This window comes from Ptychodera flava, unplaced genomic scaffold (genome assembly GCF_041260155.1).
Source record: "Ptychodera flava strain L36383 unplaced genomic scaffold, AS_Pfla_20210202 Scaffold_41__1_contigs__length_1339820_pilon, whole genome shotgun sequence".
Lineage (NCBI taxonomy): Eukaryota > Metazoa > Hemichordata > Enteropneusta > Ptychoderidae > Ptychodera > Ptychodera flava.
In genome coordinates, this window is record NW_027248363.1 from 377,175 (window position 1) to 429,504 (window position 52,330).

Consider the following 52,330-nt stretch of genomic DNA (forward strand, 5'->3'; position numbering starts at 1 on the left):
TCTGTCTGTCTGTCTGTCTGTATGTATGTATGTATGTATGTATGTATGTATGTATGTATGTATGTATGTATGTATGTATGTATCCAACACACAAATTATCTTGTTAGATGTTTGGACGCCACCAAGTGTTGAGATCGGTAGTGCGAGCATTGTTTCCACTAGCTACCTAGGAGTCATTACATTTAGGTTCATTGTGAGTGACTGCCAGATCATATAAAACATTTGACACTGCTATGCATTAACGTGTGCAGTGAAAGGTGGTATAGAAGTGACGGCAACAGTTCAGTATCGAACTTAAAGTCTATTGAGACTGGGTTTGACTACAAGAAAATATTTCATATGACAAACAGACAACGGAAACGGTGTTCTACTTTGTTTTCGACTACCAAGACTACTCGATTGATTTTGTATACTACCGTTTATAGAAAATACAATGACGGTAGCCCCCTCTCTTGCTCCTATATATATGTCCCTAAACCCGGGGGTGAAGTCATGCCTTTGTGTAGGTATACGTCGAGAGTCTAACTTTCAAGTGAGTACGTGTTCTACGTGTGTGATCCGTGCAATATTGGTACGGGGTTTATCGTATAGGCAATCAATTGTGTCATGTTAAGTTAAGGCAGAACTACAGATTTTACTGACACGACAGTGCGTATCAATGCCTTTACAATACCTCAAAGGTGCTATCAGAAAGGATGATGGGGTGGATGGGCGTCAGGGGATTGCATTTTGGAGCGAACCTCAAATGAAACAGTAATGCAACATAACAGAATTAGCCTATTCTAGTCTACCAATTGAAAATGTAGACACAAAACAAGAAATTCACTTTATAACAGGGTCGGCAAACATAGCTCCTCGTCAAAAATTATCATGAGCGCCGTCTTAACAGACGGGCGAGTAGCCAGCATGACGCAGCCCTGCTCTTGCGTTAATATGGCGATCAAATGACATCAAGGGCTTCGGGAATAGTTTGAAGGTGACTGGGGAGTTTATTCTGCAGTGGGAACTCGACGAAATTTCCGGTCTGGAGAGAAGCACAGTCAAATACCATTGGAAAATAATCATACTGGTAGGGTAGCCACAAATAGATATTGTTTTCCCCTCAACATTTGAATTCTGCTCAAAGTACGTCTTAACAATATTTTGATGTGATATAAACAACTTTAGCTAAGTTTTTTGTATTGAAATCTCGTGGTCTTTGTTTTGTAGCAATTTCTACCTTTAAAAACAAAATCTATCGTTAGAATGGATAATCTCGCCCCCCCCCCCCTCAAAAAGAAAGAAAAAATAAAGAAAGTAATACTTATTTTGTCAGGCTGATTTGAGATTTGATCCGTCTGGCGATTTGGTTTATCTTTGAGTGACTCTAACAAGTATTATGCATTAGTAATCATAAGGGATATGACGTTTAAATTTGATAAGCAATTAGGTCGACTCATAATATTTTATCCAGCAATATTTTAAAGACTGGGTTTAGAAAATTAAAAATGCTTTTACAATACGAGGAGCAATAAGTTTCGCCTTTTCACTTAAATCTTTTTAATTTTCTTTTACTTTAAAATTTGAGTGCATTTTAAGTGTTGAGTGCTGTACTCCACTCTTTTTGTACTTTCTACATGATTTAATTGATATATAGTTAATCGCATGGCATGCTGTCAGTGTGCTCTGGCAGTAGGATTTTCAGTTGATTGAATAAAATCAACCACTGCTTTTAATTGTGATATCTAACCAACACCGTAGAGCAATAAATGACACCTAATTCAAAGAGATATTAATCATGATTAAAATATAAGGAAGAATTTTTTTCCCTGAGGATTTTAAATGAAGCTCCCCTCGGTCATTGAAATTCCAATGTCGAAAGTTTTACTTCTAATCTAAAATTATTCCTCATCTCAAAGAAGTCGCATGTGCCTGTTGTCCGCTTCTTATATCTAATAACATTTTCCACCCCATCCCCCGTCGCACTATTTACAGTGTCACTTGTACGTTTAAAGTGAAATGTGCCTCAGGGACAGATATTCTGACACTCAAATTTTTACAATGCTTTTCTAATCTATCCCTTGCATGGGCTTATGTTAGGCTCTGAGTAAAACATATTTTCACATTCTTAGTTTTTCCAAAAAATTTAAAATTTGATTTTCGCCAATTGAACTAGTACATGGATGGCGGCCATTTTGAAGTTCCAGTTTCGATAAATCCAAGATAGGGGATTTCTCGTGTGTTAAACTTTGCACGGTGACCAATGCTATGCTCAATTGGTAAGAGAATGAGGAAACTTTGATCCAAAGTTTCAGGCTTTCAACTTCGGGGCACGAACAACGCTAATCACTGAACATTTGGGAAAAGTTTGCCGTGGATAGAACAATTTTGTCACGTCATTTTCAATCGCGTAAGCTTGTAATACTGTAATATTGGTTTGGGTGAGAAATTAATATTGGATCGTTGAGTGTAAGCGGGCGATAATATCTCTACTTTTGACAAACCTTACCGAATGTGTCGAAATCACCTGTCGCTTTTCCATCGATATCACTTAGACTGTGTCACTCAGTGCTGACATGAAGCAAACTAATTTGCCGATAAAGAAATTGATCACACAATCGGAAGACCGAAGCACGATGTAAAATTTACGTTATGACCTGAATATCGTTCACAAATAATTCTGGTTTAAGGTAAAGCTTTTACCAATGTCAGTTCAAAAAAGGTGACAATAACATAACTGGAATACTTGTCTTAAAAGGGATAAAAAGCAATCCCTATTTAAATCACCAAATGAAAAGCCAATGCACAAAGTGACGACATTAAAGCGGGACAGTTAGGCTGTCATAGAGAAACACACACCTTTAGATACAGGACAAGTAAGCATTAACCTTGTACAATTTTTAGCAGTAAAAATACTTCTTTTCTGCTTTGCAGTATTTAAAGGAATAAAAACACATCCTCCGAAGATGTGACCTTGTTCTGTCTTGCATGACTTGTAGTATTATCACTTCTGTAAAACTTATTAGGTATAGACTGTTGTGAACGTACCAACAGATAAAAAAACCACGTCATATAGTTCAAGTTATCCCAATCTGACATCCCATGTTAAGAGCTGTCGGGTCAGGAATAAGTTTCGTAGGTAACCCTATTGAAAGAAAATTAAACGTTACGAAGTTCTCTAATTCCTTTGCGGCCAATACTTGATTATTTTTTTCGAACTTTTTGACATCGGTTTAGTAATAGTAGTCTCTACAATTACGGTTAAAAGAACTTAACAGGATGCCTATCACTGGCACAACCAACCTGTTTGAAGCAGCCCTATGATGTAAACCTGTTTGACATGGCAATTGTAGCCCGCCATATCCTGTGTGGCACGGCACGTGGCATTTAACATCTATCACAAGAGCCTGAGACGTCTGTTTTTGATTGCTTCTATGTTGGCAATAGATAAAACAAGTACAGCAACACACCTTCTGCTCGGCACGGACTGTTTTAACATGTAGGTCATCTAAGCAAAGACATAGTGTCGAGGTGAAATTCAAAATTCAAAAAACGATTTTACACTACGAGGAGCATGAAGCTTCGAGTTTGCACATGATTCTTTTTATTTTTATTTTCCTTAAATTGAAGTACAGTACTCAGCGGTACAGCACTGAACACAACGTGGTCTGTGTTGTACTCCGCCAATTTTTCGGATAGATATTCTGACTCCCAAATGTGCTCAATTCTTTTCTGAATAACAATTTGTGTAGAGTCAGCTCATTTTGAAACACTTGGAGTGCGAAATATTGTTAGTGTGTTAGTTTTTCAAAACAAACCTTTTTTTTAGAAGAACCAGCAGAGGGATGGCGGCCATTTTAATTTCCAATATCAGTAAATGTTAGCTAAATAATTTCTCAGGTACTATACTCTGCATAAGGACCCTTGTTTGCTAATGTTAATTGGGTAACAAAATGGTTAAAAGTTTAAATTAGGAAAGTTTGCCTTAATTTCTCAACGTCACCTTTTCTGCAAATTTAGCTTGCTAGAATTATTTTGTCTTTTGTAATAATTATGCTAGTAATTCTGTAACACTGGGTTGCATACTAAATTTAGGTCAGAGAGTTACGCCTAAACGGATGAAAACAGCTGTTCTGTTTACAAATATTACCGATTGATACGTCGAAATCACCTGTCGCGTTTCCGTTGCTATCATCCACACTGTGTCACTCAGTTCTGATACGGAACAAAGTAATTTGTCGAAAAATAGATGGGGAACGCAATCCGAAGACCGAAGCCCGACGCACAATCTACTTCATGACCTGAATATCGTGCACACAAATGTTTTCTTTAAGGAAAACCTATTACCAATATTGGTTTCAAAGACGGTGACAATAATATTGAAATACTAATGTCTTAAAAACGATATTTAGCAGTCCATATTTTGATCACCTGATAATAAACCTTGGTGTAAAGTGACGACATTTCACCGGGACATGGATAGCTTTATTTGCTTATTAAGCATCATTACAGTTAGTAAGGCTATCACATTATTGGAGAAGTATAGACTTCAAGACACAGGACATGTATTAATCAACCTTAGACTATGTTAGGTAGTAAAAGTTGCTTTTTTTCTGCTTTATTATTTTTAATGAATCAAAACGCATTCTCAAAATATAAGAACTTGTGCTCATGCGTACTTGTACAATGTACTCGTACAATGTAATTGTAGTAATTTCACTTCTGTATAACTTAATAGGTATAGACTGTCGTGACGCTACCGACAGACTGAAAAGGGCACTGTTTCGTACAATGTGTCACATTCTTACAAACTTTATTAGGAGCTTTCTGGTTAAAACTATTAATTTTGAAAGTTTTCTGTCTAAGTCAACTAAGTGAAATAAAACGTTACAACGTTCTAGCATTCCATTCTCACCCATACTTGATCATTTTCGAACCTTTTGTCAGCAGTTCGTTAATAGTATAGTGTTCATTTAAGTTGAAAATTCAGGATGTATTTCACTGGCGTCATAAATCGTCTTAAAGTAGTCGGATGATGTTAACTTGTTTGACATGGCAATTGTAGCCTGCCTGTTCCTTTGTGACATGGCTCGTGGCATGTCGTCATGTAGGTCAGTTATCTTAAGTTATCTAATAAGGTGAACATTTATCACAAGAGCCTGAGACGTCTGTTTTTGGCGACTCCCGCGATGGTAAATAGGTAAAACAAATACATCATCGACCCCTTCCGCTCGGCACGGACTGTTGTGACATGTAGGTTATCTTTGCAAAGATGTTCTCAGTCACATCTATATGAAGAATGTAAGCATACACAAAGACGTTTTGTCAGCCGGTCCGGATTCTGGATTCGTGGGTCTCTCTCTCTCTCTCTCTCTCTCTCTCTCTCTCTCTCCTCTCTCTCTCTCTCTCTCTCTCTCTCTCTCTTTCTCCCTCTCTCTCCCCTTCCATAGGAAATTTAAACAAATATATAACGCTAATAACTTCTACCGGAAACCATAAGCTCACTGTAAACTGCACAAAAAATCAACAGAATCCCATTTTGAAACTATGGTTTGGTAGCGAATCAGAAAATGATTCCAAATACCAATCACACGACTTGAAATATATCTTTGACAAGAAATGACATGTAAGGTTATAATAGTCAATTTGCCAGCACTGGTGTGCATCTCCCTATTGCTGTCTGTCTGTCCGTATATCGAAAATATTGCCTGTTTCAATTATTTTCCATGCCAAAAGTGTCGCCTATGCCTGTTGTCCGCTCTTTATACTTAATGCAACTCCCCTGCCATACTATTTTCAGTGACACTGATACCTTTCAGGTAGAATGTGCCTCGGGGACAGATATTCAGACTCTCTAACTTTTACAATTATTTTCTGATCTACAACTTGTTGGGGTTCGTTTTAAAGCTCTTGGTGTAAGAAATATTTTCAGCGTCTTAGTTTTTCGAAAGTCGAAAGTTTTCTTTTTTTCATTACAGCTATAGCACAGGAATGACTGCCATTTTGAATTTCTATTATCAGTAAATAATGGCTAATTCATTTCTTTAGTACTAAACTTTACATAAGGACCCTAGTTTGCTAACGTCAATTTGGTAAGAAAATGATAAAAGTTTAAATTAGGAAAGTTTGATTTAATTTCTCAACGTCAGCTTAGCTTGCTAGACTTATTTGCTAGAATTATTTTGTCTGTTAATGATTATGCTAGTAATTCTGTAACTGTGGTTTTAATATTAAATTTATGTCAGAGAGTTAAGCCTAAACGGACGAAAACACCTGTTCTGTTTACAAGTACTACCGATTGATGCGTCGAAATCACCTGTCGCGTTTCCATCATCCACACTGTGTCACTCAGTTCTGATAATTTGTCGAAAAATAGATGGGGAACGCAATCCGAAGACCGAAGCCCGACGCACAATCTACTTCATGACCTGAATATCGTGCACACATATTTTTTTCTTTAAGGAAAACTATTACAAATATTGGTTTCAAAGACGGTGACAATCATATTGAAATACTTACGTCTTAGAAACGATATTTAGCAGTCCATATTTCGATCATCTGATAATAAACCTTGGTGTAAAGTGGCAACATTTCACCGGGACATCGATAGCTTTATTTGCTTACAAAGCATCATTACAGTTAGTAAGGCTATCACATTATTGGAGAAGTATAGACTTCAAGACACAGGACATGTAGTAATCAACTTTGAACTATGTTAGGTCGTAAAAGTTATTTCTTTTCTGCTTTGCTGTTTTTAATGGGTCAAAACTTTATTAGGAGCTTTCTGGTTAAAACCTATTAATTTTGAAAAGAATTCTGTCTGAGTCACCAAAGTGAAATAAAACGTTACAACGTTCTTGAATTCCATTCCTACCCACACTTGATCATTTTCGAACCCTTTGACGACAGTTCGTTAATAGTAGAGTGTTCATTTAAGTTGAAAATTCATGATGTATTTCACTGGCGTCATAAATCGTCTTAAAGAAGTCCAATGATGTTAACTTGTTTGACATGGCAATTGTAGCCTGCCTGTTCCTTTGTGACATGGCTCGTGGCATGTCGTCATGTAGGTCAGTTATCTTAAGTTATCTAATAAGGTGAACATTTATCACAAGAGCCTGAGACGTCTGTTATTGGCGACTCCTATGTTGGAAATATGTAAAACAAATACAGCACCGACCCTTCCGCTCGGCATGGACAGTTGTGACATGTAGGTTATCTTAGCAAAGATATTATCTTTCGTGTCGAGGCCGTCTGGATTCTGGATTCCATCTAATAAGGTAAACATCGATTACAAGACCTTGGTCATCTGTTTTTAAGGTTACTTTGTTGGAAAAGGGTAAAGTATACACAGCTCCACCCCTTCCGCTCGGAACGGACTGTTTTGACATCTATGTTATTTTAGCAAACATATTGCCTGTCGTGTCGAGGCCATCTGGATCCTGGATTCCTGAGCCATGTCTCTGTCTGTCTGTCTCTCTGTTTGTTTGTATCCCTGTCTCTCTTTGTCTCTGTCTGTCTCTGTCACTGTCTGTTACTGCTCAAGCCATACTATGCCAAAACCATAACTAAAAAGTAAATTTTTAACAGAAGTTGCCCAGGTAGTTCTACCTGCATCGTCTAATTTTTTCAGCACCAAATAACATGCTTTTGGATACCTATCCTCTTCTATTACAAGAACAACAAAAACGACATAAAGGTAGCCTGCCACATTTACCAAGTAGAACTTCTGAATTTACACTGTCACGTGTCACTGGTAAGGTTTATGGGAGAATGTGCCTCGGGGACAGATATTCTGACTTTCAAATTTGTATCATTCTTTTCTGGTCTATCACTATTGAGGGCTCATTTTAAAACTTTTTGAGTCATAACGATTTGAACCGTCTTATTTTTCATAAATCTAAAATTCTATTTTTATTTCAGAATTAACACAGGGATGGCGGCTATTTTGAATTTCTTATATCGTTTTAATGTTAGGTAGTTTATTTCCCGAGTATCAAACTTTGCACGGTGGCTCGTTATTTTAATCTTAGTTAGTAAATAAATGGTTGAAAACTTTAATCGACGAAGGTTTGAGCAAACGTGTAAGTCTTCTACGATAATCACTCAATGTCAGTTTTTCGGAAACAAAATAGTGTTTATGTCGGTATTTTGCATCTTTCAATTGTCTTTGCCGAGTCTTTATCACTTGTTTGGATTAGAAACGAATGTTAGCTCGTTTCTTGTAAGCAGACGATAACATCAGCACTGTCCACGTTACCGAATAATACGTCGAAATCACCTGTCGGTTTTCCATTGGTATCGTTCAAACTGTGTCACTAAGCATTGCAGTTAGTTAGGCTATCACATTATAAGCGAAATACAGACATTGAGACACAGGGCAAGTATATCAACCCTTTTGAGTGTTGTATTTTTTTTTATCAAAATTTTAGTGCAACATTTTACCAATTTTTATGAACTTTTGTGTAACTTTTCTCATAATTTTGGACTAAAATAACACAAAATTTCATTGGCGCCAGTTTGTTTATCAAAATTTTGTCAAATATCTGACAAACATTGACTTAGGTATATTTTACATTGGTGACATAAATTCACTTTGGCGCTCAAAGGGTTAGTGTTTGGTAACAAGAGTTACTCCTTTTCTTCTTTTCTTCTTTGTAAATATTATTATAATTATAGTCAAAACGCATCCTCCGAAGATATGGCCTCTATCCTTATGTGGTAATTGTACAATTTGCACTATTTGTTTTACTTAATACATTACAGGCGGTTGTGACGCTTTCAACAGACTGTAAAAGTCACCAAATGTTACAGGGTATCACGTTCTGAGAAACGATGTCATAAGCAGGCTGCTTTGTTGAAAGCATAAATTTCGAAAGATTTGAAGGAGTGACCCATATGAAATGAAATTAAATGTTACGAATTACTGGAATTCATTTGCCGCCAATGCTTGATCATTTTTTAACCCTTTTATAAAAATTAATAGTAGAAGAGTTTTATCAACTCTTTTGCAATTTTATGTCACTGGCACCAATAGTCAGATGATGTAAATTCGATTGACTCGGCAATTTTAGCCTGTCATGTATATTTGTGATACGGCGCGTGACATGCAGCCATTTAGGTCACTAATCTAATAAGGTAAACATCGATTACAAGACCTTAGTCATCTGTTTTTGAGATTACTTTAAAGTATACACAGCTCCACCCCTTCCGCTCGGAACGGACTGTTTTGACATCTAGGTCATTTTAGCAAACATATTGCCTGTCGTGTCGAGGCCGTCTGGATTCTGGATTCCTGAGCCTCGTCTCTGTCTGTCTGTCTCTCTGTTTGTTTGTATCCCTGTCTCTCTTTGTTTCTGTCTGTCTCTGTCACTGTCTGTTACTCTCCCTCCCCTCTCTCAAGAAATTTAAACAGATATACATTTTAGCCTGACATGTATATTTGTGATACGGCGCGTGACATGCAGCCATTTTGGTCACTAATCTAATAAGGTAAACATCGATTAAAAGACCTTAGTCATCTGTTTTTGAGATTACTTTGTTGGAAAAGGGTAAAGTACACACAGCTCCATCCCTTTCGCTCGGCATGGACTGTTTTGACATCTAGGTTATGTTAGCGAAGACATTACCTGTCGAGATGGAGAAAATACGCAAACAGAGAAGCACGTTCTGTTGATCAGCCTGGCTTGCTTCAGGATCCCTGACCCTAAATGTGCTCAACAATGCATTCAACATTGTCAAAACTATTGAATGCCTGATAATACACTGTATGTTCTTGTTTCAAACAAAATAACCAATTAAATGACAGCCAATTCACATAAATTAATCCAGATTCAAATTGAGGAAGATATTTCCCTAGATAGGTTAATTCACAGTTCTCGTTCTGCCAATTAAGGCTATTGTCTGGCTATTTAAAACACTAACCGTGTAGTACCTTGTTTTCAGATTTTTTCATCTTTTTGTTGCAGTAGACGGTAAAATGCAGTGCAGGGGGAAAACCGGATATTCGGTTGGCATGGCGACAATTTCAGGGTTAAAAATATGAGGAAATTTGTGGCAAAGATATCTATTGAACGAAAAGTCATACAACAACCGAATTTTTTTCTGTAGCATTCAGATGTATATGTATTACAATATGAACCTAAATCTATGACTGTATAAGATGTCAATATAAATTAAATCATAGTCATCTCGGTAAGATTGAAAAATTAATAAATTTCACAACTTTCCGTCAAGTTTCTACTATGACATGATTGGATGACCTTGTTTTTTGAGGTTCATTTTGTAAAGTATTTAATTTCACATATGTTGGCTGATTTTCATTGCATTCCAACCATTCTTTCAAGAGTTATTACTGCCACAAGAAACGAATGCAGTACAAAACACAATTGTTAGGAGTATTGGATTGAAATGTTTACAACATAAAGGTGATACTCATACTTCATGCAAAGTTTACGACCTCAAAATAGGGTATTGGACAAGTTTAAATTGTCAGTTAGAATTCTATTTACAAAAGCCTGGTTGTAATTGCTTTCTAAGTGAAAAATGAACTGTTAATTATCAAAAAAACATTGATTTTATAATCAGCATGATAATGAAATTCATGTGAGATTCTTTACTTGTTATGTATATGGACACCATAACGTCTAATATGGTTTGTTTTCTGGTTTAATTGCTATACCTGAATGAAAATCTTCATATGCCTTACAGTAATATCCACACAAAATATAAAACAGAATCATTTGTTGCAAATTTCTTCCCGATTACTCATTGATCTGGCTTTTTTAGACTGCAATTAGCCTCAAACTCACAATTTCCACAACGCCAATATTTTACCTCTGAAAAAGCTGCTTCAATAAGCAAGCAAATGGTCACTACTTCATACATGATGCCATAACTCAACAAAGTTTTTAGGCAACCAAAAATAGCGATTTACCTGTTTTGAATATATAATTAGACTAAATAAAATTTGACCAGGCGTCAGTGGAAAAAAACGCGATTTTTCTCGATTTAAGTTAATATTTTTTGAAGAATGATATAGCTTATTTGAAAGTATACATGTCGAGGGTGACAATGAAGGAAAAAATAAAATTTGATTTTTTGAGCATTTTGACCGACATTAGCCCAGACGATGGCCAATTAAATTACTATCGACGATTGCAACGTTCTTCGTATATCGTAAGTTTCACTGGTTTCATGACAAATTATTTGTCATGCCAAATAGTCACCTGTGCCTATAGTCCGCTTCTAATTTTCTTCCCCCGTACTAATTACGGTTTCAGTGGTAGGGTTTAAGGGAGAATGTGCCTCGGGGACAGATATTCTGACTTTAAAATTTATATCATTCTTTTCTGGTCTACCACTATTGGGGGCTCGTTTTAAAACTTTTTGAGTAAGAAGGATTTTAACCGTCTTAGTTTTTCACAAATCGAAAATTTTATTTTTATCTTCAGAGTTAACACAAGGGTGGCAGCCATTTTGAATTTCTAATATCGTTTTAATGTTAGGTAATTTATTTCTCGAGGGTCAAACTCTGCACGGTGGCGCGTTATTTTAATCTTAGTTGGTAAAAGAATGGTTGAAAGCTTTAATCGACGAAGGTTTTAGCAAACGTGTAAGTCTTCTACGTTAATCACTCAACGTCAGTTTTTCGGAAAAAAATAGTGTTTATGTCGGTATAATTATTTTGGATCTTTCAAAGACTCAGCAAAGACAATTGAAAGATGTAAAACAATTATACCGACATAAACACTATTTTTTCCGAAAAACTGACGTTTGGTGATTGACGTAGAAGACTTGTTTTGATTAGAAACGAATGTCAGCTCGTTAAGTGTAAGCAGACGATAACATCAGCACTGTCCATCTTACCGAATGATACGTCGATATCACCTGTCGGTTTTCCATTGGTATCGTCCAAACTGTGTCACTTGCTGAAATGATACCAACGGATTGCTTTGTTGGCTAACTGGTTGGCTGACACAATTTGAAGACCAAAGCACGACTCAAAATTTACGTCAGAACCACAACATTGTTCACAAAGAGTTCGGATTTTAAGGTAAAGCTGTTACCAATATTGGTTTCAAAAAAGGTGTAAAAAGTGACTTTGACTGACTGATTTGAAAATTAAGAATAAACAGCACTCCATATGTAGATCATCAGATGAAAAGCCTGGGCGTAAGGTGACTACATTACACAGTGACACAGATAGGTTTGTTTCCCTTTAGTAAGCATTGCAGGAGAAGTATAGACTTTCAGACACAGGGCAAGTATTAACCCTTTGAGTGCTTTATTTTAAGTGCAACATTTTACCAATTTTTATGAACTTTTCTGTAATTTTTCTCATGATTTTGGACTAAATGAAAACACAATTTCATTGGCGCCAGTTTTTATCAAAATTTTGTCAATAATCTGACAAACATTGACTAAGGGGTATTTTATAAGGGTGACAGAAATTGACTTTGGCGCTCAAAGGGTTAATTAACCTTGGACTATGTTTGGTAACAAGAGTTACTTCTTTTCTTCTTTTCTGCTTTGTAAATATTATAATAGTCAAAACGCACCCTCCGAAGATATGACCTCTAACCATGTGTGGTCATTGTAGATTTTACACTATTGTTTTACTTAATACATGTACAGGCGGTCGTGACGCTTTCAACAGACTGAAAAGGCACCGAATTTTACAGGGTATCACATTCTGATAAACAATGTTACAATCAGGCTGCTTTGTTGAAAGCATGAATTTCGAAAGATTTGAAGGAGTGACCCGTATGAATTACTGGAAATCATTTGCCTCCCATACTTGATCATTTTTGCACCCTTTTATAACAATTCAAAGTAGAAGAGATTTTCAATTTAGTAACAAATTTCTTCTTTTAGGATATATTTCACTTGTAAATTCAATTGACTCGGCAATTATAGCCTGCAATATATATATTTGTGATACGGCGCGTGACATGTCGCCATTTAGGTCAGTTATCTAATAAGCTAAACATCGATTACAAGACCTTAGTCATCTGTTTTTGACGGCTACTTTTTTGGAAAAGGGTAAAGTACACACAGCTCCACCCCTTCTTGACATGGAGGTTATCTTAGCAAAGACATTACCTGTCGAGATGGAGAAAATACGCAAACAGAAAAGCAAGTTTTGTTGACCAGTCTGGCTTTTGGATCCCTGAGCCTAAATGTACTGAACAATTCATTCAACATTGTCCAAATTATCCAATACACGAGTAGAATCTCTCTCTCTCTCTCTCTCTCTCTCTCTCTCTCTCTCTCTCTCTCTCTGAAAACATTTTTTAGTTTTATATCAATAATTACATTCAAGTCCTTGTACCCTACATCAGCGGGCAAGGAGGGAACAATGTTCTATAGTCAATTGATTAACGAAGCATGTAACAGTAAGCTTAATAATACACTGTATATTCTTGTTTCAAACAAAAATAACCAATTAACTTATTTCAAAAGATAACAATATTTTTTTCCTTTGATGAAAAAGCTGTGTTACTTTATGAATCATTATATATATATATATATATATATATATATATATATATATATATATATATATATATATATATATATATATATATATATATATATATATATATATATATATATATATATATATATATATATATATATATATATATGTATATAAAAGGATATTTTACTCATCAGTCTACCTGACTCAACTCTGGAGTTCTATGACGTCACAGTTTAGATAAGTAACCTGTAAACTTTTAAAGTTTGTACTTTATCCCTTGACTTATTTATTAGTTTCATTTTTTAAATAAATTTCATTTTAAATAAAATCGCTGACTTCATAATTTCTAATGAAACTGAAATCGGGGGATCGTCCAGAACTCAAACATTACGTGTCGTTTGTCAACATTTCGCCAGCCTTTACCAAACACTGTATATTGTAAAGTCAGCGAATTTTAATCATTGAAACCGGACGAATATATGCAAAACCTTGATCAGGACACATATGATTCTCTCAGAAAAGACGACTCGATTAAATTAGAGAATTTCCTTAAAATGTCAAGAAGTAAAAAGATCTATGCGTATGACGGAAAAACTGTGCAATATCTTAATGCATTTGTCAATTTAGGAAAACTTGAGGAATCCACTTTGAAAGAGTATGAGCCTGAATATGCCTTTGAATGAAAAAATTAGAATTAGAAATACAGGCAGATTTGGCATTTAAGAAATTAGAAATGCTAGAAAGACATAGAAATAAAGATAGGAAGGAAAAATTAAAAATGGACGAAAGACAGAAAGGGAAAATTGAAAATGAAAAAAGACAGAGAGAGAACGATAGAGACGAAAAGATTACAAGTAGAATTAAAACATTTAGAGCTGAAAAAACAGGAGAAAATCCCCACTTTAGACAAGTTTGACATCACTAAACATTTAAGGATAGTTCACGCCTTCCAAAAATAGGATGTTGACAAATATTTCCCTCATTTTGAAAAAATTGCACAGAGCCTGAATTGGCCTATGAAATTCTGGTAAATGCTTTGCAGAGTGCTTTTATGGGTTATGCCTGAGAAAATTACATTCAATTGTCAGTAGGCCTGGCTTTAGATTATGATTCTGTGAAGAAAGTGATGCTCAAGGGTTATGGTTTGATGTTGGAAGCTTATCGTCAGAAATTTAGACATTGTGAGAAAGCGTAGGATCGAACTTATTTTGAATATGTTCGAACAAAGGAACGATGTTTAGTCATTGGTGTTTATCTAAGAAAGTTTGTCAAGATCATGGGAGTTAAGGTAATTTATTTTGATTGAGGACTTTAAGAGATGCATTCGAAGTGACATCAAGACACTTATCAATGAACGAAAGGCAGATACGTCAGAGGTTGCTGCACATTTGGCTGATGATTATTCACTGACTCACAAAACTTCATTTGTCAGAAAACCATTCAAGTATTTAATACCCAAACAGTGCAGAGAAATTTAACCGCTTCTTTTCATTTAAGAATTACTAAAAGGAGAATAGAACATCAAATGACGAGAGTTCACAGAGTTCAAGTAAGCCTCTTCCATCTTTAGATCCCAAGTATCAATCCAATTCTGGCAAAACATTTGGTACTATTTCTCGTATTTATTGTACGAAAGATTAGCATTTAATGTCAAATTGTTTCAAATTGAAATGTAAACGTGAAGGTCAGAGTGGTCAAAGTGGACCATTAACAAAGCGAACCATTTATTCCAGATGGTTTATTACACTTTCTAGTAGTTTGTCTTCCGCTACCCTCTCTCAAACTTTAAAAGATATCGGGGCTTCCTAATATTTTTGTTGGCAGATACTATGCCGTAAACTGAAAAGTCAGTTGCAGGTTCTGAAGTTATTGTTAAGGGGCTGTTCCTCTCCATAATGTCTATGTGTCTTCGGGCTTAATTTCTGTACCTGTGACTTTAGGTGTTAGGCCTTTTTGTTATTTTAAGGAATTCACCTTCTTCTTGGGAACGATCGTGCTTTGGACAATGTCATTACAAGTCCACTAGTGACTGATAAACCTAGTATAATCCAGAATCCAGGGCCAAGATTTTGACTTTGGTGATCGGGATGGGGGACAATATTTTTAAAATGCCCAATAGGGTGGGAGGGGGAGGGGTCAGTGTGTTTTTGAATTTGACACGGGTTCATATACTTGCCAAAAACGCATCGTACCAGCGCCAAATTTCATCATTCAGTTGCAATTTTGGCTCACCCTTGGGCGCTTAACTTTAATAATCAGACACATTTTTCAGCGTGCCCTTTGGGCACGTGACTTTAATATATCAGACATATATATCTGAGATAGCTGTATGTTTAAAATTTTTCGGCACGTGTGATCAAAATCACATCTTTTCGGTGCTTTTCTCTAAAGTTGAATCAAGTATACCTTTTGAACGGGCTTTCTTCGGGAAAAATATTCCATCGGCAAGGTGCCAGTGGCCGACACCACATTTCTTTTTGACGCCATCGTAAAAGATGACCTAAGATGACCTTCATACTAATCAAACCAATCACGCTGCTCGTAACAAAGGCAACACCATAGGCGTGTCCATCAGCCAATCACACTATTCAACAAGTAAAAGATCGGGCTCAAAAAGCCACAATGTTCCAAAATATTCCACGCTCAATAAAAGAAATGAACTTGTGTCATCATGGCGTCACAGAAGCAAGACATTGTTATGCAACAACTAGTAACTCCCGAATACCTCCAACGAGGTAAATAAGTCCTCTCCGTAAAAATGAATATTCATAGCAGCAACAGTATTGTTATGCAACAACTGTAAATATCAACCAAAATTCCACCAACTGCGTAACCAGCGATGTGTACCCATGTAGATCCACTCCAGTCTAGTCTCCTAATGAGTGAGTCTCGCGACTCACGAAACAACGTTGTAGAGATTAATCAATTCTCCAGCAACCCTTATATATCTCGCTCTACTTTTGTATTGAGCACTTTGTATCGGACAAGTCGAACCGAATTTACATTCCACCTTTAGTTTTACCTTTGCCCCGCGCGGGGGTAGGTGACCTGTTTTCGAAAGTTGGAATAGAGGGTCACCCTGTTTTTTATTTAGTTGACATGGGGGTCAGTCACTTTTTGACGTCGGCAAAAAAAAATACTGACCGGTCCCTTACAATTCTCATGTAGACTCACACTTTTTGGAGCTCACTTTGAAGTTTTTTTAGTAAATACATTTTTTATCGTCTAGTTTTTGCAAAATTCTGAAATTTGTCATTCTGGTTTCAAATCAGTAATTTTCGATCGGTTTTGAAATCAGAACGTACGGCACCCACTCACTTTGCGAGGACACCACAGTAAAAACCCACCCTTAAAAACATCTGCGCGGTGCCCACCCCCCCTCCTCAATATTTCCATTCTTGATTTTGACAGAAATGGTTGGATGTAATGATTAGATATTTCTTTAAAGTTGAACCACTTTAACATCTCTCTGTCAGCGCGTTGAACACATACAATTTACCCGCCATATGCGTGAGAATGTACGACTTTTATCGCCTTTAACAACGTTATACAACATGTGAAGCTGACCTATTTCCAGTTCCACGCCTTTCGCACAGAACCATGGGATATCTTTATCCTGGACCCGAAAAACTACTCTCTTATGTCATCTTCTGTTCAGTAGTTGCAAGGGGTTTCATTTTAAGAAGCACGAAACGTGCAATGATCATCTCTTTAAATTCTATCATGCTTTGCAATCCATTTTTCTAAGGTTGCAAACAATTGACAAATATATATATACATATATATATATATATATATATATATATATATATATATATATATATATATATATATATATATATATATATATAATGTTGTTATTTAGGTCATTTGCCACCACTTAATATATATATATATATATATATATAATATATATATATATATATATATAATATATATATATATATATATATATATATATATATATATATATAAGAAACTTGGGTTGACACACACTACCACACCTGGTTGTTAGGTTCCAAACGTATTTATTATACCTCAAACACAACGTTTCGCTCTAAATTTAGAGCTTCTTCAGGTGTTTTCTACAATAAAAAGTACGAACATGAAAATTACAATGGTTGAATTGTGTAGGAAAACGAGCAATGTAGAGTTATAAGTCTGTGAAAATCTGGAAATGTACACGAATGACAGGAGAGAGACTAAAAAATTACAATGGTTGAATTACAATGGATATATATATATATATATATATATATATATATATATATATATATATATATATATATATATATATATATATATATATATATATATATATTATATATATATATATATATTTACTTGCACAAGAAACCAAACAGTGACACACATTGTACACTGTGTAGTTTGGAAAACTATTGGGAGCCAATATATACTGCTTTCTCATAAGGTAAAGTATCTTATAGTAGATAGAATACGTACTTGTATTCCTGATTGAATAACAAAAGGATTGCTAAAAGGAACAAATGCTATGCCTTGCACCTTTATTGTACATTTCAGCATTACAGCTGTATGGCCACTCCACTGAAACTTTTTAATTCATTTGGCTAAAATTACGAAATATTGAAAAAATATTTCTAATGTATTTTGTTTTGTTTTTTGTCTCATTCATAAACAAATCGATAGGTTCTCAGCAGAGACCATTCTGCTTTCGGACAATGTTAGTTCATACAAACCTTTACCCTGCTTGTTTCTTTACATGTCAGACAAATCACGTTTAAAGACATTCAGTTTTGGAACTTGCCATAGATAGTAAACTAGGATTTTTACTATATATGGTTATTTTTTCATAAAAATGAGGCTATGACCTAAATTATGATCTCGACCTAGGCTGTTTCTAAGCCACAAGCACTAACCAATAAGGTTGTAAGTGTGAAACAGCCGCCCCATGAAAAGCCGTTCCCTTCTGTTCCTTTCTATTACAATATTAATTCAATCGTTTCTTTGTACCTACAATTTGGATAATTTGTACTCTAAACTTTATTGAAGTCTGATGCATATTTAATGTTTTGCAACGTATGCAGTCATCAAAACTGAGCCGGGATTAGCGTTTACTATTCAGCCTTGTTTTGAGAAAAATATATAATATCTTCTTAATACTCGTCAAGTGAAGAAATATACTATTGTAAGTTTCAGGAATGCCATAACAGAAATACACTTGGAATACTACCAAACTATACGATCAAAATGTTATTTTATTGCGGACAGCTGACGTTTTACAAACTGAATGCGCCTAAGTTGCTTATCTCAACACAATTGATAGACGTCTGCGCATCCTGATTTTCCTATAGCCGGAAAGAGATAACGCAGATATTCACTAATGACCAGCAACAAATCGTGGTATCCTTCATTTACGTCGACGTTGGATTCATTTATGTCGAATGAGAAAAAAAAATCTAGCAAAATGACTTAAGGGTACCAGGGTGCCTGTTCACAGACGTGTATTCAGAAATGTATTCGTTTTCAACTATTTCAACTTTGTTAATTAGGGAGCATGTAACCTTCTAGTTTTCACCGAATTATTAGACCTAGAAAAGGTACATCGCCTTTTTTGTGTGTGCCGGTAAATGGGTTATCTCCAACGTTATGGTAAAGCTTTGAGTACCTGGCCATCTGGGAGTGAGGTGCATGGGATATTTGGGCTTATAAACTATTAGGGTATATTTTTAAAAATGAATTGCATATAATTTTGCAAAGCTGTTCTTTCTCATGGGATTTCTTGATTATTTGTTTGATCAGTATCTTCATATATCATATAAGAGTCGATGTTTATTGGTTTTTTTTTTACATTGAATTTCTTTCGAAGAAATACAGGTAAGCAGAATACTGTACCTTCTCTACGTCTTCCAAGGAGAGACAGTGATGTTACCCTAAGTGATCCAATAGCGCGATCCAATCTGCTGTTATTTTGTGGTGCATAATTGCGTCACGCTTGTCGCAGAGTATGGCTTGTGGCTGCAAAGCATGTAATCAAGATACAAACGGTTCAAGAAGGATCTGTGCGCGAGCTCATAGTTCTATTTTGTTCATGTTTTGCATAAGGGCGGCACTTTCACATCTACCTGCTCTTTTATCAATAACCAATCTTGCTATTGGTCAATGCGGTACTTTCACATCTACCTGCTCTCTAATCAATAACCAATCTTGCTATTGGTCAATGCGGTACTTTCACATCTACCTGCTCTCTAATCAATAACCAATCTTGCTATTGGTCAATGCGGTACTTTCACATCTACCTGCTCTCTAATCAATAACCAATCTTGCTATTGGTCAATGCGGTACTTTCACATCTACCTGCTCTCTAATCAATAACCAATCTTGCTATTGGTCAATGCGGTACTTTCACATCTACCTGCTCTCTAATCAATAACCAATCTTGTTATTGGTCAATGCGGTTCTTACAGTCTAAGCCCTGCAATTCATGTCGTGCTGAGCACCGTTTTTTATTTGTTTCTCGATATGCAGGCTATGATCGCAATCGGCGCAAAGTCTGAGGGATCACTGGCATATTTTTCTCTTATAAGAGGTCTTAGTGTGTCGTTGTCGATGTATTAACGAGGTATCATATTCCATATTTCATTCTGTAGTGGTATTCACAACATCGTTACATTACTGCGTACCACTGCGTGCTTATTTTCAAAAGTTGCGTTGAATGTTTCAGAACCCAATTTCAGTCATGCCCTTTGTTGTTTTGAGTGTGAGCGGACGTCACAAAGCTTGATGTCTCGTTTCTTTCCTAGACACCTGTTGAACATGCGTCTTCTTATCCTAGCCCTCTTCGTCGCCGCAGCAACGGCTGTTGAGTTGGTACCCATTCTGACGGTCCCGGAGCCTGTAGCTAATAGCTACTTGGTCAAAGTCAAGGTTAGTATGATTTTTACATTAACAGGCAGGGTATCGATCCCCTGGACTGGTTATATCGCATTACACATCGTTACATTTCAATTGACAAGAATTGATCGAGGATAAGAATTTTCTCGACTGATTGTGTATGGAGGATAATGGTTGACATGATGGGTTTTGAAAATAGAATTGAATGACCATGAACCAAGGGGAAGAAACCCTGGCGGCAATTTTGAGTATATGAACGGGTTTGAGTTACCTAAACAATTGAAATATATGTAGTACCAAAGAAAAAAGATTAAATCGTTGTAATGCCAAAGGAGTGCCATCTTTTCACTTTTAACCCTTTGAGTGCTGTATTTTTTCCAACCAAAATTTTAGTGCAATATTTTACCGATTTATATGAATTTTTCTGTAATTTTTTTTTGATAATTTTGGACCGAATGGACATCGCATTTCATCGGCTACAGTTTTTTATTAATTTTTTTTGCACAAATCTGACAAAAATTGACTTAGGTATATTTTATAAGGGTGAACTAAAATTGACTTTGGCACTCAAAAGGTTAAACGTATCTCAAATCCCAAGGTCCTGGTACAAAAATAGCTTGAAAACAAGATTTTCACCAAAGTTGTAATCAAATGTTAGTCACCTGCATATAACACTAAGTTAGCATAAGTCTACATTCTAGTGCTGATGTAATAATGAAAGTGGTCCAACAGTTTTCGAATGCCTGAGCAAACCTGCAACTGCTGTAATGGAAGATAACGTTTAAGCCTTTAATGTTCAAATCGCAAAGGACTGGTTCGTATAAACCTTCTGCCCTATTTAAGCCTACCCATTTTCTTTCTTATGCATTTTCCTCCGACAGGAAAATTTTGAAGTCAGTGACTTTCTGAGACGTTTACCAGTATCAATCGTGGTGAGGGAAACCTTTGAATCTGTTTTCCATGGCGTTGCTGTTGAAGCCCCAGTTAGAGATATACAGCGAGTACGTATTATTTCTTCTTATCTTCACCTTTAGTCTTCTAGAGCATTTATTAAGGTAGAACGCGCCTCGAGGACATATATTCGGACTCTCTCAAACTTTGTCAATCCCTATCTGATCTACCACTTGTGAGGGTTCGTTTTAAAGCTCTTGTTATAAGAAAACTTTCGTCGGCTTAGTTTTTCGAAAATCGAAAATTTTGTTTTTTCTCCATAGAGTTAACACAGGGATGGCGACCCTTTTGAATTTCAAATAATGGCAAATCTTGTGTAATATGTTTCTCTGGTTCAAAAATTTGCATGATGACCCCCGATTTTTATTCTTGATTTTGGAAAAGAATGGTTGAAATATTCCTTAAGGAAAGTTTGAGCAAAAGATTACGTCTGTCACTTTCGAGGCGCATACTACCTTAAGTATTTTGCCGTATTGTGTGCTATTGTTTTCACAGGCTACGACAACAAAAACCCTGAAGAAGTAAATCATTACTCATTTAATTTCTGTTCCTTATCGAAAAGTCATTTTCTTCACATTGATACATAGTTTGTCTGCTAGCAGTGAACGCGGAAAACTTTGAAAGTGATTACTAATGGCAATCCCGTGACTAAGGGGCCGTGGAAAATTAAAACATGTGCACGGTAAACGAAACTAAGTGCTGTTGTCCTCAACCCCCCCCTCTCTCTCTCTCTCTCTCTCTTCTCTCTCTCTCTCTCTCTCTCTCTCTCTCCTCCCCTAAACGAAAGTTTGAAAGTGCGAAAATCCAACCAAGCCTCATTCTGTATCTGAATCCAACGATCGGTGATTTGGTAGTTATGAAATCACGCATACGTTGCCGCCCCCTCCATTACCCCTCTAAAATCAATGTAGGTTCAGTGCCAACTCAACAATGACGCAACCGATAGAATGAAATGAAACAGTGTATCAAAAATGATTGTTACGTTATTTTACTCGTGCACTGATTCATATGTATGTCAAATCGCCGGTTGCGTACTGGCCTGGTACATTCCAAATAATGTAGCGCGGTATTTTGCGATACAGAAAAACGTGTAGCGAGATGTTGCGATGGGAAAACTTGTATTGCGATTTGTGCTCACAATAATCGAAATACAGCCAACCCCCCCCCCTCAACACAGAAGTTGCTATTACCGTACCCTTATTTAATTATCCACGGCCCCTAAGTGATGTGATAACTTTCTATTGTTAAAATAGTACGATAAGTAGGAAAGCTTACTGACTATACTATACGTTATACTTTTTGCTTCTTCAAAACATATCTGCAAACGTCCATAACAATAATAAATTGATCAAGAACCATTACTATTAATAGACCAAGAAAAAAACAAATTCATTGTTTAAAGCAACGATGAAAACAATGCATAGTCCCTCTGACAGAATACGTTCAGACGAAATCTCTGTCTATTTCTTTTCGCTGTATATTCGAAATTTGAGAGGGGAAACTTTAAGAACGTGCTCGACTTTGCCTTCTTAGCGGTAACAAATTGATTCACCAAATCGCGATTGAAGATAAAAAATAAATGCATCAGTTTGGTCACTCAGACAGAAAATGTTTTCAAGAAATAGTCTGCATCTACTAGTCTGTCTCCGATATATATCCCGTTTCAATCTCGATTTTTTCTTCCTAGTTGAGAAACCTTGGAATGATTGAATATATTGAGGAGGACTCCATTGCTAGAGCGTTGTGTGAATGGGGTGTGGATCGTTCTAACCAGCCATACCTCCCTCTAGACGGCAATTGCACTTTTTATGGTAAGCAAGATAAACTTAATTATATTACCATGCCATGTCCATTGCTTTTTAATTGGTCGAGCTGAAACGTGACTGCCTACAAATACACAGTAATGGTTTGTTTTCATGCCGGTGAATATGAATCACATTGTAAGCACAGTAACTTTACGGCTTAAACGGAAATTTTGATTTATACAAAGATCATAATCAACCACAAAATAACGGAGCATTTGTGGGGCAAGTTTAGACGCTTTTGTCCAAAAAAATCTTCGGATTTGCAAAATTTTTGCAGCGCGTGCACTACTCACTGACAGGTTCTGGGGCCACGTTGTTGTTCGCACGGGAAATTTTCGTAAATTATGACGGTTTTTCGGGGTTCGTTGATAATATACTTGAAATAACAGACTCCGCGCTGACCTTTAACGTTTATTTATAGGCGCGGACTAGAGGAAAGCAAAATTAACAGGCTCGGCAAGCCTCGTCTGTTAATTTTTGGCTTTCCTCTCGCCCTTACCCATAAATAAACGTTAATGGCCAGCGCGTCGTCCGTTATTTCTATAGTAATAACCCCTCCCGCAGGTGGGTATACGCAAGATTTTGATTCAACACTCACCATATAGCACAAGCCACTCGGAAAATGCTATATGCAGCGGTTTGAAACCTTATTGAATGTATACCAGCCTGCGAAGGGGGATGGTATTGACACTGTTGTATCAAATTTTCTATATAGCGTTTAAAGTTGTTTCTCCCGTACTTTCGGCACGAAAAGCAGCAGAAGGTAGAATCAACGGACCCGTTTAAGCATTGGTAAAATAAAATTCCCCCCAGCCGGCATAGATTACGAGGCATTGGTGTGACTGACACAGTGATATAATTTACGTTTGATTTTCTCATCATTAACGTCTCTGCACAACGTCTCTGATTGTTCAAATAAAGTTGGGGACTTTTACTAGCTTGCGGTTACCAAGTTAATGTGATAAAATTAACCCTCGTAGCGCCAAAGTCAATTTTTGTCTCCTTTATAGAAAAATATACTCCAGCCAATTTTTCTCAAATTTTTGTCAAAATTTTGATAACAAACTGTAGCCAATGAAATGCGATGTCCATTTGGTCAAAATTTATCAAAGAAATTACGGAAAAAATCATAAAATTTGGTGAAAATGTTGCACTAAAATTTTGATGGGAACAATTACAGCACTCGAAGGGTTAGGTGTATTGATAAATACCATAAGATGCATATGCTTTAGATAAGTAAAACTAACTCAAAAAATATGGGCAAAACTAACTCAAACTTTTCCAAAATCTGTCTAGTCTATCGCTTGTGAAGGTTCGTTTTGAAGCTCCTGAAGAGAGAGTAAAGTTTGCACTGCCTTAGATTTTTGAACATCGAATATTTAATTATTACCCATATTATCAACACAGACGATGGCGGTCATTTTCTATTTTGAATTTAAAAATAACGGTAAACGTTAGGTACTTTGTTTCTCTAAAACCAAACTTCGTAACGTTAACCCACTTTGTATTTTATATTTAACAGAAAATCGTTAAAATATCCATGAAGGAAAATTTGAGCAAGGGTTTAGCCATTTACTTTCTAGGCGCACACTACCTTTACAATGAAAATGCTCGTGGAAATCATAATAATGTGTAATCACAATAATGTAACTGTTATTAGGTAATGCTGCGTGCTGCACAGGCAAAAGTTATCACAGGTGTTTCATTCATTGAGATGTAATCATTTGACATGAAGCTACCAAGACGTCTCTAGTGTCACCTGATCTAATCAAAGTACCCGAGAACATCAATATTAATACACCAAAAAAGTTATATAATCGATCCAGATAATTAAGTGGTCACTTTCTATTGTTTTGTATCCACACTCAGGTGACGGTACGGGAGCTAATGTTTACATCGCTGACACTGGTATCCGCTACAGTCACGTAGAATTCGGAGGCCGTGCTCAGTTCTTTTGGGATTACGAAAGTGGACGTGATGTAAGCATTGCATCATTTCAAACACGATTATAACTACCTCAGTACTCTCTACATTTTGTGGTAAAACCAATAGTAAACCAACTATTGCAAGTGCTTCAATATAAATGGGTCACATAATTTCTAGATCCCTGGCCAGAAAGATATACGTAAATGGATATTACTCCTCTGCAATAAGTATTCTTTAACCCTTTCACCACCATGGTTTGTCCCAAATCCATTGTTTTCTATGGTAAAGTCGGACCTGTATACAGGGAACTGGGGGTGAAATGGTTAATAAGGCAAATGTCTATAAATTTTATTCATGCTTTGTTTTTAAATAACGATCAGATAAGCACCAAAAGAACTAGAACAGTTTCCGAGAAAAGAAACAATATGGCGATTATATATGTTACCTAGTCTTGATATACTCCGACAAACAATAATAACTTTCAGTGCCGCATAAAGATGAACTATCGTTCGAGTACAAATCTCTTTGGTATAGTTTGCCAACGTACGGGGGAATATGATGTATGATTTGCAAAAATGCATTTTGTGTAGTATTTAGCATTGTCCATAAGGCATGGTTTCAATAGAAATGTCCAGAAATTTACTTTTCATTATATTTCAAAAACTAAAAAAATAAAAAAAAACGAGGGAAGGGCCACGTTCATATATAAGCGTATACCTTCTCAGGTCCTAACACAATGTTCGATCCATGCGATTCAAATGCTCAGAGTTTCACAGTTATATTGTACATTTGGCCATACAATATTGGATAGCCAAAACATGAGGCGTTCGGAAAATAATATTCGTGTCCACCACGGCAGTTCGAATCGACTCAGAACGCTTGTTAAACGTGTTTGACTTATCTTCATCGATTATTTATAGCGCCAGTGTCTAGTCATTAGCCAAAACATGAGGCATTTCTCAGACACATTGGAATAAATGACACGATCGACAAAGGCATCTTGAATGGGTTGATCTTAGCATGAAGATCACATACCTACCTCGACATTTCTTTTCTAATCGCATCTGCCGACGGGATATATATATATATATATATATATATATATATATATATATATATATATATATATATATATATATATATATATATATATATATATATATATATATATATATATATATATATTATACTTCAACTACAAAGTAATGAAATATGTTACTTAAGTTTTATTCATCTACAACTTCTCAAGAAATGAAAGACTTCTGTCTGAAGATTGCAGGATGCCCGAAACTTAAGTAACAGATTTCATTACTTTGTATTTGCAGTAATTTGTGTTATTATCTATATCACTCTGCGTAGCATCGAGCAATGTAATTTCTCTCGAGGACATATGTATACTTCGATACATATGTATATATATATATATATATATATATATATATATATATATATATATATATATATATATATATATATATATATATCACCACTCTACGACACAGTGTTCATCTCTACCAACTGATATTGTCTGAATGTCTTTTATATCACCAACTCTACGACATCTCATGATATTTATCACCAATTCTACGACACAGTGTTCATCTCTACCAACTTATATTGTCTGAATGTCTGCTTTCAACATAAACAAGTGAATGTCACCGAAATATCCTTTCATATCGTAGGGTGGAGATTGCAATGGTCACGGGACTCATTGTGCAGGTACAGCGGCCGGTATCAATGTCGGCATTGCCCACGGTGCAACTGTCCACTCAGTGCGTGTCCTCAACTGCTTGGGCATTGGACAGATCTCACAGATCGTCGCTGGTATGTCCGAATACGATTTTAGAAGAAGGGTTCTGTTGAGTACATTGCAAAAAGACTAGAACCTGGTGCCGTTAATCCAAGGGGTATTAATATGGATCATATCATTAAATTGGTATCCGGTAACTATTTACCAACAGGTCCTGCGTTTATAACGACTTTTGAAGCACAACTTCCTGAGTTGTAAACCGTTGCATTTTGCTTGGTCTTGCGCCATTTGCAGTGATTATTAATAACACATATTTTTGACGATTTTAGTCCTTATTTTTTATCACATTCATTGGCTCACTAAAGTTCTCTTTCACTTACGATCCCATGTTATGCTTCGAGATGTAATTATTCTTACTATTACTTTGACTATTACATAACTTTTGTTCTAATTTTAGGTTTGAATGCTATAGCTAACAGTGGGCCAAGACCTGGTGTTTGTTCCATATCTATCGGCAGTGGTATTAGTGTTGCCTTTGACAATGCTGTTCGTGACCTTATTGCTGCTGGCGTTCCAACCGCTGTCGCTGCTGGCAACGAAAACGCCCCAGCTTGTTCCACCTCTCCTGCACGGGTAGCTGAGGCAAGTGAGGCGATACTCCATATTTCACTTATATATATATATATATATATATATATATATATATATATATATATATATATATATATATATATATATATATATATCATTTTTTTCAGAAACTCGATTAGGTCTCAGAGCGAGTGTAGACGAACATTAAGGTAGTATGCATCCCGAAAGTGAAAGACCTAAACTTTTGCTTAATCTTTCAACCATCTTTTTTCAAAATCGAGAATAAAAATCAGGGGTCATAGTGCAAATTTTAGTACTAGAGAAACAAAAAACTCAAAATTTACCGATATTTGAAATTCAAAATGGCCGCCATCCCTGTGTATACTCTATAGAGGAAGAATGAAATTTTCGATTTTCGAAAAACTAAGTCGGTGAAAGTTTTTCTTCCTCCAAGAGCTTCATAATGAGCCCAAACAAGTGGTAGATCAGAGAAGAATTGTAAAAGTTTGAGAGTCCGAATATCTATCCCCGAGGCGTGATTTACCTTAAATTACGCTGTAAAAAAGTACACGTCCCAAGGTTATCATTTGGCTTCAATCAGAATGTCTATATTATAACTACTCTGAGCATATTGTGGTATGCATTAAATAAAACCAGTTTAGATCGGAATTTTAACTCCAATCTGTCCCAATTACCGATTTATGATGAAGTAGACCATCAAGAGATATGATTGTATTTCTCTGACTTTTTGTTAACAAGTCTGCAATTTCATTTTCTTGGCAAGCTTGGATGAACTGATATGAAACTACAAAAACGTACGATATATCGATGTTACAATAAATATAGAAAATCCTACAATTCGATAAAGCAAAAATGCAAGAAAAAAGCACTTACTGCCAAATAATTTTAAACATTAAGAATTTTTTAGGAAAACGCTTTAATATGGTTTTTCGTAATTAATTATCTGTTGTAATGAGCAATATAAGTAACGTTTCATCAAATATATTGCAGTCATCGCTGGCACAACGCTTGAACAATTTTATCATTAAATGCGCACACAAGCAACTAGCCAATGTGAAATTGAAGCTTGAAATTAATGGATATAAGCAATTAGCTGATTTTAAAGTTCAGCATGTCATTGGGTAATTAACATACAGAATTAGTTTCATTAATTTGGCTTAATTCTTTCCGAGTATATGTTACTATTCCTAAAAGTTCTTCAGAATATGCAAGATGAAAGTAAGATGACTTTGAAACTGTGTAAAAGTTTCTTACTTGTGTGACGTCATTGTGCCATAAATAAAACGAATAACTCTGCACGCTGGTGAATCTGTGTAGTCAAAAGCCAAATCATTACAGATGCAAATAATATAACCCTTTCCATTTTTACGTCATTATATCATGATGACTTTAAATAAATAGCTAATTGCATCAATTTGGTTAAATACTTCCACCTGTCTTTACGTTAGTTCCGAAAGGTCGTTATATATTAAAATGAGCTATGTCACCACTACGAAGCAGCAAAATGACACAGAAATCTGTCGTATCTTTTATTAACAATATCTGTAGCAAAATTGATAGATTTGATACATTATTCTGTGAATGCCTGGTTTTTGACCAAACGACTGTCAAATTAGCATCAATGCCACAAGTCATATCCATACAAAAGAGACATTTAATAATTTAAGAATGAAATCTACATGCTAAACTTGTTTTCAATCATATCAGTGTTTCGCCCCTAACGACAGACACACACCGCAGACATGGATACAGTCAGAGAGATAGTCAACAGGCATGCAGTGAGACAGTGGTAAACTAACCGCTTATGCGAGTGAAGTCATAAGCTAAACGTGTCTAAATCTTCTTTGAAATAGGCCGAAACAGTTGGCTCGACTACAGACTCTGACGTCAGATCAGTTTTCTCCAACCATGGTTCATGCCTCGATATCTTCGCCCCAGGGACATCAATAAGGAGCTCTGGTCACAACTCCGACACCGATTACTTAACCATGAGTGGTACCTCTATGTCCTGTCCACATGTTGCAGGTCAGTAAATATCATTACCAAATATATAAGGCAATAGGACTACAGTCATTTGAAATGACCTTTGACACCGTGTTGGTCACGTATTTGAAAGAGCAACGATGCAGATTGAAACAATATTATGTTGGTATTATTTCTAAAACAGCACAGTAAAATTACCATTCCTTATGGATTGAAAAAGTTGTTGATCAAACATTTTCACTTGCTTCCTCGAACTTTCCAGCTACGTTTCAAATGTTACCCTTGCTTCTTCACAAATTAATGTAGTTGGGTTACCTTTGAACTTGCTGTGGATTGACATTACCCTTACCCGTCCTAGAATGTGAAGATAAAGGCTTCTCTAGAGCAATTCCCACTCGGTTTCTGTTCAAACTTCCCCCAAGCGCACTTTTAACCAGTCTCTTTCAAAGTCAAGAATAAGAATTGTGGGTCACCATGCAAATATTTGTGGTGGAGAAATACATTACATGATATTAAGATATTACAAATTTCAAAATGGCCGCCATCCCTGTGTTGTCGCTATGGGCAAAAAATAAAGTTACCGATGTTTCACAAGACTAAGCCGGTGAAAATAGCTTTATTCCATAAGCTTCAAAATGAGCCCAAATAAGCGGGAGGCCAATCGAATACTGTAAAGGCTTGACAGTCAGAATATCTTTCTTCATTGCGCATGCGCATTCTACTGTTACAGTACAACTTCCGTTACAGTATGTCTGGTGTGCATTAGTTTACTGCCTTGACGTCATAGATTTCCAATATACTGCGTTACACTTGTTACATTAGAATAAGACAATTGCAATGTTTACCCACTGACAAAATACTACTATTACCAACGCTTCATTATTTTCTGTAGGTGTTATGACCCTCCACATGGCTTCCGGTGAATGCAGCACTGGACCCAATTGTAAGGCAAAGCTTGCAGACGAAGCAACAAAAGGAGTAGTCAGCAATCCAGGAGTTGGCTCTCCCAACAACCTCCTCTACAGTACATAAATGACGTAGGTTTATCGTTCATTCTTCGGTATAAAGTGCAATTAAAATAGACTTATCACCCATGTATCATATATATATATATATATATATATATATATATATATATATATATATATATATATATATATATATATATATGATACATTGGAGATAAGTCTATTTTTAATAGATTTATCTCCTATGTATCATATATATATATATATATATATATATATATATATATATATATATATATATATATATATATATATATATATATATACTTACTCAACATTGTCCATGGTGTAGTTGCTCTTCAGACACTAAAATCAATTTTCCTCTTGTTGTAGGGAAGGACTATCTGAACGGAAGTATGCTTGTTATTTTCCTTGTTTTGCAATCCCGTATATTCATAATCAAATTTAGTAGACAATAAAACTAATGAAATGGAATTATTGTTTCCGATCCTTCAAAAGATTTACTCCCTGGCATAGAGTCTTAGCCAATTTATAATAAATACCGTGATAATTTAACTGCCACATTCAGTAATGCGTCTTGCAGAGTACTGCAATCAAATTATTTTTTCTAGTGATTTTCCATTGAAATTACGCATGATGACACCACTAATTCGTTTTTTAACAACCATTTCTTATATCAACTTTCCTGTATATATTTTGAGAAAATTAGAACATTTCTTACATTTTACGTGCAAGTAAATTGAATTGCTTTACTTTGACATCTCATGCAGTTGTCTATTTTTTTCTCTGCTGGTTTCAGTGCAAAAAAATACCAAGTCATACATTTATCCAGCTAGCCCTACCTATTTTTTTAGTAAATGGTCGTACCAGGGACGCCGTTGTAATTTTGTGTGCTTTATATTCTTCCCTGTCGATACGAAAGTGTTTTTTATGGCATAGCCTGTATACGTGCAAAGTGTTTTTTTTATTCTTGGGACTCGAATTGTAATCCGTACTAGAATTCAAACATCAGAACATCATTGAAACTGTGAACATACAAGTGTCAGAACGTAAAGGAAAGAAGCTGGATCTGACGACGAGTGCTGATGTATAACTGGAACTTATTTATTGAATACGGAACCATAACTGGGCCTACCGGCCCAGCCGCTGATACATGAGTCTTAGTTGGTCCTAGTTCCTAGTTTCGGTCACTCCACTAGAGAGCGATCGTGGTCCAAAGTTCTTGTTTCGGTCAAAGTTCTAGTTTCTGAGTGAATGTCCTGTCTCGGTCACTCCACAAGAGAGTGACCGTGGTTATCGGTCCTTGAGTTCTCCTTTTATCCTCTGAGTTAGTGTGTCTATTTATACAGTATCTTGGCTATGTCGGATGCCGACGCCATAAAGAATATAATAAGACAATGCTTTGATTTACCGACATTAGAAAAGATTACAAAAGTAGAAATTGTCACTTGCCCGTGCGTGGCTTGCTACAATTCTTTTGTTTCAAACCCACGCTATGAATAAATTAAAATGATAACAACGGCTCAATATTACGATTGGTTGAAACACAATAGAACATGGGGGTAGTACGCAGAATACCTCCATGAGAAAATAAGTTACTGGGTAATTCTTGTAAATGTGTAAATGAGTGAGATCATGTCGTCGATACTGTGCTGGTATTTCGTGGCGCCAACATTGTTAGAGTCCAAACAAAGAAACGTCAGCTTGATCACTTGCGTCCCAGAACGCTAATGTATTGTGAGCGTGAAATTTTACTATTCTGTGCGCCAATTTGGAAGATTATGACACAAGTTTGGTTGACAAGCTTTAAAATGAATTAAATATGCTTTGAGGGGAAAGAACAACAACAAGAAACTGTCGTTGACAGAGAGAAACATCATCAAAAGTATCATTTACTAGCTCTTTTAAGAAGACAAATTTTAAATTTATACTTCAATTTTCAAATCAATATAACTGTGAAGCTGTAATCGACTCTATGACGTAATTGGATTCTTTAATTTGATCTTGCAGGTGTTGAAGGATTGAATGGAAGCTTAACCAATTCATGGATCAGTCAGTGGTCAACGCTATTCGGAACACACTTGACTAAATTTGTGACATTTTATTCTCTTGTGCTAATCACCTAGAAATAAATCATAATGTGAGCTTACATCCTTGCCTGCGTACGTGACATTGATTTTATTGGCTTATTGGCCAGTGTTACTCTGTGGTGTCAGTTTCTCTGCTTTCTGACTTGGTAGATATGGACGGATGACGTAACGTCAGCGCTGCAATTTCCCACCAAAATTATGGTTGGCAACATTTTACCAACTTGGTGAATTTTCTGTACTTTTTGACAATTTTGGATCAATTGAACATCACATTTCATTGGCTTCAGATTTTTATCAAAATTTTAGCAAAAATGAGAAAAAATTGACTAGTGTATATTTTGATATAGGCAAACAATTTGACTCTGACGCTCAAAGGGTAACACTAGGCTGTTGTGATTCAAAGTATATATAAAAGAAAATCAGAACCATAGTCACGTGTCTATTGTATCTGCTTTTCTCAGGGCAATGCGGACGTCACACTTAATGAATACTATGTGCCACATAAACAAAACTTGCCCTATAACACAGCGACGCTGCCCAACCATCCAAACAAAGTCGAGATGTCTTGTTTTTCAAATTCAAATTGTTAATGGGTCATATTTATCATATCGACGGGACAGCGGCCGTCTTCAATATTATAAGCAAAACCAAAATTACAAAAATGGGATTAGGTCTTTAATCGACCTCGCCTCTATGATGATTTTTTTCGTTTAAAGGGGACTGAACGAAGCTGTTAAAATTGTAACGGGAGCGACTATAGACATCTTGACTCACCGGTGAGAATTTGACACCATATTATTGGAGATTTATTTAGGGCGGGAATTAAAGATCTCCTTTCAGTAATAAAGCCCGGTTTAAGCTAATATTTTCGTTTTGCGACCTACTAAATACTCAAATTAATAAAAGAACACAGTATAACAATTAATTATTTCTTGCAATCTTTTGTCTGACTTGCGGGTTGCAATTTTGATGCAATTTTAGTGACCTATCACTGTCTTGCCAAAATACTGGTACTGTTGCCAAGAAACATGACCCTTGCCTGAAAGATAAATGAGCAATTACATTATTACACATAATCAAACCTGTTTAAGTTGGTTTGTAACAACGAAACGACTATGGTGGTACTTCAGATTCCAATGGCCTCAATAACCATCACAAGCGCATGACAAACATTCCCGCCTTGCTGCATAAAACCATACACTCCCTCGCTCCCTTTATTCCTCTCTCTCTCTCTCTCTCTCTCTCTCTCTCTCTCTCTCTCTCTCTCTCTCTCTCTCTCTCTGCATGAAACACCAATGAAAGAGTCCTAACATTTTATCACTCTTGCTTTGTCGAAAGGAACGTTACGGTGGGGTGGGTCCCGGGGGTGGGTCGGAGAAAATTATGGGTAGTCAATTACTTGGAATTTGACCCTCCTCTAAATATCCATTTTTTGCATATGACCCTATGAGTGGCAGATGGATGGATGTGAGCACTGATGTTACACCGCAGTGCAAATACCGACTTGGTGTTTTGCAAAGCCAACTATTATGAGAAGAAAAGTAGTATTCTACACAAATCTAAACTGTAGTCTGCTACAATACTGCAGGAATAATCGTTTTTGGACAAGCAATGTCACAGACACTAACTCCAACAAAGATATGACAGGACCCAGGTAATATACTATCCCCTGCACTCACTCGACGCTTAAACTTGTGCAGGGACAGCCACAGAATACAATGCAAGACCTTGTACACTAACTACCTCACCGTTGTGGTCTGTTATTTATGTTGAAAATATAAACATAAATAATGATGTCTTGTACGGTATCTAATATTTGGCGGAATGATATGTACCACTTTTCTATTTTTTGAAATTCTATGTTCAGTAGGATGATGTCATCCACTTCTTATTGCTTAGTTATGCCAGTCCTCAGTTCTGATTGGTCAACGATGTTTTATAGGTGAACGTGTCAAAGTTAGTGTATTCCTTGGACAGGTCTAAGAGCCTTCAGACAGGGCTTGTGTTTTTGCAATTGACAGGCGCTGGGTAAAACACTAAGTAGAAGTAGACAAGCAATACAGTTGAATTATTATCGTCAATGTGTGGCAGCCAATTTCGTCTGTCAAGGGAATTTATCCGGCAAGTAACTCCACCTCAAGTAAAGACCGTGCCGGAACGGGGCGGATTGCGTCAGGGTTCAGTCTAGCGAGTGTGGTCCTCCCAGCACTCGATAGACGCTCACCAAAAACCCTTTGCCAAATAACCCCGACTATCTCGCCACAGGGATCTGTCGTATTGTGCGATAGCATATCATTCACATACCACGCGTATTACTTTTCACCATATGTAACGAAGTAGACAAGAATTGTAAAGGGAAAGCATAATAATTCGAGAGGGTGAAAGATATGAGAGCTTAAGTTACACTTTTAGCTTCCATAGTCTGTTCTAAAGCATTATACATATGTATTTGTCTACAGGTACGACTGTATGAGAGTACTCTGTCTATAAATGTAAGGCTAAGAAAAATAAAAAGTCTGTTTCTCACCCTAGACATGTTTCAAAAATGATGCAGTGACGCGGGTTTTTTTACTCTCAATTTTTTTTATTCTTCAATCAACAAAAACACGCAAAAATGAAAACACAGGAATGCACGCAGAGATAAATGCACAGCAGTGTTGCTTTAGCATTTTTTATCGCAACAGTTCTGTCGTTTGACTTTTAGTGCCGCAATGCGGAGTTTTGACAGCTTAATATAACAGTGACATATGTGTACAGTTCTGAATGGACTGTTAGTGTCAATTAATTTGTTTACGGTTCTGTTTTATACTGCACTGTGTTATGCACTATCGTCGCGTATTTTTGCGTTTATTTTTTTTATTTCCTCAGGAAAAAAGGATGACGCAGCATGTCTGAATTGACGCGCGCGAGAATGAGAAACAAACTTTACATTTTTCTTGGCCTAATTGCGATTTCCCGAGAGGTCTGTGCAACTGCAATTTGCACAGGAACACACGGATGAAAATAATTCCCGATAGTCCTCAGTTTCAAAACTAACAAAAGGCTCTATCAACTTTCCTATTATTGCACGCGTTTTGGCTACTTCAGGTCGTCAAATTTTGTGGCATAGATCTAGATTGGATATAACACCGTGAGAAGCTTGTGCATTCTCCAATCTGATGTCATATTAGTATTTGTGCCGTGTATAATTTAGGATTACGAATCATTGTATTTTCCTGCAGATTGTAGTACTGTTTGTGCCTTTCTGGTCAGCCAGTGAAGTCATCGGGAGTTTTGTATGCCTCACTCCGGATGAGACTAATATCAGAACGGTCAACATGTCGCTTGTGCCACCGCAAACCTTTACGGTATGTTCCTAATGGTTTTCATCGAACTGATCGACCAATAACCCTTTGAGCGCCGAAGTCAATTTTTATTGCCCTTATAAAATATACTTCAGTCATTTTTGTCAGATTTTTGCCAAAGTTTTGACTAAAAACTGTGTGTTCATTTGGTCAAAAATTATCTGAAAATTACAGAAAAGTTCATAAAAATTGGTAATTTATGTTTTATTTATTTATTTATTCAGATAACCAACAGGAGTAAATTCCCAATTACAGGCTCAGAACATAAAAATACATAAAAATACATACAAACACAAAATTAACGCAAAATTAAAGGTAAAAAGTTGAACTAAAATTTTGGCGGCAAAACATACAGCACTCAAAGATTTAACGCTCTTATTTCAACTGCCGACCATTTGTGTGAAAACGCCAGCCCGGACCAGCTGCTCTTCATGTAATATATTTACTTCTTTCTTGTTTGATTACTTTAGGTCAGCTTTTTATCCAGTAGATTGATAATTCTTTCTCTTCAAAACTACCTGAATTTTCAACTTTTCACGAGTGAGTGTACAGTCTATTTGTATGTTTGTTTATGTATATAGTCTCCAATTTTTACAAAATTCTGCTACTGAGCTGTACAGAGGTATGTTTTGATGGCGCACACAAAAAATATACATTACAAGGTAAAGTGTCGTATGAAATTTATTACCTGTGAAAATAACAGCAAAGATAAAATGACCCTTCAGAATTGTTTTTACCGTAACTGGTAAGTAAATATGTCAATTCAGGAAGCAAGCTGATAACTATAGCAGATTAGAGATGGGTGAGGGCGTCCTTCCAAATGCAGAAAAATGTAATCCGTACAATTATTTCTACATCGGCAGGACAGTGCGTATATTGGGCATATTATCAGCAACAAAGTTGACAGCGCTTGAAGGCCTAGGCTTAGTCAAGAGGCAGTGGGAGACATAGCCTGGATATTCTCTCAAAAGAAATTTGCATTTCAACGGTGCAGCTTGTGTCGGTTTCGGTCGATGGGTGAACTCGCGACGGAATCTGTGCAAAATCCGCGGCGGCTTTGAAATGCGATAGTAAAGAATTGTTCAGAACGAGAAACAGCTGCCTTAAAAAAGATAATGATACAAGCCTAAGCGATTTCAATGTGTCGTACAACAGAGAAAACAGAATGAGGAAATTTGGCGCGAAGAGGATCAATTAGCGTTCGCATACTTAATATTGTTTAGTCATTTTAAATAGAAAATATGTTATATCGCTCGGATTTTGTGCCGCATGCTAGAATCAGCCTATGTTCATGATATGAAGATTGCGCACGCGCAAATCTCCTCTAGTGGACATCACTGTGTACATTGCGCAGTCGTTAGGTGACAGAATATGAATATGTATGTGGTGCAGTTTACAAGGATGTACGCCATTGCGATACTTGTTCCTTCGAATTGCGAAGCTCTGGAATTTAAAAGGCACATTATGACATCATGAGTCGAATGGAAGATCATCCGCTGCGAGAAGTAATAAACGAGAGACGACAGTAAGATTGTCACTTAACCGACAAATTAAAAAGAGGACCCTTGGACCACACCACACCTGAATAAAAACAACACACTATGCAATGTAGATGGAGAGCCATACATTATCTATGCATACATATGCATATATGCATACCAGACAAGAAAGCCGGTGAGATATGCTGAGTTCATGTTAGACAGACGTAAATTGCGAGGCACTGCGCATATAGTAGTTTCCTTTAGCTGTACCGTAGTATTAGACATTAACCCCTTGAGTGCTGTAATGTTTCCCATCAAAATTTTACTGCAACATTTTACAATTTTTTATGAATTTTTCTGTAATACTTTTGATAATTTTGGATCAGATAGACATCATATTCTATCGGCTACAGTTTTTTATCAAAAATTTGGCAAAAATTTAAAAAAAAAATGACCGGGGTTTATTTTATAAAGGTGACAAAAAATTGAGTTTGGCGCTCGAAGGGTTATTTAAAGGGGTTTCACCGAATCCCTGAGCAGAATGTAAATCGTTTTTGCTGTCTTAGGGAACGCTGACTTTTTAAAATAATTCAAAAGTACTTGCATCGTAGCATAGTAGCAACTCTCTTACCAATAAATGTTGAGTATTCGGCATCGTTAAACGATATTCAACCGAATGAACGCAAACGTAAATGCCTTTGATCTATTTCCCAAATATTTTGATGGCAATCTTTCGTCATATATTCATATTTTGGACCAAATGGACATCATATTTCAAGGGCTACAATTTTTGTACCTAAATTTTGGCAAAAGTCTGAAAGAAATGACTGGTGTGTGTTTGATAAATGCAACCAAAGTTGAATTTTGGAGCTCAGAGGGTAAGAAGTAGTCAGTTTATATTGTCTTCACTCGTCTCAGTGCAACAAAAAGTCTGTCACAAAACATTACACATATGGACGGCCTGGCCACGATACGTTGCTGTCTCACTACTCTACTGTTTGTGAAAGGCACGTATTCATGAAGACAAGTGCCAAAAGAAAATGTACAGCGCCAAAACCAGAGCTGAACGACGAAATAAAACCTTAGAAACGATTTCCAGCATAACAACAAGAATAAAATATTAACACCTTACATGGAATAGTCTTTTAAGCGGTTTTTCTTTTTACATCTGTAAAATCATCTGTTTGTAATAAGACAGTAGCAATGGGAATTGGTAACTTTAAAATTGGTATTTTTCTCGACAAAAGTTCACGAAATATAACGAGAGAGATGATTTTAGAAAAAAATAATCTGGCATTTTCTTCACTTCATCCTATTGGTCATTTTACCAATAACGCTTCATCCTATTGGTCATTCTACCAATAACTAATCTCGTCATTATTAGTTGCACAACTGCGCATGTTTTTTTTCCAGCCCGGGTGTTTATCAGCTGAACACCTTCGTCAGCAAAAAATATGTATCACCATAACTACCAGATGTGGACATTCACATAATGTTGTGTTGCGTACATTATATTATGAATTTCGCAACATGATAAAGAGACATTAAAAATAGGGCACATAAATACATTAAATTGTATGATCTGTCACTGATAGGCTTGTCAAATCGAATTTGACAAATGTCTCGAAAAATGTATATAAGAATCTCTGTTTCACGGATTCTTCACTTGACTTCTTGCAGAGTTACAGGTGAGTAAAATTGTACAGATTTTACTGAATTCGGGAGTCTCTTTTGTTACCTTTCGTGGTCCGATACGAGAGCAAGCTTGAGAGATGTGTGCGTGTGCGGAGGGCAGACACTTCACCAATGGTGGTTGATGTACTGGACTTGTGTGAGACATCACAGTGTTACTCTACGCGATTGTAATAGTAAAGATTGAGGCTATAACTTGTCGTTGCAGAGCTGTGACTGCTGTAGGTGTATACTAGCCAGCAGTCAAGACAGGTACACAATTCAGTCTGAACGATGTACTTTCAACATTCCATGCTATCCGCATTGCCTTACCTCTCTTTCACCACCATGGTTTTGTCCAAACCTATTGTTATCAATGGTGATTGTGGACCTGTTTACAGGGAATTAGGGGTGAAAGGGTTAAAGTTGCACACAAGTCATGTTACGACTCATCCTCGTAGTTTGTGTTCATCGCTGAAAGGTTGAGTATTTTCAATATGCGCTCAACCGTTTGATTTTGCTAAGCGAGAGACTTTTCGCAACGACTGACTATCCTTACTGTTTTGACATTCGCCAAGTCAATGAAGTTATAGCGTCATTGTCTTAGGTATGATGATATTTGAGGTATTTTCTCAACTTCTCGTTTCTTCCGCAGACACCTGTTCAAGATGCGTCTTCTCCTCCTCGCCCTCTTCGTCGCCTCAGCGGCAGCTGTTGAGCTTGTACCGATCCTGTCTGTCCAGGAGTCTGTGCCGAACAGATACATGATCAAAATCAAGGTTAGAGTGATTAATTTATTGACAGGCGTGCGTTCATTCCAAGGGAATACATATACAGTTCATTAGGATATGCTAGTGTGTTTAACCCTTTGAAAGAACAGTGTATTATTCCCACCAAAATTTTAGTGCAACATTTTCCCAATTTTTATGAGCTTTTCTGTAATTTATCTGATAATTTTAGACCAAATGAGCACAACATTTCGTTGGCCACAGTTTTTTATCAAAATTTTGGAAAAAATCTGACAAAAATTGACCGAGGTAAATTTTATAAGGGTGACAAAAATTGACTTTGGCGCTCAAAGGGGTTAAAAAGCCGTATAATCAACCACACGGAATTTCGCATTTCGAAATCTAATGAGTTAAATTTTGCCCAAATTTTCCTCAAGGTAACTTTAAACCATTTACTTTCGAAATCAAAAATACAAATCGGAGATCAGCATAAAATAGTATACTAAAGAACCATATTTCCCTACATTTACCGACGCATCAAATTCTAAATGGTCGTCGACTGTGAATAACACCTATGGGAAATATAATTAGTATTCTATATTAAGCCGATCGAAACCTTATTTTGAACCACAACGAGGCTCAAAATGACCCCTCCCACGCATTGGTAGACTCACATGTGCATTCTTCCTCAAGAACAGCAATATAAGCAAACAGAAAACGTGGCGAAAAGGAAGAGACAAATTGTTCAGCTATGTGTACTTCTTTTTTCAAAACGCTGGTATTACCAGCTTTGGTTAGCTGGTGTGCGTACATTTTCTGTCAAAGTTACAGAATTGCTTACATCTTGCGCTTTATTTGTCTCAGGATGGCTACACTGTTGCTGACTTGCTGAAACGTCTGCCGAAACAAGCCGAATTGAAGAGAACCTACGAGGCTGTTTTCAATGGTATTGCCGTGGAAGCTCCGAAGGACGTCATCCAAAGAGTATGTATGGAATCCTGTAGCACTAAAGCTTCGTCTCCCCTCCATTCCAATTTTGATCATTCGGGGTTGTCGATTTTGGTATGCTCCGTATATGGCTGTGAGAACACGGGTGTCGGGTAGACTGTCCAGTGGCTTAAATTCCAGTACATGTCTAAATGATCACCGACTTATTTACATACATACCTGTTTGTAAGCACGATTTTTGGAAGTTTTGCAAACCAATCTGTGAAGTAACAAAATTCACAGAAGTAAACGCGTCCTGTATAAACTACGTTAAAGGTATATACAGTCACCTGTCATCTAAATATGCCCATATATGGTCAAAGGGGCGTTCCTTGGTATTCAAAATGCACATGTGAGGGCGCTGTTTTTGAAATGCGGCCACCCGCTTAAAATCAATGACTGGTTAGATTTCCTCTTTCCATGGTAACTGTGACAAAATTGGAACAGGTGACAGTAAACCATAACGGTGAGTCCGTCGATTTTCTCCGTAGAATATACTGTATACTTTAATGTCACATGGTTGATCTGCATAACATAAGGACTTTGCATGTGAATTAACGACCGTGCCCGCGATTTTATCTATTGTAAATTCGAATAATTGTTTTACAGTAAATTTATAAAAGTTGTGTTCGAGCATTTAAAACTTTATGTCAGGCGTCTACATTAACAATCAGCATATATAGTGACAATATTGACATCGTTTGGCTGGCTAATAAATTATGTTTGGCTGGCTAATGAATTATGTTTGGCTGGCTAATGAATTATGTTTGGCTGGCTAATGAATTATGTTTGGCTGGCTAATGAATTATGTTTGGCTGGCTAATGAATTATGTTTGGCTGGCTAATGAATTATGTTTGGCTGGCTAATGAATTATGTTTGGCTGGCTAATGAATTATGTTTGGCTGGCTAATGAATTATGTTTGGCTGGCTAATGAATTATGTTTGGCTGGCTAATGAATTCTTCAAACTATGCCCTCATGGTCATCACTTCCCGACAATTTTAATGATATCGGAAACTATCTTGTGACCTATACAAACGATTCTCACTTGCCATTATAACCTCACAAAAAAGTCTACACATGTCGGTTTTCAAATCGAGACGAAGCTTTTCACTGTGTTTTAAACAGATGAGAAACGTGGATATTATTGAGTATATTGAAGAAGATTCCATTATGAGAGCCGCATGTGAGTGGGGTTGTGATCGTTCAAACCAGAGGGCTCTTCCACTCGACAACAACTGCAATTATTACGGTAAGCACGATAAATGACTCATTTACCCTGTAACTTCCAGCAATGGTGACGGGAACGACGGCGCTGTTAGTACCAGCAACCGTAATAACAGTGCAGATGTCATTGGGTGAATAAGATAAATGTTGTCGTCCAGATATTTTATTTATTACTGAACTTAAAAGCTATGGAATATTACTGAAGTGTAATAGTGGTTTTATCAACATTCTTGTGTAGGGAAAAGTAGGGTATCCCTCAGTGCAAACCTGTCAAATGGCCTTAATTAAGACAAATGTTATAGAGTTTTACCATCTAAGTGACGTAGTATTTGGATTGGGACTGATCGTTGCTTTGCTCTTCTAAACAAATCACAGGTAACGGTGCAGGAGCACGAGTGTATGTTGCTGACACCGGTATCCGTCATAGCCACGTCGAATTCGGAGGCCGTGCCGACTACTTCTGGGATTTCGACCCGAGTAATGGAGTGAGTATTGAATCATTTTACAACAACCCGAATAATCTCTGCTTTCCTTTATGATCGAGGAGGGTACTGAAAATTGACTATCGTACATAAATTTTCCCATTCAGTGAACTTGAGAAATCCTCTTTTGATCCATTTCTTACGATTTAATAGGAAGGAAATGACTCCAGAAAGTTAATAAAGAGAACAGTTTCCATGGAAGTAAAATTTGACAATCTTGTCAATGGTTTATTTCTCTTACTCAACATATCAACGACTGGTCTGGTATTTGAAATTACATAATTCTATTTTGAATAGCCCAGCTTTGGTGCGGACTCAAAGTCATTGGCAGGGCCACCAAAAATGTGTATCGCGTGTTTGAAAACCAGTCAGTTTATTTAAGGTAACTGTGTTTGAACAATGTGACTTCATGACGTACAAAACAACATTTGCTCTACAGGTTACAAAACAAACACACACAAGCGAACGATCAGTAAAATTTTGGAAAAAAAAATGAATTTCCCAGTATCTGTTCCCGAGGTGCGCTGCACCCAGTAGGTTACGAAATCAAACGAATCATTCCTAACATACAACTTTTCACCTTGGAATGGTTGGTTTGTGAAATACATATCGAATGAAATGTTACCGGGAAGGTTTGTAACTCATGCCAATGACAAACGCAACAAAATTGCAAATTTCTTTTATACATTAGGGTGAAGATTGCCATGGTCACGGAACTCATTGTGCAGGTACAGCTGCCGGTGAAGATGTCGGTATTGCCAATGGTGCATTAGTCTACTCAGTGCGTGTCCTCAACTGCATCGGCCTTGGTCTAACCTCCAACATCGTCGGAGGTATGTCCATAAAATTTTGGTAAATGCCCTGGACAAGTTGCTAGACCTGCGAGCGTTAACTGTGTCCTCGTAAATGTAACCTGAGGTCTTAGAAGGGCAACAGTCTGAAAAAGAATTTATATATATATATATATATATATATATATATATAATATATATATATATATAATATATATATATATATATACACAAAATGTATATATATATATATATATATATATATATATATATATATATATATGTGTGTGTGTGTGTGTGTGTCGATTTTTGAGTTTATTTGTTCTACCGTTCGAAATTCAGTATGTCAGACGGTAATATATAAAAGTACAGTCTCTAACAGATGTTAATTTTACGAAAATCAATTACATTATATACTGTATATGTAAATTGTTCAATTACATTATATATTGTATATGGAAATTGTTAAAAGACGTGTCATTGATTTGGCAATTGCCTACTTTTTTGAATTTTAGGTATTAATGCAATCGCTGAAGGTGGTACAACACCAGGTATCGTTTCCATGTCTCTCGGCGGTGGCGCCAACCAAGCTATGGACGATGCAACTCGCGGTGTTATTGCTGCTGGATATCCAACTGCAGTCGCTGCCGGTAATGACAACCGAGACGCCTGCCTCTCCTCCCCTGCAAGAGTTGCTGAGGCAAGTCACTCACCTTAATTTGCCTTACAATGTGCATAACATTACATGAAAGCGAGGAATGGGTCCAAAGGGTGCACTATGGCGCTGATAGTCATGGCGCCGAAAGCTAAGATTCGTGACTTATTCATAGGGATTGCTGCATATTTCGCTTTGCTTCGAATTATTCAGTAAAATCACTTTGTGTTGTGTGTGTGAACGTGTTAACCTGCTAAGATTATATATCTTTCTCTCAATTACCCTAGGCCGAGACTGTTGGATCAACCACTAGCACCGATGCCAGATCTGGATTCTCCAACTTCGGCACATGCCTCGATCTTTTTGCCCCTGGTTCAAACGTTAGAAGTGCATACCACACTAGCGACACAGCATACCAAACTATGAGCGGTACCTCAATGGCCTGCCCTCACGTCGCAGGTTAGTGATAAATTTTACAAATTAAGCTTTCGTTTCCTTTTTATTAAAGAGGCAGATTTTTATGTCGCAGTTCAATATTCTGTACAACCAGTTGCAGAGAATTATGGTCTCGATTTAGATGTATCTTTCGTTTAGAAACCTAAGTGTTTGTTTAAAAGCACCAGCAATATCCTCGTCATGAACGCTACACGTTATCTAGTCACTAACTGATGGAAACACAGACTTATACATAGTTTTTGTTTCTCTATCACCTTTCCGCTTGTTTTCATAATTTTCCGTCTCTTTTCAAAATTAGCTACAGGACAATACATTTCTTAGCTTGATACAAGTTTAACGTGTTGTACTCTAATCTACTGAGTCTTTCATACCTTATGAATGGCGCCGCAGTGGACTCATCAGTTACTTGGCGTTTAAGGTGGTATGCACCTCGAAAGTGAAAGACTTAAAACTTTTGCTCAAACTTTCCTCAATAAAACTTTCAATCATTCTCTTACTTAATCAAGAATAAAACTCGGGGGTCACGGTACAAATTTTGGTATTAGACAAACAAATAACCCGACATTTACCGATATTTGAAATTCAAAACGGCCGTCATCACAGTGTTAACTCTATGGAAAAGTTTTTTTTTAACACCAAGAGCTTTAGAATGAACTCCACAAGTTGAAGATCAGAAAAAAATTTTAAGAGTTTTAGAGTCCAAATATCTGCCCCCCCCCCCGGCTTGTTCTTCCTTAATGAACCTTATTGTCTACCAGGCGTACAAGAATGTTAATTAGTTTGACCCAAGGAATGATTGATCATAATGGTGCCTTGCCTTACACTAAATGGATAGAAGATGCACAGATAGTAATATACAACTGACAATTTACAATTTTTTACATCTCTAATACTTGCTATAGGTGTTATGACACTGCATGTCGCTTCTAATCGATGCAGCACTGGAGCTAATTGTAAGACATTTCTTCGAGAAGAGTCAACAAAAGGAGCAGTCAGCAACCCAGGAACTGGATCTCCTAACAGACTCCTCTACAGTGATTAATCGGCGTAAGTTACTTGTTTATTTCAGGCACAAAATTGTATGAATGAATCTGATTCTTCAGGCAATATCTTAATAATACCATTTATTTGAATATTGTTGTTGTTATGTGTCTCTTGCTGTATTTAACTCCAATTGAAATATAATAGTTGTATGCTATATTAACTACAAAACTACTGGTATTATTTGAAGATACGCATCCTTATACAGTTATTTAGATGATATATGTATGTATGTATGTATGTATGTATATATATATATATATATATATATATATATATATATATATATATATATATATATATATATATATATATATCCAGTCAAGTATGTAACATGTTGATATATATATTCAATAAATTACATAATTGACCGGAAATAATAATGTATGTTATGTGTTACATATTTTTGTGCTATTTCATATTATAGATGCCATTGGATTCGTTGAAAGTGATATCAACTTGCTGACCAGAATCATGAGAGATAATTATTAGGATTGCGCGTGACCAAAATCGATACATTTTGTCTTGGTACTATTCAACCGTGACTAAATAAATACTTCAGAAAACTCAAATCTTTGTTTATGTTTCATTTATTTAAAAACGCTGCCAAGTTCTGCGAATATTAGTGAGCTTTGCGGCAACGTTCATTTTTTGGTAGACTTGGTTCAAGTCTGTGATTTGTGAATGTTTGAGTGGAGTGAATGCAATGATTTGTATTTTTCTCTCATGTGAAACGCGCGCGTGAGTGGAGTGGACGCTATGAGTGGGGTGAACGCTATACAGGGGAGTTTCACCCGGTGAATCCGGCAGAAACTAACTCACTACACTGGGCAGACTCAAAGGTAATGCATTCAATGGCTGGGAAAACCTCGCATGGGCTTCTAAATTCCGAATATGTTTGTACGAAATAGGAGAGACACAAGAGAAACAATTTTAAAGATTTTTTTTTTAATTCACCGACTTGAACCAAGTATAATGTTTTGGAAAAATCTCAAGGAAATCACAAATTATGACTTTTGAATGAATAAGGTTCTGAATGGGAGGTTGACGAGAATCAACATGTCATTTATTATTATCCTTTATTCAGTATAGACGTATGAGGCTTTAAAGGTACACGGTCACCGTTAATTTGCACATTCCATATATGGTAAAGGGGCGGGGCTTAGCGTACGTACTGTAGACTGATTGTTGTCGATTGTTGAGGACGCCGTTTTCGTCACCGCGTTTTCGTCGATACGATGGACCATGGATGTCACCAACCGTCGGCTATAGCCCTGTTTAGTGCAATTGAATCCGGTATGATCGAAGTTAATGAAGGGGTAACTGTCTGTGACCCAACTGTCGCAGAAACCCAGTCTACTTGTAGCTGCAAGGGAGCTGTCGGTCCTCCATATTTGATACGTCAAAGGTCATGCAGACGACTCTGCTAAGAATGCCATGGCTTGTCGTGTGGGCCGCTCTTTTAAAAAAGCGGCCACCCGCGTAAAATCTCTGATTGGCAGGTGATCGAATACCTTAAGTTTAATCACTGAGGGTTGATCATAAAATAATAACGAATTGTCTGGATTATAAAGTTGATTCACATTCGTGCATCATTCCTGATCGAGTTCTTTACAGAATGTTTAGGGGCTTTTTTTTCTATACAGAATGTTAAAGGCACTTTAATTTTAGTACAAAGAAATACAATGCGCAGCTTGTACAGCACCACAGCATTCTCCCTGCAGACGCTGCAAATTACAAACATGCCATACAGGATACTGAGAGTTTCACAGACAGTGTCGGTCTTTGGGACTCACTCCTAATGTGAGTGAATTTATCTACCAATTTGCGAAGTTGCAAATATTTGTAGGCGAAAACGGGAGAACGGGAGGAAACACTACTCTGTTGGCGAAATGTTCGTGTATTGGTTTTGTTACTATCAGTTTTTTCTTCTTAATAATAGTAACTTCCGGCCACCCTATTACTAATCGTTCTTTCATGGGGAGTTTATGTGTTTAACTCGCCTTGGCTGCCGAGAGGTACCTGGGGATCTTCAGTGTATTGACTACACGAGACGTCCAGAGTTCATTGGTACTACATAGGCTTTATTTCCCTGTAGACAAGCTAGACAGTTGCCATCGCCCAAGATACGCTTCTCCCATAGTCTAAATGTCTTGGGTCCGCCGTGTTCCTCTCTCAATGTTCCAATCTCCTTTAGCAACCCAGACCGTTCGTTGTATGTTTAAGGATGGGATTTTAAACGTTATCTTTAAGGCGTGGCTTGGATCATACGATTGACATGAATTAAAGATAAAATGATACATCCAATCATAAACGTCACTGTCACAATTAACATATTATACTATTAATATTCAAACATCTCTGTGACATATGTTCTTGCTTTCGTCCTGACTTCCGTAAACACCCTCGTAAAACGGAATTAGCGTATTGTGCGTAAAAATATGGTTTGTATGCATATCGACTTATAATTGAGATCTTGTTGTTTTAATAAACCATTTTACTGGTGTCGATGACCGCTAGGTTCATTAACCTTTGTCTGAGATAAAATATCTCTGTAACAGTTTACCTGGGATTTCTAGATGCTCGGTTCAGAAGGGAGGAATAGTGTGTTCTGCGACAGAGGCTGTAAATCAATAGTGAATTAATATATACTGGCATGGCTTCCAAATAAGATCATGAGGGTGCCATGGCTCTGGTTAAGGACAGTGGACACCGACGAAACAGGAGGGGTTTGAGTCTGTTCAAACTGACAGAGTAATAACGACTGATGCTGGCACGTCACAAACCATGTACAACCTAACACTAATGACGGTGATAAAAGTAAAACAGGCGTATTGCATCGTGCATTCAACCAGGCGAAATTACTGTTGTTGGGAAGGCAGACGTGTCAGAGTATTTCTGTAGTTCTAGCAAGAAAAAAACAAACAATAATCTTCGGAGCTGAATGAAGTCAGCGAATAGCGTCGCAAGTCCAAAAGAGATTATTTTAAAGGGTGCCCTGCAAAAATCGATAAGTTAATGATTTTGGAATTGGTGAAAACCAGAGAACGTGAGACTATACCAGGCGGGTGGTACACCTCAGGGAGTAAGCAGTGCTATCCTTTAAGAACGAATGACACCGGCGAAAGAGGGAGGCAGAACGCGAGAGGGGTGTCCCCTCTCTGAGGCGGAAATTGACATATACAAGTGAAAACGGAGTTTTGTGGTGACACCAGAGTGTAAATTTTACTGTCAGAGATTCAGAGGGAAGTTCTGCTCTGGCAATGAGAATCCACTAAGTACCTTAAGGCAGATAGATACCTTTCAGACACTTTCAGATTTTTATTTTCTTCTGAATTAAAGGAAGTCCCAAACCCCAATAAAGTATATATTTTCTGAAAGTCCTGATAAAGACAAATCCGACGAAGCACAGTGCACAGCCATTAGTTGCATAAGAGTCATGTGACAAGCGTTTTGCTAAACCTTCCAAAAAATCGGTTTCTCCTCCCTTTAGCGTACACGCTGCACGATTTCCGGTTGAAATTTGTTCATTGATAAGCCTTGACAATATTCCTTCAAATCCGTGTCTGTGATTTTTTCTCGGCGTCTCCAATCAAATTATATGGCGTGACAATTACATTTCCTCGAAAAGCACCTTAGTCTAACACCTTCAAGACCAATAACAAAAAAAACAAAAGCATATAAACGAAATCCCAGACAGCCATTTCGAGTTCATTATGTTTCCAATGGACAGCGTGAATTTCAAGCAGCTGGTGTTTGTGAGAGCGAATTGACGAGGTGCCAAAGAAGGCTACCTCATTCACAAATTGAATTCGAGAAAAACGCAAAAAATCTGTTTTGTTACTTCGACGCCACGGCTTTGATAATTAAACGTGCATTAACCTAAACACGGACATACTTTGTTACCTGGTGATGATGTCGACCGGGAATGACAGTTTTTCAAAGAAAACATCCGAGGAAAATAAAATAAATCGCGGAAAACTTCCAACTTATGGAGCCGTCTTTTCGGCACGTCGTCACAGCGAATGGCTTCAGCGAGCGAAAACAATGACGTCAGCAGTTATTACTGATATCGGGCGTGTCCTAAATTCATATGTAAATAAGCTTGCCTGCGTTCCCCAGATAAAGACTGCAACGCTAATTAGGCATGATACTATCGGACTAATTGTTTATTGTTCACAAGTTGTGAGAAGTAATCTAATAAATGACGAAAAAGACGTCAAGCACCGCAAAGCGGCGAGTTCAACCTCCTACCACAACCATAACTATTGGTATTTTCGAGATATAAGCTCACTTGTATAATTAGGGTTATCATACAAAGTTTGGTTGGTATCGACTGATGTTTCTGTATTTGGACGAGTAGCGCAGCAACTTAATCGTGCCTTCAACAAATAGCTCATTATAAATCTCCATTAACATGTATATTTAAATTATGTAGCGATAACTGTCCCAGCGACACGACCTAACTTTTCAGCCATGTAATTTCCATTCTGTAAACTGGCTAAAAATTTGTCTCGCTAGAGGTGTCATTTATTCATGCACGTAAAGCTCTACGCACCTTCGCATCAAAGGAAAGCTTTTGACCCACTTTGTTGAAGGGTTACATCTCCGTACAACTTTGATTTGTAGCAAACAGTCTGAACTTAACGGAGCCGTTAAAAGAACGAGTTAGTAAATGACTCTCCGATTTTTCTGGCTTTTAAGTGTGTTCTGAGCCACAACGATCACTGACCGTGGCCTTGTCTGGAGCGGCAGGATGAACGCCATTTTGTTGTGTGGCTTATCTGTCTGTTTTTGGCTCGTAAAATGTATTCGCCGACATTTCACATTTGGTAAAACAACAATTTGATCGCGGGTCTCCGAGAGTTACGAACGCAGCTTGTTCTGAAAGTTTAATCCGAGTCCGTGACCACGGGGATATTAACAGAATGCGTTATTCTTAAAAACCTACAACGTTAATTTTTACAAATAATGAAATACGGGTTGTGTACTTCGGTTCAACACTAAAATATCGCCTTCTTTGACATGTTAAAACCAGAAAAGGCATATACATATATATATATATATATATATATATATATATATATATATATATATATATATATATATCTATATATATTATATATATATATATATATATATATATATATATATATATATATATATATATATATATATAAATAAATTAACACCAATGAAATCCAGTGTCAACTTCGGACGTTATAGATGGTGTCTCGGGGGGGGGGGGGTTCTGAAAGATTTGAAACAGAATTGAATATAAATCGGATGGAGTACTAGTGCGACCGTGCGATGCTAGATGAACCAAGTCGTCACCTGTCTCGCAGTTTCAAGTACAGGCCGTCATTTAATTAAAAAAAACAATCACAAATTTTACTTTAAAAGGCAGAATATTTCTTACAATGAAACGTTTTTCTGATGATCGCATGTAGCTGCCTGTGTACATGTAATTTAATACAGTTTACATTTATATCACTCCGTTGTTCTTCCTACCCCTCAATTTATGAGGCAAGTGACGTTCCAAGACTTTGAGGTGGAATGAGGTAGTGTGATATCTATATACAGTGTGATTAAAATGTGCATGTCACAAAATCCATGTCCTTAGTGCCATTGAAACAACTCTTTATAATTTGAATGAATATCCTGGAATTCTTTACAAAATATTTATGTGGATTAACGAGAGCTTTATGATGTGTACTGCTCTGAACCAATCATTTGTTTCGTATTTACAAACATAGGGCCAAAGTCCCTGAAGCTACTATAGACATGGATACAAAATTAAGTATTTCCTGACTGTATGAAATTATCTCACTAAGGTCATCCTAGGGACATGTAAACCAAATATTGAAGCTGTCTGACCAGCGGTTTTGAAAAAACAAGCGACTCAACAGTTGACAGAGCTCTGCTGTGTTATGTAGAGAATAACCTTTTGTGACACATGTATTGATAAAGAAGGTGGGTATCTTTGATAGCTCATTTCAGGATTGCCTGACCAAAAATGGAAAAAAATTCCGTAAAAATACAGATTTGCATATTTCATCAGACTATATTAGTGTATAATAGCAAATAAATGAGAGTTAATTAGATTCTAATCAAAGTAAACAAGACTTGCTTAAATCAAGATTTACGTCATAAAAAAACAGCATATCTGTCAGGTTATAAAGAATCTTGAGCTGGTTATCTTTTGGTAATATCAGTATTTTCATCCTATTAACCAAGCACATTTTAACTATCAAATTAACATTGTAAGTAAGTTCTGTTGAATAAGTTGAGACTGTACTACTCAGAGAAAGCACATTGAAGAGACAAATGTTTCAAACTTAAGAAGTTCAAGGTCATCAAAAGCATTATAAGGAATCATGTTACACTTTCATTGCACTGTTTACACAGATTGCATAATTGCTATAAATAGCACATGAGGAAGCTTACAGCCCAGCTTTACCATAAAAACCCTATCACTTTGACCACTCTTTTAATTGACCACTCTATTTTTTTCCTCAAAAAGTAATCCTATTTTATCCTTACCAAGTCAACCATAAATGGTAATTAGAACTTTCTCTATCTCTATTTATTTGACCACCCTATCATGACAAACTATTATGAACAATTTCTTTTAGATAACATAAATGGTGATTCAGAATATATCAAAGTTGGGATTCAGGAAAGTTGCCTTTACATGTTTTAATCCTCAATTCACTATGAACTGTCAAAAAAAGTTGAACTTTCTGATAATTTTACACTAAAATTATTTTGGCTTTGATGATTTCCCAATTAATTCAATTATTTAAAATCATATTAATTATTTTTTTCTGGGTGAATTGATAGGGTTTATACAGTACAAGAATTACATACAATGTAAGTCAAACTTTGACCAAAAATGACAAAAAAAATTCCTTAAAAATACACATTTGCATATTTCATCACAATTTGAACAAATCTAAGTAGGGTTATCCCTAGGGACCTGTATACCAAATAACAAAGCTGTCCGACCAGCGGTTATGAAGAAGA

General features: G+C 36.6%; 2 protein-coding genes across 2 annotated transcripts; both read left to right on the forward strand.

Annotated features, from left to right (window-relative positions):
• Window positions 1–20,041: 20,041 nt before the first annotated feature.
• On the forward strand, window positions 20,042–32,500 carry LOC139127989 (aqualysin-1-like). The gene is made up of 10 exons (XM_070693850.1): window positions 20,042–20,063; window positions 20,245–20,368; window positions 21,217–21,336; window positions 22,974–23,097; window positions 24,961–25,070; window positions 26,700–26,841; window positions 27,225–27,409; window positions 29,233–29,404; window positions 30,255–30,399; window positions 32,362–32,500. The coding sequence occupies exons 2-9, from the start codon at window positions 20,258–20,260 to the stop codon at window positions 30,392–30,394; spliced, it is 1,104 nt and encodes a 367-aa protein (XP_070549951.1). The 5' UTR covers window positions 20,042–20,063; window positions 20,245–20,257; the 3' UTR covers window positions 30,395–30,399; window positions 32,362–32,500.
• A 6,373-nt stretch (window positions 32,501–38,873) lies between these two features.
• LOC139128013 (aqualysin-1-like) lies at window positions 38,874–45,876 on the forward strand. The gene is made up of 10 exons (XM_070693880.1): window positions 38,874–38,954; window positions 39,593–39,716; window positions 40,530–40,649; window positions 41,781–41,904; window positions 42,255–42,364; window positions 43,053–43,194; window positions 43,668–43,852; window positions 44,095–44,266; window positions 45,166–45,310; window positions 45,732–45,876. The coding sequence occupies exons 2-9, from the start codon at window positions 39,606–39,608 to the stop codon at window positions 45,303–45,305; spliced, it is 1,104 nt and encodes a 367-aa protein (XP_070549981.1). The 5' UTR covers window positions 38,874–38,954; window positions 39,593–39,605; the 3' UTR covers window positions 45,306–45,310; window positions 45,732–45,876.
• Window positions 45,877–52,330: the final 6,454 nt, after the last annotated feature.

Coding starts and splice junctions, on each gene's coding strand:
- LOC139127989 (XM_070693850.1), top strand. CDS start 20,258: ATGCGTCTTCTTATCCTAGCCCTCTTCGTCGCCGCAGCAACGGCTGTT. Junction 21,337..22,973: donor CAGTTAGAGATATACAGCGA/GTACGTATTATT, acceptor TTTTCTTCCTAG/TTGAGAAACCTTGGAATGAT. Junction 25,071..26,699: donor ATTACGAAAGTGGACGTGAT/GTAAGCATTGCA, acceptor TTCATATCGTAG/GGTGGAGATTGCAATGGTCA.
- LOC139128013 (XM_070693880.1), top strand. CDS start 39,606: ATGCGTCTTCTCCTCCTCGCCCTCTTCGTCGCCTCAGCGGCAGCTGTT. Junction 39,717..40,529: donor GATACATGATCAAAATCAAG/GTTAGAGTGATT, acceptor TATTTGTCTCAG/GATGGCTACACTGTTGCTGA. Junction 42,365..43,052: donor ATTTCGACCCGAGTAATGGA/GTGAGTATTGAA, acceptor TTTATACATTAG/GGTGAAGATTGCCATGGTCA.